The sequence below is a fragment of the Blastomyces gilchristii genome (genome assembly GCF_000003855.2).
Source record: "Blastomyces gilchristii SLH14081 genomic scaffold supercont1.4, whole genome shotgun sequence".
In the NCBI taxonomy this organism is placed as follows: Eukaryota; Fungi; Ascomycota; class Eurotiomycetes; order Onygenales; family Ajellomycetaceae; genus Blastomyces; species Blastomyces gilchristii.
The window spans coordinates 1875863-1947951 of record NW_003101679.1 but is presented as its reverse complement, the minus strand read 5'-3'; the positions used below and the strand labels follow the sequence as shown (position 1 = coordinate 1947951).

At 35.1% G+C, this 72089-nt stretch overlaps 7 protein-coding genes across 7 annotated transcripts; 4 read left to right on the top strand and 3 right to left on the bottom strand.

The window, feature by feature from the left end:
* Positions 1 to 8854: 8854 nt before the first annotated feature.
* Positions 8855 to 13172, bottom strand: BDBG_02881 (forkhead box protein C2). Its single transcript, XM_002626658.2, has 4 exons — positions 12221 to 13172; positions 11010 to 12101; positions 9962 to 10917; positions 8855 to 9874 (listed from the first exon to the last, which is right to left on the bottom strand). Exons 1-4 carry the CDS (start codon positions 12332 to 12334, stop codon positions 9799 to 9801), a joined length of 2238 nt encoding a protein of 745 aa, XP_002626704.2. The 5' UTR covers positions 12335 to 13172; the 3' UTR covers positions 8855 to 9798.
* A 37-nt stretch (positions 13173 to 13209) lies between these two features.
* On the top strand, positions 13210 to 13961 carry BDBG_16669 (uncharacterized protein; the record flags this gene model as incomplete). The annotated part of the gene is made up of 1 exon (XM_031724572.1): positions 13210 to 13961. A coding segment is annotated over exon 1 (240 nt), but the record flags the coding sequence as incomplete, so codon positions are not given.
* A 32984-nt stretch (positions 13962 to 46945) lies between these two features.
* Positions 46946 to 51510, bottom strand: BDBG_02879 (pH-response transcription factor pacC/RIM101). Its single transcript, XM_002626656.2, has 4 exons — positions 50642 to 51510; positions 49903 to 50321; positions 49402 to 49708; positions 46946 to 49314 (listed from the first exon to the last, which is right to left on the bottom strand). The coding sequence occupies exons 2-4, from the start codon at positions 50317 to 50319 to the stop codon at positions 47735 to 47737; spliced, it is 2304 nt and encodes a 767-aa protein (XP_002626702.1). The 5' UTR covers positions 50320 to 50321; positions 50642 to 51510; the 3' UTR covers positions 46946 to 47734.
* A 679-nt stretch (positions 51511 to 52189) lies between these two features.
* BDBG_02878 (antigen) lies at positions 52190 to 53858 on the top strand. Its single transcript, XM_031721000.1, has 5 exons — positions 52190 to 52497; positions 52582 to 52648; positions 52717 to 52762; positions 52832 to 53191; positions 53367 to 53858. Exons 1-5 carry the CDS (start codon positions 52388 to 52390, stop codon positions 53627 to 53629), a joined length of 846 nt encoding a protein of 281 aa, XP_031577363.1. The 5' UTR covers positions 52190 to 52387; the 3' UTR covers positions 53630 to 53858.
* Positions 53859 to 53897: 39 nt separating this feature from the next.
* On the top strand, positions 53898 to 54558 carry BDBG_02877 (uncharacterized protein; the record flags this gene model as incomplete). Its single annotated transcript, XM_031720999.1, has 1 exon — positions 53898 to 54558. The coding sequence occupies exon 1, from the start codon at positions 54268 to 54270 to the stop codon at positions 54556 to 54558; it is 291 nt and encodes a 96-aa protein (XP_031577362.1). The 5' UTR covers positions 53898 to 54267.
* A 649-nt stretch (positions 54559 to 55207) lies between these two features.
* Positions 55208 to 60293, top strand: BDBG_02876 (STE/STE11/BCK1 protein kinase; the record flags this gene model as incomplete). Its single annotated transcript, XM_002626653.1, has 2 exons — positions 55208 to 60057; positions 60230 to 60293. 2 exons carry the CDS (start codon positions 55208 to 55210, stop codon positions 60291 to 60293), a joined length of 4914 nt encoding a protein of 1637 aa, XP_002626699.1.
* A 130-nt stretch (positions 60294 to 60423) lies between these two features.
* On the bottom strand, positions 60424 to 63766 carry BDBG_02875 (golgi complex component Cog3). Its single transcript, XM_031720998.1, has 4 exons — positions 63437 to 63766; positions 63024 to 63363; positions 61933 to 62970; positions 60424 to 61859 (listed from the first exon to the last, which is right to left on the bottom strand). Exons 1-4 carry the CDS (start codon positions 63613 to 63615, stop codon positions 60987 to 60989), a joined length of 2430 nt encoding a protein of 809 aa, XP_031577361.1. The 5' UTR covers positions 63616 to 63766; the 3' UTR covers positions 60424 to 60986.
* Between the last annotated feature and the right edge of the window lie 8323 nt (positions 63767 to 72089).

Here is a 72089-nt window from a genome sequence, read left to right as displayed (position 1 = left end):
CATTATTCAAGATTTGAAACAAAACTCAAGTGAAAATCTTGTTCAATTAAATGTAAAAAGAAAATATTCTCATCTATAATACAGCTGAAACTAGGACATGGCTATTTCAAATCTTATATACAAAGATTTAATGATAGATTTGACTCAATAGAATGCTCATTCTGCAATATAAATGAGAATTCTGAGTATATTATAATGCACTGTGCATTATTCAATAGTCTCAGAGCCAGATTGAAAGAGAAGTACAATCTAAATCAATTAAATATGAGATTCTTATTCTCAACTGAGACAGGAATTAAATACTTAATAGACTTTCTATCAGAAACTCAAGCAGCTACAAGAAAATGGCTAAATTCAGAAATGTCTGAATATGAAGAGGAGGAAATCAATCAGATATAGTCTGTTAAAACAGCTATATACTATCTTTTAATAATTTGTTTTGTTACAGTCTTTCTTTACTTTATCTTTTCCTTTCAATTCCTTTCTGTCTATCTATTTAATATGTCTATCTTTAAGACTGTGTTCTCTTTTCCTTTGTCATGATATTGTCAAATGATTTCAAAGTATCAGAAGATGTTAAAACACTGCAATTTATAAACAGTTTTTGTATTCTGGGCTGGAATTTTCTGATTTTGCATATCTGAAATTGATGAATGTATAATAGTTAACTTTACAGATATAGGAAAAACCCTGAGAACTAAAAGTTCTCAGGTAGATGTCATAGTCTCTGACTGCATACATCTATAATTGAAGAATAATAATAATAATAAGTGAAATGAAAGCTGGCAGAAACAAAAGAAGAGCATACATTATTCAAGATTTGAGATAAAATCAAAGTGAAAATCTTGTTCAATTAAATGCAAAAAGAAAATATTCTCATTCATAATTCAGCTAAAACTAGGACATGGTTATTTCAAATCCTATATACAAAGATTTGATGATAGATTTGATTCAACAGAGTGCTCATTCTGCAATACAAATGAGAATCCTGAGCATATTATAATACATTGTGCATTATACAATAGTCTCAGAGTCAGATTAAAGAAGAAGTATGATTTAAATCAATTAAATATGAGGTTCTTATTCTCAACTGAGACAGGACTTAAATACTTAATAGACTTTCTATCAGAAACTCAAGCAGCTACAAGAAAATGGCTCAACTCAGAAGTATCTGAATATGAAGAGATGAAAATTGATTAGATATAGTCTGTTAAAACAGCTATACACTATCTTTTAATAATTTTATTTTGTCATAGTCTCTCTTTACTGTACTTGTTTCTTTCTGTTCTTTTCTATCTATCTATTTAATATGTCTATCTTTAAGACTATGTTCTCTTTTCCTTTGTCATTATATTTTCAAATGGTTTCAAAGTATTAATAGGTGTTGAAATACTGCAATTTGTAAACAGTTTTTGTATTCTGAGCTGGAATTTTCTGATTTTGCATATCTGAAATTGATAAGTGTATAATAGTTGACTCTATAGATATAGGAAAAACCCTGAGAACTAAAGGTTCCCAGGTAGATGTCATAGTCTCTGACTGCATACATCTATAATTGAAGAATAATAATAATAATAACTGTCTTGACACACTATCAGAGATTCATGATATCTTTTATATGAGTTTACTCTGCTCTGTCCTCACTGACCTGTTCTCTTCTTCACTGACTTCTGACTGACAGCTGTCAGAGATCATAGAAGAAGATAATGAACTTGAGTGAGAGATTAAGAATATTCTCAATGAGAGACCTTGCAGCTGCAGTTAATAATATCTTGTGAAATGAGTCAGTTATAATCAGTCAACCTGAACTCTGAGTTTCACACTATCTGAGACTGCAGCTCTTGACTGATGAGAACTACACATGATTAGACAAGAGAGAGACTAATATAACAGACTGTGTCTGATCAATCATATAGACTACTTCATTACGCTTTATAGATTCTGTGAGAAGCTCTGATTCTCAGTCATTCTTAATCACTGATTCTCAGCTGCTATGAATGTGTATAAATTCTCCCATCTCAAAGCTTCACTGTGTATGCCACTACATATATGTATAAATATTTACTTTGATTGCTGATTCTCACACTTTCTCTTTTCTTTTCTTCTTTAATGTTTTTTACTTTGTTATATAAGATCTATAAATATTATACTGATCTATTCAGTATAGGTCTTTTACAAATCTTCTGCTACAGATCTATAATCTAATTTTCTCTATTCTTATTAATAATGATAATTACATCAGAGAAGCTTTTTATAGTAAATACTTAATCTGTGATAAATATCAATTATTGTTTAACTTTCATCTCAGTCTGTCACTGTGTATACAAGACCTCAATCTCATTTAGAATGCTTATATATATACAGAGTTTCACTTTCAGTTCAGTGATCTTAGTTACTTTTCTTACTATTTTAAGTAAATCTTCTAAGAGATTCTGTATATCTTTCAGTTCAGATAACAGAGAAGAATGTTTATATTAATTAGAGAAGATATTTATTTCAGTGATTTTTCATTAATTATATAATATCTATTATTATATTGTTATATAATTTCTATTATTATTATATAACTTCAGTGATAATTATCTCTCTTTTATTTCTCTGAGTAAAGAGTAAACTTCTTTGAATCTGATTCATCACTCTCATTCTCTTTTCTCACATCTCATTCATTTATATACATGATATTCACCTGAGTGTGAAGTTTTTTCTCAATAAGTAAAGCAGTATCAATCAGATGCTCTTTCACTCACTACTTCTTTATATACTATCTTTTAAGATGCTTAGAATCACACTGACATGATAACTACAAATCACTTCATAGACAGAATTATCACATTCTGAAGAAGCCTGTACTTCTCACTAGTTTTTAGACATGCTATCAGATGTCATTCAAAGGTTTCTTGAGCCAGTGTATGATTACAGGCGTACGCCGGCTTCTTATATACATTATACTAAATTAGTGGCTGCTAGGTCTTGAAGAATAACGTTATTATGTTGTAATCTAACTACGCGAGTTACACTAAATAGATTGAGGTGACATGTGACTAGAGTAGATGTAGTAATCATCAACACTCTCTCTTGCTACACTGTGGTCTATAAGCTGCCACCCGGGGCCTCTCTCATTCTCAAATCTTTTGAAAATGCAATAATACTTAATTACATTAATCAGATCTTCATTTCCTTATTAGAAAAGATGTCTGTACAGTAATAACTGTAAAAATCAAGAAATACATGTAAAATTCACTGATTCACTGTATTATTATTATCATTCAATCATTTCTTTCTGATCTCTTTCAAATCAATTCTTTTAATAAAATCTTCAAATGCAGGCTTCGCCAGTGACTTGATGAGTCTGTCAGCTATGTTCACTATAGAATCAATATGTTTCATCATGATTTCCTCTTTTTCAATCAAATTGTAAAGAATATGATATTTAATCTTGATATGATGCAATCTTCATATTAAGAATTTCTTCTTTACTAGATTGATTACTCTCTTATTATTAACTCATAGATATGAGCATATTTTTACTTTTTCATTATTCATCAATTTAGTATTATATAATATATTATTCAATCAGATTATCTCACAAGCTATCTCACTAGCTGCAATATACTCAGCTTCTATAATTGATTTGATAATAGATATCTGTCTCTGCAACTGCTATGAGATCAGTGATCTGTTAATCAATATAATATAGTCAGTAGTCAATTTGTATTGAAGATCTGCCCCTGCTCAGTCTGAATTATAGTATGTCACAGAACTCAGGCCATCTTCTATCTTCTTCTTATACAATATGTCATGGTTTTTCATCTTCTTGACATAACATAGAACATGCTTCAATACTGCTTAACATACTTTGTATAAATGTGAGTTAAAATGTAAGAGATAGTTAACTGTGAATATCAGATCTGATCAGCTGCTTGTGATTAAATACTGCAATGATCTCAATTCTTGACAATATCTTGTAGTTATAAAGTTATTATTCAATTCATCATTCTCATCAGGTGAAAATTTCAGTTGTATATCTGTCATCATAGAGATCTCTGCAGAATTCACTTTATTCATACTGAAATCTTCAAGAATCTTCTCAATATAATGACTCTGTATAACTACTAGATTATCATTTCTCTGATGTTTGATCTTCATTCTCATTATTATTATTATTATTATTATTCTTTCATTATACTCATATGCAAGCGGAGCTTATGATGAGTCCTTGCGTGATGTTAAATACAGGTCAAGTGTTGATTATACAGGAGGAAATACAGGTGTTGAGACCACGCCAAGATAACAAGAACATAGGAAAATACAAAGGAGTGACAATTAGATACATGCAATAATAACTTTCTCAGCCCAGGAACATAGAGTGATTCATTGGAGTGATTTGTACACCTCTGTATTTATTAGAAACCTGAGGTGCTTGAGTTCCGGATTTAATGTATCCTCTGCGGGTTTCGAACCCACGCGCCTTGGTTTCCCACGCCAAGGCGCTACTGGGTGGCCGCATTAATCATTCGGCCACCGGGGCGATCTTCATTCTCAGATAAGATTTATTCTGTTCAACTTCTTTTGTCTCAAATCTTTTTCTGATTTTCATCAAAATTCACTCAATTTCACTCTCTTCAGGCCCTGTGATTCAACAGTCATTGACATGTAGTGTCAAGAATAACTTATGAATTGAATAATAAAGAAATTCACTATTATATGATGAGATCTTGAATTCTAGATTTATCAAGTGTTCTGTTATAAGAAAATATTATGTTCTTACTGTCTGTTTCATTCTGTATAAGCTCTGATGTATAAGCCCTACTAATTCATTATAACTGTGCTTGATCTCTGTGAGTAGTTGTATAAATATCATCTCATTCTGAGGCAATACCTCATTCAAAAATGCAGATATATAGTTAATTAATCTGACTTTTCAACCTCTTGCTATTGATATAGTGAATAAGCTTCATAATGTAGATTCAGATATCACTGCTGTATATAACTTATTATAATAAATATCTTGTTATTGTAGGAATTCTCTAATTACTTAACAAGCTCTAAAGTAGATAATTTCATTCTTATTATTTAATTTTCAATCATACACTCATTTATCTGTAAGAATGTTCATTTTCAGAGTCTTTTTAACAATAATATATATCTTCTTCTGTTCAAAAGTTTCCACTTCCTTTCTCATTGTCTGATGTCAATATTCTCAGTCATGACTTCTTTTGACCTCTGCTAGTGTGATCAGATGATTATTAAGAACACTGAGTACAGAATCTTCATCATTCACAGAATTATTTATATCATCATTGACAAGTTCTGTCTCATTATCTAGTAGATATGTCAGTTCCAGCATACTGTTCATATCATCATCAGTAAGTATCTTTAAAACATCAGATTTATTCTTTGTAAGTCTTCTTAGAAGATAGTATTATCATCTCTTCATAGTATTAAGAATATTCAATTTCTCTGACAGTTTGACTGCTTCTCTAATGACATTTATCAGTGCTTCTTCTATTATTAATTCTTCATTAAAAACAATATTTCTTACAATCTCAAGCTTTCAGATTGCAGAGTCTCAGATACAATATTAATACAGTTCTTAATATTCAACTAATTATTATTACTTATTATCAGTTCTATCTGTGAGCTTATTGATAATCTTCAGATTCTTCTTATACATCTTATATTCTCATCTACATATTCAATGAGCAGAAGGTTGAACATCTGTTCAAACTTTAAAAGAAAATAATGAGATCTCTTCTTGACATCTGTAAATCTTTGTTGATATTGAGAATGTGTTGATCATTATAATCACAACTTGAATAGCTTCACTTCAAAGTTCTCTTATAAGTCTGCTATTGAATAGTAAGCTTCTTGTCTTTTTATCTACAATATGATTGACATGTTCTGCAGAGCTGTTGAACTGTGATGTATCAGATGTAGTAATCTCATATATAATCTCTTTTCACTGATAGTAGATCTTTAATTCATCACTTTTAAATTCATCTCTGTCATTTCAGTGTAAAGTCTCAATTCAATATTGAGTAGTGACCTCAATTCTGTCAATAAAGATTATTAAATGTACAGTGATCTCACTCTTTAATATTATAAGAATAATTCATCTATAGTGTGTGACATTATCTGTAATACTTATTCAATAATTAGCTTCTTCATGAGTAGAGAGATTGATTTCATTATATAGTGTACAGTCATCATCTGTAAGATTCATAAAGAATCTCATCATAGATTTAACAGTTCTTATCATTGATATGAATATTGAATATATCATTTTTATCTGTATACAGGTCTTACAGAATAACAAAGCTCTGTCACTCTTAATTCTCATTCTCAGTTGTGAATCTGCTGCTAATTTAGTAATATTTACAGAATTGAGATGATCAAGCTTTTAATATCATTGTAGCATTGTATGTTTAATAATCTTGATATTCTTATTAAGTAATACTAGTAGAGAATCTTTTTTCTCTGCAGACTGTAGAATTTTCATAGATTCAAATTCATTATTTAATATTATAAATTGAATCAAGTCTCTAGTCATTGATTATTTTTTCAGAATATAGTTATTCTTATCACTTAATTTGACAGTAAAACTCAATATCTTGTTAGATAAGGTTAGTAAGATTGAATCAGTGTTCTCATAGATCAGTTACTTATATATATAACTCTGACATACAAGCTTCTCAAAACTTATAAGATTTATCTTCAGCTTAGAAACATAGCAGATGTTCTGTAGCAGTAGATTCACTTTTTTAACTGATATATTCATCTTCTCTATAGCTGTTGCAGAAGCTGTTAATCTGTTAACTATCTTCAATATAATATTAATCTTCTGCAGCACTATTAATATGAGATTCTTGCAAGATGTAGCATGAGTATCAAATTCAGAGTTCAGAACTCAGATATCTTTGCCAGTTTAATCAGTAGAATAGACTGTTTCTATTGTATGAAATACTTACTTAATAATATTATGAACTGACACTGAATCTGTTTCATTCTTATTCTTATTCTTATCATAACTAGTAGAGTGTTTTTCAGAAAATTTCAATTAGTAATCTGTTTGAATATGATCAATCTTCTGACAATGATAATATATTTTAATAGTATTATTATTCTTTCTATCTGACTTGATGAAATCTTTATTCTTATTCTCAGAGATCTTCTTCTTCTTCTTATTCTTTTTATTCTTTCTATTAAAATCTTGAGTATTATTTACAGAGATCTTTTCATCAGAGATGAGAGATTTATTAATAGCTGATAATTGTAGAAGAATATCTTAACATAATTTTATAAAATCATCTTTAAGTATTCTAGTATTCTTATTCTTCTCTATTACATCTATTTAATTCTTTATAAAAGATGATCAATCTTTACTAATCTCTGTAAGAAGTTTATTAAAAAACATGAAATCTTTGATATTATATCTCAATCAGATATAATCAGTTCTGATTGTAATTAAATCTTTAATAAATATATGATCAGAACTCTTTAATTTTAATATTATCTTAATTAATTCTTGAAATAGATGAGTTCTGTAAATAGCAGATCTTTCAGTGAAATTATTCTCTATAACAGATTATAGAGAATAAGCAGATAGTTGAGACTTCTTAAATATAATAAAGTGAGATTTGATCTGTGAGATGATCACAGATTATATATAGTTATATAGTCAGATATTTCATTTTAATTAAAAATATTGTATATTTATACTGATATTCTCATCAGAATTAATCTACTTATTATTAAGAATATCATTTATTTCAGATTATCTTACTGCAAGCAGAATCTCTTCTTTTCATATAGAATAATTTACAGAGTCAGTGAGTATAATAGACTTCTTTATAAATCTTACTTAATCTCTGAATTCATTAAGAATCTTTATTAATATAGATATTCTACTCTTTTATTAAAGATAGTTTATTAAATCTATACTAAGCTCTTCATTTTTATTTCTATCTGTCTTCATTCACTCAACTTCATACTGAAGTCTTGTAATTTCTAGTCTTATATAAGTCTTCTCACTCACAGAGCTATTATCATTTCAGTCACTTAAGCTCTCTATATTATCTAATATCTTACTGATATCTTCAACTGAGTCTTTATATTTATTATTAAACTTATCAGACTGTTTCTCTGTGATGATTTCATTCAGCTCAAATATCTCAGAGACAGTCACTTTTCAGTTTATTATTAACATTGATAATGATCTGTGATCTTGTATCTGCTGTTCTAATGTCTTCTCATTTCTTCATCTTGAAGATATATATTCTTTTATTAAGTCAGGCATTCTCTCAGATCTTAGATTAATCATGAGTTCAATTACTTATAAAAAACATCTAGACATGTGTAATGATACATAAAGATATAGTTAACATATTATTTCAGCAGTTTTCATTAGCTTAATAAGAACTTCATAATCTCTTGAAGAATAATGTTATTGTGTTGTAATCTAACTACGCGAGTTACACTAAATAGGTTGAGGTGGCACGTGACTAGGGTAGGTGTAGTAATCACCAACACTAGGGCCCCTTTTACATTCGTAAGCGTGTTCGGAAGCGGCCGCGTTATTATCCGGCGGTCGTACATTCTTCCGAACCACATCAAGATATCTAAAATATAGAAAATACAAAGAAGTGACAACTAGATACACATAATAATAACTTTTCAACTCAGAAACATAGAGTGATTCATTATAGCAATTTGTATATCTTCTTATTTATTAGAAATCTAAGATGCTTGAGTTTCAGATTTAATGTATTCTCTATGAGTTTTAAACTTACACGCTATTGATTTAAGCCAAGGTGCTACTAGATAGCCACATTATTTAGCTACCAGAGCAGAGCAGAGCTGTGTTTGAAGAAGCAAATTTGACAAAATATATATAAAATCATGTTACAGCATTTTTTACATGAAAAAGTTGATTTTTCTATAATAAAGAGAGAGAGAGATAATAATAATAATAATCAATTACTTCACTCACAGAAAGCCTCATGCAGGTTAAAGAAATCAGGGAAATAAATAATAATAAAAATAAATTGAAAATAAAAATAAGAATTAAAACAAAGTATGACAATAGAGACCAATCATGCATGCTTTTAAAGCTCTTTTGAGAGTTAAAAGAGCTTACCTCTCTGACGAAAATGGAAAGAAAAGAATGGGAAAAATTGAAAAGGCGAAGTAAGTAATAAGTAGAAAAAAACACTCCAAAAAAAAAAACCCCGAATCTCCCTCGTAGGTCATAGGAAACATTGAAAACAAAAAGAAGAAGAAACAAGGCCAAAAGAACTAAAACAAATGCAGCCATTGTGTTGATATTGATACAGGGAACAGAACAGATATAAAAAGTAAAAGTTAATAATAACAATAATAATAATAATAACAGATAGGGTCGTACGTAAACAGAGCATATGCAAGGTGCGATGGACGGTGTGACGGAAGAGATCATGGGAGATCGTGTGATATTCGACTGGTCGTCCGCGAGAGAGGGAGAGGGAGAGGGAGAGGGAGGCGGGCGTTCGACTGCGAACGCAGAAAAACAAGAGCTGAAGCGGAACTCGGGAGGAAAAACTTTTCGCATCTTTGATCTTTCTTATGGCTCTCTTTGTGATTTCTAGCCTTGCAAATCGTCTTTCTTATATCTCTTGTTCTTTTTTCTTGTTGCTCGATCAGATCACTTTATGATGAGCGGTTTTTTCTTTTGTATTTTTGGTATTTTATTGTTTATTTTTCCCCCTTCTAAGCCCACACGTACTCTTTCTAATAGCCAGCTGAATTTTTTCTTTCTGGTTTCTAAGAAGTCGACGCGCTTGCGCTGGCTCTTGTTGCGCTTATTTGCTGATGGTAACTGCCAATCGGTTGGAAACCCCTACACCAAAAAGATTCCGGGTTAGTTATTGAAAAAATACAAAGCAAAGAAAATTAAGGAAAAGAGAGAAAAAGAAAAAAACCTTACCGAGCAAGATCAAACTCCCCAATTTCATCTCCATCCTCATCCTCATCGGGATTGTCACCGCCAGAATTATGTCGAGGCACAAGACCAACAACACCATTCGACGCACCACCCGCAACTCTCGAATCAAGCGGCCGACCCAACCCAGGCCCACTACTCGGTTTACTCGGGCTTCCTAAATTTGGCGGCGGCGGGCTACTGCTAGGGATGGCAGACAGCCCATCACCAGATCCTCCCGCACCGCCCGCACCCATGCCACCGCCAGCTCTAAAGTTATAGCCGCCGCCATTCAACGGACTCATATCAGCCACTCGCCCCGGCGTATTCCCTATCTCCGCGAACTTCCAGAACTGCGCTGGTGAGCTCATCGGCATGAATTTCGACGGGATCTGCGCTGTGCTGGGGGGGGCGAGGAGGGGTTGGTGCCGACGCGGAGCAGGCGTGATCATGGACGTGGCGTCGTCGAAGAATGAAGATGACAAGACGGGCGGTGAGCCGCTGATGTTATCTGACAGGCCGTATGTGCGGTTGGGATTGTTACTCCGTGGACGGGTGGGTAGAGGGGAGTGTTGTTCGCCGTAGTCTGCATTGTTATGCCCATTGGCTCTACGGCTGACTCGGGGACCGCGTTCCGGGGTATAAGCTTCCACAGGTGCAACGGAGAACGAGTTAAACCCGGGCGAAGTCGTTTGTGGTGACGGATTGCTTGTTCGGAACGAGCTTTCGAGACTCTTATCGTAGCCCTTCTGGCCATTTGCGGGGCGGAAGCTACCTTTACCTTCCTTGGTGACGGGTGAGGAGGGGGCAGATGACTGGTTACTCTTGCGGTTTTGTTTGTTGAAGTATTCCTGTCGGAATTCGGGAACAATTTGCCATTTCATGCCCTTGCCCGGCTCGTCAGTGCGGCGGGGCACTTTTTGAAATGCTTTATTCAAAGAAAGATTATGGCGAATCGAGTTCTATGAACTACTGTTAGTAACAGGGTACTCAAAAAAAAAAAAAAAAATATTACCCTTTTATTGACTATGAGAACAAAGGGGGTTGAACGAACCTGCCATCCTGATTTTGTATGGCGGTAAAAAGCATAATTCTCAGTAATATACGCATAAATTTTGCTCAGAGTTAACTTCTCCTCTTCCGTCGAGAAAATAGCCTGTGAAATCAGCGTAGCATAGCTGTAGGGGGGCTTCAGATCCTTTGCCGATTCATCGCTATAATCAATATCTTCTGTGCTCTCTATCATCATACCGCGATTGTAGAGCGGGGACGGTGATGGTTTGGCCGGGAGTGCATCATCTGTGTTTGAAGATCGCTGACGAGGTGGCGTGGTAACTTGCCGATTCTTGGGATAAAATGGAGCCTTCTTAACCGCTGGCGCTGGCTCGGGACCATTTCCGGCACTTGGAATGTCATGATGCTTTTGGTCGATATGAGGCACCGTCCGGCCGGTCCTGTTGCGGGAAAGCGCTGGGTGTGCATGCTGCGACTCGTCCCAGCTAGCAGCGTCATCGCCACCAGCCAAGCGCTGGCACTTATCCACGAAGAAAGGATGGATGACAGCCCGACCGTCCGGGGTTACAAACATCATCTGCGTGCCTGCAATCTCGATAACATCACCAGAAGTAATCTTTGAGATCCCTCCTCGCTTTATTATCTGGGTATTCAATCGAATACCATTGCGCCCGTTGACGCGAATATGCCAGCCAATAGGATCCTGACTTCTGTACAAAATCTCCGCATGTAATCTGGAGACAAATTTGCTGGGGCCCAGATCGATATGTACTTCCGGCATCGCCTGGGCTGCAACGGCGACGGGGCTTGACTGGGCATCGACCCTCTGATCCCGGTCTGGAGGGCGACCGATGTTGATATGTACACCTTGCATGTAGTAAGTCCAGTCACGACCCGCAATCTTAGCATAGGCCTTCACGCTCTCTGGGTTTTCACGTTCATTTTTGATATTCGAGTACTCATCCATGACAACCACGGGGTCATCCGAGACATCAAGGCAGGCTATCACGGAATCCACCAGGTCCTTGGTGGTTACAAGATCATTTTCTGTACCGGAGTCATCCGCTTCATCAGCAGAAACGGGCTCCGGAGTCTTCTCTAACGGCAAGGGAAGCGAACGGGAGTGGTCAATCTAAACATAGTCACAAAAGAGTCCGAATCAGCGATAATAGTCCGTATATAAATAAACTACCAGCGACAGAGAATAATGAAACAAAACCCGAGCCACGCTCAGAACAAGGAAGATAATACCTTGCGCTTCTTAGTAGTACGACGAGTGGGAGAGGAATCCACTTGATCTGTTTCCGGAGTCTCTTGCAATCCAACGTCTTTGCGCCGGGTTCGGCGGTTAGTTGATGATGGCATATTTCGTTCTCAGCAGTTGGATATCAAGAGGGCTGTTTGCCCCCTTTCAGTCTAGTTGATGTCGCTAAGAGGAGGTATACACTGCGCAGTCAATGAATGTGCGCGCGCCGCGTTATCAGCGACTGGAGCTTTATCAGTTTCGAGACCGAAAACGGTTAGTGAAACGGGGGAATTCGAAAGCGGGTTTTGACAAATTCGGGTATGTGTTTCGCGACAAGTCCGAGGATGATTTGTTGATGTTCTTGTTGTCGATATACTGAGGGGAGTTCTTCTTTTCGCGTTGGGTTGCTAACGGTTTACCGGGGAAGGCAAATAAATTTGAAAGAGGATAGAAGGAAGGAAATGCAACAAGATGATATACATTAATAAAAAAATTGTTGTTTTTTTTCCCCTTCTGCGCTCTTTGAAATCCGGGAAGTTTGTTTTTTGTTGCCACCAGTTTGCGCTCTGGCAGAGAGTTTCAGGGTAAGGCGAAACCAAAAAAAGAAAAAAAAAAATCGGAGCCTTAAGTTTTTTCCGCGACCCGAAGCAAATTCTCCAGGCGGAACCTTGGTTCCAGGGTGGTAAATAAAAACTTCGCAAAAAATAGTATGCACAAGTGGCCTCTGCGACTTGTGGTGGGTGGGAGTCAATTGTATCTTTTTGGGATACGGCCGGGTTGACGTGAAGGCGGGATTTGTTTAGGTGAGGTCGTGGTCGTCGTTGGTGGTGATGGTGGTGGTTGGTTGGTTGGTTGGTGTATGGTATGTAGTTAGTTATGGAGGGAGGGACGTTTGCCGCGAGAATGACGCGCCGGCTTTGGCTGCGCATTATTAGTAAATAAAATACGCCTACGGAGTTACACTCCCACTACCCACAAACCACACCCGGGGGAGGTTTATCTGTGTGCTGCGGCGGCTACGTTAGCTAACTAGTTATCGATTGCGCTCGAAATAATGTTTTTACTTTCTTTTTCCTACGCCCCACATTTTTCTTGCTTTTATTTTTCGTTCCTCTTTCTTCTTAAAGTTATGCTTCTTCTCCCCCCCCTCCACAGAGGAGAATCTCCCAATTTAGAGTAATAACATGTAGTTTCTACTTCATGTTTGCGCTGCCGGTCCCAATCAGGCAATCTTGGTGACCCTACCGGGGTGAATGGAAGACGGCAAATAATAATGACAGGGCTGTCTAGTAGCAGCCCATCCCGGAGATCTTTGGCATGCAAGTAATGGATAGCGCTGGGGGATGCGTGATAGTAGCAGCCTACGTCAACGCCACGAGTCGAGGATTGAAAAGTGTGCATGGTGCTTGGATTTGTATTTGGATTTGAAAATTATATAAATATCTAATAGTTAATACACCGATCGAAGCGATGCTGGGAAGGGCAAAAAATCCGAATGTACATACATGTACATACTATTCTCTATAGCTTTTAGCATAGGGCTATACTATCCTGCCATAATTCTTTCTGCTGGGTCAACAACGAATGGCGTACAGAGTACTCTGTGCGGAGTAGTATACTCTCCTCAGTTCCTTTTCTGCCAGGCCTTTGCACGCGAATTCCGCCCCCAAGCACCTCCCGCTCCCCGCGCGCCCGCGACCTCAAGAAACTGCCAGGTCAGGCAAGGCGGCGAGTCAGACATGCCAAGTTAGTTATAGTTACTGTCGCGGTTTCAATACGGCTAACTGGCTAGGGCGGCGGCGCCAAAAGACTGGTAGTATCAGTAACGTGACTCACCACCCAACGAACTCATCCATCCAACAAACTCCAAAAAGCACTCTATAGAGCTGTTAATTTTCAACCATAGCACAACAATACAATAAGATATTAATATTATTTATTAAAGATTAAAACTATATGCAGAATACACCATATAAATATATATGATTAATTCAGAGAATGATTGCTTGGCCTAATAATTCACTCAGAACATGAAACTTGTGATTTTAAAATAATTGAATCAGATTGCAGTGTAGAAGATGTCAGAGAAGAAATATCTTTTGATTTCATCAGAGAGATCTGTGTGTGATACTTATTACTACTTTCAGAAGATTGTATAGAGTTTCTACAGTGTTTTAAGCTCACTGTTAATCTTCTTATAGATCTCTTTGAGATCTCTGTGAATATATACTTTACTGTAAGAGGCCTACGCTGAATAGATTGATGTGATATTGATAGGTCTTATATAACAAAGAGAAAAACATTAGAGAAGGAAGAGAAAGAGAAAGTGTGAGAATCAGTGATTGAAGTGAATATTTATATGTATATGTAATAATGTATGCAGTGAAGCGTCAGAGTGAAAGAATCTATATGTGTTTATAATAGCTGAGAATTGATAATTAAGAATGACTGAGAATCAGAGCATATGCATTTATAGCAGCTGAGAATCAGCAATTGAGAATGACTGAGAATCAGAGTGTATATATTTAAGAATGAAGCACTTGAAATCTGTGAAGTGTAACAGAATAGTCTATATAATTGATCAGATATAGTCTGCTACATTAGTCTCTCTCTTTCAGAAGCAGTTCTCATTGATTAAGAACTGCTGTTTTGAATAACACAGAACTCAGAGTTCAGATCAGTTAATTATAGCTAATTCATTTTATAAGATATTATCAGCTACAGCTGTAGAGTCTCTTATTGAGAATATTCTTAATCTCTTACTCAAGCTCATTATCTTCTTCTATAATATCTGATAACTGTTAGTCAGAAGTCAGTTGAGAAGAGAACAGATCAGTGACAGTGTAATAAAGTAAGCTTATGTGAAAGATATTATAAATCTCTGATAATGTGTTAAGATAATAGTTATGACTACTTAGAACTTCTATTACTTTATACTTGATATAATGATAATTCAGTGTATAAGATGAATATATGATCTGTATATTCTTAAGATTCAATCACACTAAGTCTTCTATCTTATATTGTTTAGTGAGATCTCAGTGAATATTGATTTAATTCTCTTAATCTTATTTCATAGTTGTTATGAAGATCTCTGCTCAGTTGTGAACATCTCAGAGCTTTATTACTATATTATCAGTGATCTGAATCAGACTGTAGAAGTTTAGTATGAACTGTGTAATCTTTAAGAGATTTAACACTTTCATATAATAACTGTGTGTAAGAAAGAACAGGCTTATATCTGTTGAAATAGTATCTTATTTATTGATAGTGATCTCTGTATGTAGAAGCAGATTATATCAATCATCTTATAAGTAATTATAGAACTTATAAAGATAATTTTTTAGTCTGAATTATCTATTCTGATGCATCATCAGTCTTGAGATGACAGACAGTTAATAGATAGTATATAATCTTGAGAACTTGATAGATTCTTATTCAAAAAGTGCTTGTAAAAGGTCTACACTGAATAGATCAGTATAATATATAGATCTTATATAATAAAGAGAAAAACATTAGAGAAGGAAAGAAAAGAGAAAGTGCGAGAATCAGTGATCAAAGTGAATATTTATACATGTATGTAGTGGCCGAGGATCGGTGATCAAGAATGGCTGAGAATTGAAGTATATGTATTCAAGAATGAAGCAGTTGAAATCTGTGAAGTGTAATGAAATAGTCTATATAATTGATCAGGCACAGCCTGTTACATTAGTCTCTCTCTTTCAGAAGCAGTTTTTATCAGTCAAGAACTACTGTTTCAGATAACACAGAACTCAGAGTTCAGATCAGTTGATTATAGCTGACTCATTTCATAAAATATTGTCAGTTACAGCTGTAGAATCTCTTATCAAGAATATTCTCAATCTCTCACTCAAGCTCATTATCTTCTTCTATGATGCCTGGCAGCTGTCAGTCAGAAGTCAGTTGAGAAGAGAACAGATCAGTAATAATATAGCAGAGTAAGCTTGTATAAAAGATATTATGAATTTCTGATGATGTATTAAGACAGTAGTTGTGACTATCTAGAACTTCTATTACTTTATATCTGATATGACAGTAATTTAATGTACAAGATGAATGTGTGATTTATATATTCTTGAGATTCAATTATACAAGATCTTCTATCTTATACTACTCTGCAGAATCTTATTAAATATTGATTTAATCTTCTTAATCTTGTTTCATAGTTATTATAAAGACCTCTGCTCAGTTATAGATATCTCAGAGCTTTATTACTATATTATTAATAATTTGAATCAGACTACAGAGATTCAGTGTGAACTGTGTAATCTCTAGAAGATTTAATACTTTTATATGATATTTATATATAAGAAAGAACAGACTTATATCTGTTGAAACAGCATCTCAACTGTTAATAGTGATCTCTGTATGTAGAAGAAGATTATATCAATTATCTTATAAATAATTACAGAACTTATAAAGATAATTCTTTACAGTCTGAATTATCTATTCTGATGCATTATCAGTCTCAGAGTGATAGACAGTTAACAGATAATATATAATCTTGAGAACTTGATAGATTCTTATTCAGAGAGTACTTATAAATTAGCAGTCTTAATTCAATACTATTAATCTTAGTAACTCATGCATTCAATAGAATGAACTCTGTAAGAAGACTTCAGTGACTTATTCAGTATTTATCTTATTATAAGAGTTCAATATTACATTCTTACTTAGTTAATCAATGATAATCAGAATATTTCTACAACTTTTACTCTTAGATAGATTAATAGTGAAGTTAATTACTACATCTCATCAGATTCTATCAGAGATATCAAGTGATTTCAGTAAATCTTTTCTACAGTTCTTTCATAAGATAATGAAATAATAGTAATTGCAGTTTCAGACAAAGTATCTGATACTGTTTAATATCTTAGATTAATAGAACTCTCAGAAGATCATTCTATACAGTTGTTCATAGTCTGAATAATCAGTTATATATGAATCATGCATCTCTTGCATTATTCAGATGTATAAGAATTCAGAGTGAGAGACTCAGTGTCATTTATAAAATTATAGAGTGTTATTATTATTGATTGAATATTCTAAGATGTCAGTTCTTATATATAGTTCTGAGAGAAATCAGAGTGCTTCTTATTATACTTCTTCAGTGAGTGCTCAGAGAAGTTCATTCATTTAAGCTGTTATATATTATAGCTCATCTAATGTAGATTCAGAAGAAGTTGAGATATCAGTAACAGTTCTAACTGAAGAAGCATGTATAGTTCTAATCAGAGAAGTATATATAGTGTCATAAGCTGTTTCATCTTGATTAACTAGTATCTTTGAGTTCAAGAGCTGATGCTCTCAGTTCATTCAGTGAGTATCTGTTATATCAGATGATATATCTTACTCTCATTATAAGAGAGCATCTGTCATTGAGTTCTGACTGCCAGAATGATAGTGTATTATAAAATGAAAGTAACTTAAGAACTCAGATTATCATATCTATCATTCAGTGAGTTTACAGATAGTTATAAAGTATTTGAGATTTTTATAATCTGTAATTATCTTAAATTCAGAGATACTTCAGAGTTCAGAGTTTCATTCTTCTAAACAGTATATAATTACAAGAAGTTTCTTATCATAGATCTTATAATTGCATTCAGCAGAAATCAGTTTCTTAGATATGAAGATATATAATTATAGAACATCTTTATTATCATATTACAATATTACTTCTTCTATTATATAGTCAGAGAAATCAGCCTCAATAACTATCTTATAATCAGAATTGAATGTTATCAGCAGAGAGATATTAATGAATATCTTCTTTATCTGTGTAAATACAGCTTCAGTATCTACTGATTATTGAAATACTGAGTGTTTCTTAGTGAGATCTGTAAGTGATCTTGCAATATCTGAGAAGTTTCATATAAATCACTGATAGAAGTTAACAAATTCAATGAAGCTTCATATATCTTTCATAGTATGTGAAGCTTCTCATTCAAGAATGACAGAGATCTTCTCAGAATTCATTTGAATTTTCTTACCAGCTTCTATGATGAAATCTAAGTATTTAGTGCTCTTAACTTTGAAATTATACTTGTTAATATCAATTAATAGTTCTGCTTCTTGTAGTCATTGTAATACTTTTCATACATACTCTTGATATTCTTTTCTGAATTCATCAGTGAAGATGAGAATATTATCTAGATAAGTAGATACAAACTTATCAAGAAAATCTCAGAGTACTTAGTTGATATACTTCTGAAATGTACTAAGAGTGTTAGCCAGTTCAAAGAGTGTGACTATTTATTCAAAGAGATCATAATATGTTCAGAATGCTGTAAGTTATTCATCTTCTTCAGTGATACAAATCTTATGAAACACAGTGATAACATCTAGCTTTGTAAATCATTGAGCTTACTCAATCTGTGCTAGAGTTTCATTGATGAGAGATAAGAAATATTGATCTTTCTTTGTCAATCTGTTCAGATCTCAGTAGTTCACACAGAATCAGAGTTCTTTATCTGACTTCTTTACAAAGAGAATAGAAGCTGCAGTGAAAGAGTTGCTAATATATATAAATTTCTTATCTAACAGATTATTGAGAGTCTTCTGAAGAAGAAGAAGTTCATCTTAAGACATATTATAAAGAGAGTCTCACAGTGACTCAGAGTTCTTATCATTCTTCTTTTCTAACTTGATACTGTGATTCACTCCTGAGTCTTGTAAAGAAGATATATTTATAATATTATCATGTTGAAAGACATCTAGATAATCATGATATTATTGAGAAAGTTTTGTACAAGAATCTGTTATTGTAACACAGAATAACTTTTCTAGAGTCTTCTTAATATTGATCAGACTGATGAAATAGATTGATATATAATTCTGCTATCAGTGATCTTATCAGTGACTCTGTCAGTGATTTTGATAATGACTTCTTTTTCAGAGTATTTTATAAGCATTGACAGAGATCTGTGTAAGATTCATAGTCTTGTGAATATTATCTTTATGAATTCTATCATTGTTAGAGAATATCAAGCTTCTGTTTCAAGCATTCAATAAGATGCCTTATTCAGATAGTCAGACAATCTCAACATAAGATTATAATTGAGATTATCAACTTCATATGCATAGACATCTTCATATTGATGTTCTCTCACATCTATATTTAGTTTCATCATGTAACAGATATAAACATCTTTTAAGTCATTAAATTCTGTGAGAAGTCAGGGTTTTGATAAGAAGATACACTGAAGATTATAATATCTTACAACTGAAGATTTTATCATTGTATAGTGATATAGATCACTGTCTATCATGGCTTTCATATTATACATGTTATCAATCACAGTAGATACAAGAATTATATTGATTATCATTTCCTTTTCAAATTATTGTTATTCAATCTCTTCAAGCTTCTGTTTGTGAATTTGAATAGAAGCTAATCTTTTTCCTGTTTCATTAGAGTATTCTTATAGTTATCTTTCAAATCTTTCTTCACTGCAATGTGATTGACACAGACAGACACTGATTCATCTTTTAAACAAGAAGACACTGATCTTTCTCTTGATTAAGAAGGTACATAGGTCGCAGAGTGAGCTATATTGAAATTCTGGTCAAGATATCTCAAATGAAATGCTTGAGAATAGAGTGAAGCTCATTACATCTATTATTCTAGCAAGTGTTAAAGACAATATTTCAAAGAGAAAGTCTTCTGAGTATTCAAAACCTTGATGGAATGAGAATATCACATCTAAAAGGAAACAATTGACTACTGCTAGAAGAGATTGGAAGAATGATGTAATTTCTGATAAAGAGTTCAAAGCTGTCAGAAATGAATATTTTTCAGATATTAAAAAAGCTAAAACAGACTGCTGGAATAAATTTCTTGAAGAAGCACAAGGAAAGGAAGTTTTTAAAGCTTTTAACTATACTAAAACAAGAAGTGTAGCAAAACTTCCAACCTTAGAATATGAGTTTCAGAATGAATCATATACAGCAAACTCTTTTGAGGAAAAATGTCAAGCTTTTATGAGAACTCTCTTTCAAAACTCATCAGATTCAGATTCAGAGGAAGAGAATATGTCACTTCTCAACTATGTTGATGAAAATGACTGGGAATGGCCTGATCTTACTCAAGATGAATTAGAGTCATCTATCTTCTCAAGTTCAGTTAAGACTGCTGCAGGGCCTGATTCAATTAATCACTTGATTATTTAAAATACATACTCCTACTTAAAGAATGAATATTTTGAGCTCTTTTTCAATCTCTTGAAAAATGGATATCATTCTGAATGCTGGAGAGAAGCCACTGGAGTGATTCTTGCAAAACCTAATAGAAAAACTTCAATTCTCAAGTTATATAGAGTAATATCTCTATTGAACTGTCTAGAAAAGGTTTTAGAAAAGATAATAGCTACTTGACTATCTTTTATATGCTCTGTCAGTAATTCTCTTTTATTCAGTGAATAAATGAGAGATAGAAAACAGTGTTCTGCAATTAACACTGTTCTCTCAGTTGTTCATGATATTCAAATAGCAAAGCATGAAGATCTGGTCTCAACTGCAGTTTTTATTGATATAAAAGAAGCATTTGATCATGTTTCAAAGTCAAAGTTAATTCAGACATTGAAGATGTTAAAACTGCCACTTTCTCTAATAAAATGAGTTAACTGTTTTATGTCTAAAAGAATTATACAACTTTTCTTTGATGAAATGAAACAAGACAAGACTGAGATAAAAATAGAAGTACTGTAAGAATCTTCAATCTCATTCATTTTATTTGCAATATACACTGCATATCTATTCAAAAATAGAAATATGAGAATAGTGCAATCTCCAAGTTATATGAATGATATTGGTCTAGTCTACAGCTTAAAAACTATCAAAGAGAATTTGAAAGTGATTGAAGAAGCTGCAAAGAAAATCTTTGTTAGAGCAGATATCAATTAAATTCAATTTGATATGAATAAAACTGAGTTAATTCATTTCTTTCCTAGATTCAATGAGAAAGAACTATCTCTAACTCTTTTAAATAGAGAGATTAAACCCAGTGTAAATGTCAAATGATTAGAAGTATGATTAAACTCTAAGTTGAATTTTAAATATCATCTTCAACAAAGAACTGTCAAGGCAGAAAGACTATTGAACAACATAATCAGACTATCAAATACAGAGAGAGGTCTATTCTTCCAGGCTATGAGACAGTTATATATAGCCTGTATTACATCAGTAGCTAATTATGAAGTTCAAGTTTGATGAAATAATCAAGGGAATTTCACTGAACTCTTTCAAAGTCTGCAAAACAGAGTCTTGAGAAGAATTCTGAGAGCATGCAAATCATCTCCTATTAAAGCAATGAAAATTGAAGCTTCAATTCCTCCTCCTGCTATTAGATTTGAAAAGGCCTGTATGAACTATGCTCTGAGAGTTATAAAGATGAGCTCAAATTATATAATCAGAGAAAGAGTCTCTTCTTCATTTTCATCAATTAACTCTGGAAATGAACTGGATTGAAATAGATTTCTTGATTGGAATGAAAATAATTCTTCAAAGAAAATGCCTTCTCAACTGTACAGACTATGCTCTCTGATTAAAAATCAATTTTCTTCTTTAAATATTGACAAAGTTGATCATGAGAAGTTATCTCTCTGGAGAGAAAAGCTTGAATCTCTTATAGACTTGCAAATAAGTGAACTATCTAAAGAGAAAGAATATGAACAGCATTTGAAGAGAATTTCTACAATCAATATAAAAGACTCTATTCTGATTTATTCAGATGACTCAAAAAATGAGAATTTGAATAGATTAGATGCAGGCATTGCTTATACTGAAGATAATATCAATTTTATCTCAGATTTCTGAAATCTAGGCTGTGAATGTGAAGTCTTTGATGCTGAACTATTTGCAATAGTGAAAGCTTTCAAACTCATTGAAATAAAATCTTATAAAAGAGAAAATAGTTTGAAAGAGACATGGATATTCTCTGATAGTCAAGCTGCTTTAAAAAGACTTAGAAATAGTCAGATTCATAATGATCAAATGAATCTTGAACTGATCTTAAACTCTGTTTTGAAAATTCAAAAGAGAAGAACATCAAAGCTGATAATTCATCTGCAATGAGTTCCTGCTCATATGAATATTCATGGCAATGAATTGGCTGATTCAGCTGTAAAAAAGAGTGTAGAATTAAGCAGATCTATTCAAAAAATTATGTCCTGGTCTTTTATAAAGAGAAAAATAAAAGAATCTTGTTTAGATAAGTGAAATGAAAGCTGGCAGAAACAAAAGAAGAGTATACATTATTCAAGATTTGAAATAAAACCCAAGTGGAAATCTTGTTCAATTAAATGTAAAAAGAAAATATTCTCATCTATAATACAGCTGAAACTAGGACATGACTATTTCAAATCTTATATACAAAGATTTGATGATAGATTTGACTCAATAGAATGCTTATTCTGCAATGCAAATGAGAATCCTGAGTATATTGTAATGCACTGTGCATTATACAATAGTCTCAGAGCCAGATTGAAAGAGAAGTATGATCTAAATCAATTAAATATGAGATTCTTATTCTCAACTGAGACAGGAATTAAATACTTAATAGACTTTCTATCAGAAACTCAAGCAGCTATAAGAAAATGACTGAATTCAGAAATATCTGAATATAAAGAGGAGAAAATTGATCAGATATAGTCTGTTAAAACAGCTATATACTATCTTTTAATAATTTGTTTTGTTACAGTCTTTGTTTTACTTTATCTTTTTCTTTCAATTCTTTTCTATCTATCTATTTAATGTGCCTATCTTTAAGACTGTGTTCTCTTTTCCTTTGTCATGATATTGTCAAATGATTTCAAAGTATCAGAAGATGTTAAAACACTGCAATTTGTAAACAGTTTTTGTATTCTGGGCTGGAATTTTCTGATTTTGCATATCTGAAAGTGATGAATGTATAATAGTTAACTTTACAGATATAGGAAAAACCCTGAGAACTAAAAGTTCTCAGGTAGATGTCATAGTCTCTGACTGCATACATCTATAATTGAAGAATAATAATAATAATAATAATAATAAGGTACATAGGTCAATCAGCAGTTGAAAGCAATGTGCTCTGATCAGTTACAGTTAATACATACTTCTTATTAATGTCAATCAGTGACTTCTTCAGAAGTGATCTCAGAAACTCAGAAGTCTGTTTAAACAGCAGAGACTCTTGCTTATGTATAGATATTTAAGTCTACTCAATTCATAGCATCTGCATCATTGTTATTCTTCAGCACAGATGTATAAGTCACTGAGATGTAACATCTTCTATCACTGTTCTGTATACTCTTGAGCTTGATAAGACAGTCATTCAATGTCTGAAGCTGTGTGCAGAAGTCTTCATAAGTCTGATCTTCATCTACACTTATAAGAGTCTGTAAGAGTTTGAAAGTTAATGTCTTCTTGAGCATACTAATCTTCATTTGATTCTCTCAAGATTGATCATCTACTTCTAGAATTTTAGTGTTGAAGTCAGAGATGAATGTTGTAAGAGAAGTATTTCTCTGTCAGATACTCTGTAATCAATCTAATACTTTCTATTGCATGGCAGTGTCTTGAAACAGAATATCAAGATATTTGATGATATTATCAGGTGTTTGCAACACTGATTCACATGCTTTCATTCATGAATGAAACTTCTGCTTCATACAATCCTTCAATCATTCATTGATATACTAACTTTGATTGATTAATAAACTGATGATATCTTCATCTACACTCAGTTTCACAAGCATTTTCATTCTTCATGATGAGTAGAGAGTGAGATTAAAAGTATTGAAATATATAGAAGCATCTAAGTATTCTTTCAGTGCTTTTGTATTTAATTCTGTAGGTGTTGAAATCATATGAGTTAATTGTTGAATCTCTTTGTATTGAAGTTGTTGAGTCATATGCATGTCTACTATCTGTTGCTGTTATAATTTCAACATTGCTTGAAGCCACTGTAGTATTATCTCTATGCTCGCGCTCGAGGGTTCTTCCATATTATCATTAGACATGATTATATCATTTTATCAGATGTATGATATCTGTGAAATCTGAAGAAGTGTAATTATATTCTTATACATCTGAGTGTCAGAACTCTTGAGTCTTTCACTGATATTCTCTTATAAGATCTTACTCTCTTCATAAGATCTTGTTACAGAGTCAGAGCAACTGATGAGTAAGCTTCTATCTGAGAACTCAGTGTCTGCTCAACTGTTTGACTGTTTCTCTATTTCTTACATGTTGTTATGCATTCAGATATCTCTCAATGAATAATCATTTCTAATGAGAAGACAATGTGTGAATAATTATTTCTAATAAGAAGATGATGAATGTTTTTCTTATGTAAGAGGCCTACACTAAATAGATCAGTATAATATATAGGTCTTATATAACAAAGAGAAAAACATTAGAGAAGGAAAGGAAAGAGAAAGTGTGAGAATCAGTGATTGAAGTGGATATTTATACGCGTATGTGATGGCCGAGGATCAGTGATCAAGAATGGCCGAGAATCGGAGCGTACACGTTCGAGAATGGAGCGGTTGAAATCTGTGAAGTGTAACGGAATAGTTTATATGATTGATCGGGCGCAGCCCGCCACAGTGCTCATAAATTGATAATCTTAATTTAATACTATGAATCTCAGTAATTCATATATCTGATAGAACAGACTCTATAGAAAAGCTTCAGTGACTTGTTCAGTATTCATCTTATTATAAAATTTCAATATTATATTCTTACTCAATCAGTTCATAATGATCAGAATGTTTCTATAATTCTTACTCTCAGAGAGATCAACAGTGAAGTCAGTTACTATATCTTATCAGATTCTATCAGAGATATTAAGTGATTTCAGTAGGCTTTTTCTACAGTTCTTTCATAAGATAATGAAAGAATAATGATTATAGTTTCAAATAAAATGTCTGATACTGTTTAATATCTCAGATCAGTAGAACTCTTGAGAGATTATTCAGTACAATTATTTATAATCTGAGTGATCAGTTATATACAAATCATATATCTCTTGCATTATCTGAGTATGTAAGAATTTGAAGTAGAGAACTCAACATTGTTTATAAAACTGCAGAGTGTTATTGTCATTGATTGAGCATTCTGAGATGTCAGTTCTTATATGTAGTTCTGAGAAAAATCAGAGTGCTTCTTGATGTACTGCTTTAGTAAGTGTTTGAAGAAGTTCATTAGTTTGAGCTGTTACATGTTATAATTCATTCAGTGTAGGTTTGAAAGAAGTCAAGATATCAGTGTTGATGTCAGTGTTGATATCAGTGATAGTTCAGAGAGAGAATGTTCTAATTGAAGAAGTATATATAGTGTTATAAGCTGTTTCATCTTGATTAACTAATATCTTTGAATTCAAGAGCTGATGCTCTCAGTTCATTCAGTGAGTATCTGTTACATCAGATAATATATCTTGCTCTTATTATGAGAGAGCATCTGTCATTGAGTTCTGACTGCTAGAACAGTAGTGTATTATAAAATGAAAGCAGCTTAAGAACTCAGATCATTGTATCTATCATTCAGTGAGTTTACAGATAGTTATGAAGTACTTGAGATTCTTATGATCTGTGATTATCTTAAATTCAGAGATGTTTTGAAGTTCAGAGTCTCATTCTTTTAGATAGTATACAATCACAAGAAGTTCCTTATCATAGATCTCATAGTTGTATTTGACAGAACTCAGTTTCTTAGACATGAAGACATATAATTGTAAGATATCTTTATTATTATATTGTAATATAGCTTCTTCTATAACATAGAGAAATCAGCTTTAACAACTGTCTTATAATCAGAATTGAATGTTATCAGTAGAGAGATATTAATAAACATCTTCTTCATCTGTGTAAATATAGCTTCAGTGTCTACTGATTATTCAAATACTGAGTCTTTCTTAGTGAGTTCTGTAAGTGATTTTATAATATCTGAGAAGTTTCATATAAATTGCTGATAGAAGTTAGCAAATCTGATGAAGTTTTGTACATCTTTCACAGTGTGCAGAGTCTTTCATTCAAGAATAGCGGAGATCTTCTCTGAATTCATTCAAATTCTCTTACCAGCTTCTATGATAAAGTCTAGATATTTTGTACTTTTAATCTCAAAATCACACTTGTCTATGTCTATTGACAGTTCTGCTTTCTGTAGTTATTGTAATATCTTTCACACATATTCCTGATGTTCTTTTCTGAATTCATTAGTGAAGATGAGAATGTCATTGAGATATGCAGATATGAATTTATCAAGAAAGTCTCAGAGTACTCAGTTAATATACTTCTGAACTATACTGAGTATTAGCCAGTTCAAAGAGTGTGACTACTCATTCAAAGAGATTATATCATGTTCAGAATGCTGTAAGTCACTCATCTTCTTCAGTAATATGAATTTTATGAAACACAGTAATGATATCTAACTTTGTGAATTATTGAGCTTGTCTGATACAAGCTAGAGTTTCATTAATAAGAGATAAAGAATAACAGTTCTTCTTTATTAATCTGTTCAATTCTTGATACTTCACACAGAACTGAAGTTCTTCACCTGATTTCTTTGTAAAGAGAATAGAGGCTGTGACAGAAGAGTTGCTAATATGTATGAATTCTTTATTCAACAGATCATTGAGTGTCTTTCAAAGAAGAAGAAGTTCATCTCAGAATATATTATAAAGAGAGTCTCATGATAATTCAGAGTTCTTATCATTTATCTTTTTCAATTTGATACTGTGATTCACTTCTGAACCTTATAAGAGAGATAGATTTATAACATTATTTTCTTATCAGAAGACATCTAGATATTCATGATATTATTGAGAAAGTTTTATATAAGAATCTGTTATTGTAACACAGAATAACTTTTCTAGAGCCTTTTTAATATTAGCTAGACTGATGAAATAGATTAATATGTAGTTCTGCTATCAGTGATCTTATCAATGATTTTGATAATGACTTCTTTTTTAAAGTATTTTATAAGTGTTGGCAGAGATCTGTGTAAGATTCATAGTCTTATGAATATTATCTTCATAAATTCCATTATTATTAGAGAATATCAAGCTTCTGTTTCAAGCATTCAATAAAATACCTTGTTCAGATAGTCAGACAAGTTCTAACATAAGATTATAATTGAGATTATCAACTTCATATGTATAGATATCTTCACATTGATATTCTCTCACATCTATGTTTAGTTTCACTATGTAATGAGTACAAATATCTTTTGAATCATCAAATTCTGTGAGAAGTCAGGGTTTTGATAAGAGAATACACTGAAGACTATAATATCTTATGACTGAAGATTTTATCATTGCATAGTGATATAGACTGCTGTCTATCATAGCTTTCATATTATATATATTATTAACTACAGTAGATACAAGAATCACATTTATTGTTATTTTCTCTTCAAATCATTGCCATCTGACCTCTTCAAGCTTCTGTTTATAAATTTGAATAGAAGCTAATCTTTTCCCTGTTTCATCAGAGTATTCTTATAGTTATCTTCTGAATCTTTCTTCACTGCAATGTGATTGACACAGACAGATGCTGATTCATTCTTTAAATGAGAAGACACTGATCTTTCTCTTGATTGAGAAGATACCAGTCTTTCTCTTGAGTGTGGAGACACATAGGTTGATTAACAGTTGAAAGTGATGTATTCTAATCACTTACAGTTGATGTATACTTTATATTAATGTCAATCAGTGACTTTCTCAGAAGTGATCTTGGAAACTCAGAAGCCTGTTTGAATAGTGAAAACTCTTGCTTATGCATAGACATTTGAATCTATTCAGTTCATAACATTTGCATCATTACTGTTTTTCAGTATGAGTGTATAAGTGACTGAGATGTAATGTCTTCTGCTACTGTTCTGTATACTCTTGAGCTTGATAAGACAGTTATTCAATGTTCAGAGCTGTGTGTAGAAACCTTTATAAGTCTGGTCTTCATCTACACTTACAAGAGTCTGTAAGAGTTTGAAAGTTAATGTCTTCTTGAGCATACTAATCTTCATTTAATTTTTTCAAGATTAATCACCTGCTTCTAGAATCTTAATATTGAAGTCAGAAATGAATGTTGTAAGAGAAGTGTTTCTCTGTTAAGTATTCTGTAATCAATCTAACACTTTCTGTTGCATGGCAGTGTCTCAGAACAGAACATCAAGATATTTGATAATATTATCAGATATTTATAACACTGATTCACATGCTTTTATTCATGAATGAAACTTCTGTTTTATATAATTCTTCAATCATTCATTGATATATCAATCTTGATTAATTAATGAACTGATAGTATCTTCATCTACACTCAGTTTTACAAGCATTTTCATTCTTCATGATGAGTAGAGAGTGAGATCAGAAGTATTGAAATATATAAGAGTATCTAAGCATTCTTTCAGTGCTTTTGTATTTGATTCTGTAGATGTTGAAATTGCATGAGTTTCTTGTTATAATAATCATTGAATCTCTTTATATTGATGTTATTAAGTTATATACATATCAGCTATTTATTATTGTTATAATTTCAATATTGCTTAAAGTCACTGTGACATCATATCTATACTCATGTTCAAGAATTTTATATTATTATTAGACATAGTTATATCAATTGTTGAATATGTAATTATATGAATATCTCATATATCTAAATGTCAGAACTCTCAGATCTTTCACTGATATTCTCTTTATAAGATCTTATTACAGAGTCAGAGTGACTGATGAGTAAGCTTCTATCTAAGAACTCAGTGTCTGCTTAACTGTGTTTCTCTTTCTTATATATTGTTACATATTTGAATATCTCTTAATGAATAATCATTTCTAATGAGAAGATGATACATGAATAATCATTTCTAATAAGAAGATGATGAACATTTTTCTAGTGTAAGAAGCCTACACTGAATAGATCAGTATAATATTGATAGATCTTATATAACAAGGAGAAAAATGTTAGAGAAGAAAAAGAAAGAGAAAGTGCAAGAATCAGCAATCAAAGTGAATATTTATATGTGTATGTAGTGATGTACACAGTGGAGCTTCAGAGTGGAAGAATCTATACGCGTTCATGGTGGCTGAGAATCGGTGATTGAGAATGACCGAGAATCGGAGCGTACGCGTTCGTGGCAGCTGAGGATCAGCAATTGAGAATGGCTGAGAATCGGAGCGTACGCGTTCGAGAATGGAGCGGTTGGAATCTGTGGAGTGTAACGGAATAGTCTATATGATTGATCGGGCGCAGCCCGCCACATTTACTAACTATGCTTCATGATATTTAGCAGCATATTCTTTCTTCTCTTTTTACAGTTGAAGCTTTTATTCATCTCACTATTACTTCTCTATAAGATATTTAGCTGCAGCTGCAGCTTTAATCTTCTTATAATATTAAGCAGCTTCTAATCATTACTTCTTACATTGTTTCTTTTACTTCATAAGCTCTATCTACTTTTACTCATGAAGAATCACTTGTTAAAGCTTCATATTCTTCTTATATATCTGGTTATTGATTTTTACAGCTTTATTAGCATCTGCTTACTCTCTCACAGTCTGCATCTTAATAAGAGAAAAGAATTGAGTAAGTAAGAGATTTGATGAATTAAGCAATCTCATATATTTACTCTGTTTACATCATTTTCTCTCATTATTTAGAGCAGTCTGAAGATTTCTATTCTCTATTAAGAGAATCTCTCTGTTCAGAGTAATATTCTTCTCAGTATGAAGAATTTTTTTAATATCAGCTGAAAGTCAGCAGTGATGTTAATTTGTCTGCTTTATCAGATCTTACAAAGGTTGTATAGATGTAGATATATACTGCTGAAGCAGTTCTAAGAGTCTAAGTGAACATAATTGAATCTTTTTAACAATGCAGATAGAATCTATAGAATGTATATCAGTGATTATAAAAACAGATTTAATATTTTCTACAGTTGTAGAGATTTCTCATACAGTATAAAATAATCATTAAAAATCTCACTTTATAATCTAAATAAAGTCATAGTCAGAATATGTATAGAAATCTAGTTAATCTGAATATATCTTTGCAAGTGAGTTAAATATTTCAACATCTAGTAACTGTAAATGATGTGTAGAGTGATGTCATACTCCTGGCCGTGTCAAGGCCTCATTGCGGTTTCACACGGCTCATCACTTTCATGGGAATGATTTCATTCTGTTCAAACTAGTTTTCAATCACTCTATGACATCATTCAGATATATTATAGAAAGATCTAATTAATGAATATAAAAACCTCACTTCTATACAAGGTCAGCAGAATACTCTTTCTTGACAGTGAGATACTGCTGAAGTATTACTTCAGCTATTCTCTCTCATGAAACAAGAGAAGAGTATCTGCTCATTATCTATATAGAATAGCTATATGCTGACTTCTTATTAAAGAAGTCAGTAATTCATTTTTCTGCTACTGAAATATATATAAGAGTTACTGTATTTCTTATACAATCTTCTTAGTATACTAAGTATTATATCTGTGATATTCTCATAATAACTAGACTGGCCGCCGGGACCATGAATTTCATGTTTAATTCCATTTAGTCTGGTCTCATACATTTCTTGGTGTGAATCCCGCTGGGACTAGTCATTAAAAAAACATGTAAAGTGACTATATATCAGATCTTAAAATGGAACCATGACTTGAAAAAAATGAGAAAGTGGTCTCATTTGATTCTATTTAGTCCCATTCTTAGCATAAAGTTACTATTTTTAGACATTTTAAGGTTTTTTTTAGACTATTTTTAATTTTTTAAAAAGTAACACTTTTTGATAACACTCAAATGAGATTTAAAGTCATTTAAAGCAATAAAAATAATTTAAATTGAGAAGTAGAAATTATGGTCCCATTTGAAAAATGTGATAAGAGTAGACAGTAAGTCTCACTGAGACAGTATGAAACTACTATCTAATGTTAAAACTGTGTAATGAGATCAGTTGAATTGGTAATGAGACTATCAAAAAATCTGGTCCTGGTCTCAGACACGGTCACACGGTCAGTCTAATAATAACTCTGTAGTCTACAAGCTCACTATTCAAGCAAGATAGTCAAGCTCACTTATACAGCTTCTTAAACAACTATCTCTGTATAACACTGCTAATTAGTCATCACTTCAGTTCTATTATATTACAATTTGAATTGCTTAATCTGATTATAAGTTTGAATTAATCAAGCTCTAACAGACTGATATAGCTTCATACACTTATACTGAGACTGACTTAATCTCACTCTCTGAGAAAAACTTCATATTATTCTCTAGAGTATGTATATCTCTATCTTAGCAGAAATTCAAGATTTCTGAATTCACTGTATACATTGATATAAGTTCTTCAACTGCTCTATTATCACTGTAGCCTCTACACATCTACATCTATTATAAAGATAGAGAGATTAAGATCAGAAATTCTCTGAGATATAAGAGAGATATATTATCTGAATTTCACAACTTTATCTATATTCTTAAATGAAAATTCCACCTTAATCTCAGTTAGTTTAATACTTATGAGATATAAGTAATATACACTGTCAACCTTCTTGAAGGTATCTCTGTGACTACTTGAGTTATTAAGAAGAGAGAGCTTGAGTATACTGATACTGTAATAACTTGAGAAGAATTTAAGAACTTTCTACTGAATTAAATTAAAGATCACTGTAACTATGACTTCACAGCAGCACAGTAGTTTAACTTATTATATTAATAAGATAATGAGAATTCTTCTGATTTCAATATAAAATTTGAAGAATATTGAGAGAAATTGACTGATGATTTGAATCAATTAAAAACACAGCTTTATCTCATGAAACTGACTCACAAGATGCAGACAATGATATCACAGTATCAGAGTTCATTAATCAATCATACTGAGCTTGTTAACTTAATCTCTCAGATCTATTTAAATAATTAATTCTCTGAGAAAAAGGTTAATAAGACTCTTTTTAAGTAATTAATAACAGAATCTAAATAATGCTGTGATAGCTCTAGTGTGAAGAAAGTAAAGAAGAATTTCAAGTATTCTGATTCTTCACTCATTGTAAAGAAATATTAAAAAAGATTTGATAAAGATCTCTGTTTTAACTGCAGAGCTGATAATCACTATACTAGTAATTATAAGAAGTGAAAGAAGAGAAGAAACTAAGAAGATATCTTCTCAATATTAACTTCTCTTCTGATAAATGTATTCATGAAAGATAAAGAAGAGAAAGAAATAAAGAATTAATAATTCTCATATCTCTGAGTTTATATTATAATCACAATAAGTACTCTGAATAAGAAGATACTAGTAAGATGTCTACTTGACTCTGAGATAAATACTAACTTCATATTCTATTCCTTTTCTTTGATAAAGAATTAAAAGAAGATAGACTCATCAGACTATATGAAATTTACTGATAAAATTAAATGTTATCATTTTAGCATAATTCAAGTGAAGTGTATAATCACAGACTTAGAAGAAATCTTTAAGAAGAGTAGTCTGCTTCTTCACATAGTTAATATTATAGATAAGAATGTCATTCTAGATCTTCTGTAGTTAAGAGAAAACAATTCTCTCATTAACTGAGTCACTTAGATGTGATGATATCATCTCACTGATAAAGAGACAGTAATAGAGAAATCTGAAGAGTTTCATCAGAAGAATCTTAAGAAAAAGATAGAGTCAATATACTGTATAACAGATGACTGAGACTTAAGAATAGATGAAGAAGTTATCATTCTCACTATAAGATTAGCAGTAGTATTTATTATTGAAGATAAATATATACAACATCTCTTTATAGATTATAAGAATGTCATTTTAGAAAAAGAAGCAGTGAAGTTTTCTGATATCAAGATATAATATAAGATTTATCTTGAAGACAGTGCAACAGTGCTGTACAGATCTCTTTACAACTTATCTATAAAGAAATTGAATATTCTGTATAAATATCTTGAGAAAGCATAATCAAAGAACTGAGTATACTTATTAAAGAGTCTGACAGAGATGTCTATACTCTTTGTATCTAAGAAGAACAGTAGGCTACATCTATGCATAGACTACAGAGATTTTAATAAGATGACAGTTAAGAATTACTATTCATTATCATTAATTAATAAGATAATTAATCAATTATCTGAAGCAAAGATGTTCTCAAAGATTAATATACAGAATATCTATCATAGAATTAGAGTTAATAAAGATGATATTTAAAAAACAGCTTTTCATATCAAGTACAGTAATTTTAAATATCTTGTTTTATCTTTTAATCTTTGTAATACTTCAGTCATCTTTCAGACCTATATAAATGAGACACTGTGAGACCTTGTTGACATCTTCTGTATAGTATACTTAGACAACATTCTAATCTTCTTGAAAATAGAGAAAGAACATGATACTCATGTTTAAGAAGTGTTAAGTCACTTAAGACAGTATTAACTCTATATAAATACTGAAAAATGCTTGTTCTACATGCAGAAGATTGATTTCTTAGATTATATTATTAAGATTAATAACATCTCAATGAATAGAAGCTGAGTCTCTGTTATTGAGAACTGATCAGCACCACAAATGTATCACAAGATGTAGATATTTCTAGAATTTGTAAATTTTCACAGATAATTTATCTATATATATTCACAGATTACTATCTCTCTTACAGATCTGTTAAAGAGAAGTGTAAAAAACAGGAAAATAAGACTATTTACTCTCACTCAAGACACTGTGTAGATATTTACAGAATTGAAACAAGCTTTTACAGATATCACAATACTGAATCACTTTAATCTCAACTTACTCAGTCAGTGTGAGACTGATATATCTGAGAATGAAGTCTGTGAAATCTTTTCACAGTTAATATCAGAGATCTTTCAACATTGAAAGAATCAGAGAATAATAATCTCTGAGAATACAGATAATAAAATGTCTGTGAAAGAAGACTTTTTTACAGTCTATAAAACACTGTAAATGAAGATCAGTAATCTTCTTCTTTAAGAAGTTATCACTTATATAGAGAAGATATAATATCTATAATCAAGAGATGTTAGTAATTGTCAAATTCTTTAAGATCTGGCAATATTATCTTCAGAGTAGTAAGTACTCAGTGTAAGTTCTCACTAATTATATAAATCTGTATTACTTCTTGATAATAAAGAGCTTAATAGAACATTAAGCTAGATAAGTGAAGCTGCTTTCAGAGTATAATTTCTATATCTGATATTATTCAGATTCACTTAATCTCACTAATACACTGTCTAGACAGTCTGATTATAATATTGTTGATGCAGAGAAGAATTCTATGAAAGAATCTCTGTTATTACTATAGAAGAAGCTGACTGTAGAGAGTTAAAGTTCTCTGAAGCTTAGAAACAGTGCTGATAAGACAGCTATGTAACTCAGTATAGAAGATGAAAGAAAACTCAGATCTCTGTAGAGAACTGATACTGAAGATCATGAGCTTCTCATGTCATATCTTACTATTATTGAATTGATAAAGAATGAAATAATCTACAATCTTTTAATCTGACTATTTTTAAAATTCAATTAATAAGTTACAGAAGAGAGACATCTCTACTGCAGCTTGAATTCAGAAGTTAATGAAGAAAGAATTCAGTTTAAACTTGAAAGAGACAGGCTCTGAGTGAGATAATACTGCTAAGAAACTAAGTCACTGATAACTAGAAGAATGTGAACTTCTACTGCTGAATGATTCAGTCTTTGTTCCTCATAGCAGAGTGATATGTCAGAAGTGGCCCGGTGACGTAGTGGTTAACTACGCTACCATGGAGCCCCAATTAGCGGCCTTCCCCCCGGGGAATGAATGCTAAGAGGGGGCAGGTTCGAACCCTGTGAGAGCCATCTTAATCACAGCTTCCACTGTTAAGTCATAAAACAGTACCAGGGGCCCTCAGATGCACTATAGTAAATCATTATCAAGCTTAAGATATTCATCCTGAGAATTCCCAGGCACTAATTCTCACTGATCTTAGAGTTAACAGCCTCTCAGACACTTCAAGTTAGATCAGTACTAGAGTGATTAGAGTCTAGAGTGCTCACAGGATAGTGAATCATCATCAAGCTTAACTGGCCAGGTCTCATCCCTCTCACTCTAGACACCCACTTCCGGGGAATGAGATTTAAAAACTATTTAATTAGGACACTCTGAGCCTAGCAAGGACCTAGATGAGATGAGGCCTAGATACTCTTAATAGGTGATTAGTATAAGTAAGACTGTGACAGCCAATTGATAGGCTGAAATGCTGAGATTGACAGCTGAAAGATTAGAGACTTAACTAGAATTGAGTAGCTCTGATGTTATTCTTAGTGAGAATCTCACTTATAAGTAAGCTAGTTATAGAAGCTAGCTGAGTGATGATTCTTTAGAGAGAATGATAATCTCTGAAGCAGGTCTGAGAGGACAGAGATAGCAGTCAGTTATATAAAGTGTTAAAATATGTATATAGCTTAAGATATAAACTGCAGAGATCTTGTTCTGTAGCTCTCTTTACTTTATCTTTTTCTTTCAATTTCTTTCTATCTATTTATTTAATGTGTCTATCTTTAAGACTGTGTTCTCTTTCTCTTTTCCTTTGTCATGATATTATCAAATGATTTCAAAGTATCAGAAGATGTTAAAACACTGCAATTTGTAAACAGTTTTTATATTCTGAGCTGGAATTTTCTGATTTTATATATCTGAAATTGATGAATGTATAATAGTTAACTTTACAGATATAGAAAAAACTCTGAGAACTAAAAGTTCTTAGGTAGATGTCATAGTCTCTGACTGTATACATCTATAATTGAAGAATAATAATAATAATAATGATATGTCAGAAGTTATTGAGAATTCATTATAATAATTCTTATATAGAACACTTTGAATTAGAGAAGACTAAGAAGCTTCTAAAATATAAATATGTTTAAGACAAGCTTCAAGCAGATGTCAAAGAGTATGTTAAGACTTGCAATATCTATTAAAGAATAAAGATCTTACAGTATAAGTAATACAGTGAGTTAACATCACTGTCTGTTTCAAAGAGCTTATAATAGAATCTATTAATGAATTTCATAGTTGATCTGTCAAATTTGACAAGAGTTAAAGAATATGACTTAATTTTAGTTATTATCAACTATTTTATAAAGATGAGAAAATATATTTCTACTTATAAAAAGATTAAAGTCTCTGAATTGACTGATCTGTTTTTAAATATCATCATTTATAATCACAGTGCTCTGAAATTATTAATAACAGATTGAGAATCTCTCTTCATCAGCAAATACTGATCAGCTTTTTACTATCATCTTATAATAAGATATCTTCTCAGCACTGCATTTCATCTGCAGATAGATAATCAGACTGAATATTAAAATCAGATATTAGAATAGCATCTTTAAGTGTTCTATTTATATTATCAGAATGATTGACTCACACATCTTCTGATCACTGAATTCACATATAACAATGTGAAGAATGCAATCTTAAAGATATCTTCTTTCTATACTTATTTTGAATATAATTCTTCATTACTCAGTGACATTGTGAATGACATTTCAAAGAGAAGAATAGACAGTCAGAATATCAAACAGATACAGAGAACAGAGTATCAGAAGTATCAGAAGTAAAAGTGAGATTGAAACTTTTGAATAAAATTTATAAGAAGATGATGAAAAGTATTCACTATGTTCAGAAGTAGCAGATAGAATACTATAATTAAAAACATATTTTAATAAAGTTCTTGATAGAGAATCAAGTACTTCTTTCAGCAAAGAATATCAAGATAATAAGACTGTGTAAGAAGCTCAGTAAGTAGTGACTAGAATCTTTCTCAGTAATAAGAGTGATAAGTAAACAGATATATGAGTTAAAGTTACTCTCAAAATTAAAATCAATTTATTCTGTTTTTCACATTTTCTATTTAAAGCTCTATAAGTAATACTCTGAGGCAGAGCTGCCTTGACTGAATAATATTGAGATTGAGAGTGATATCAAATGTCTTGTGAAGAAAATATTAAATAAGTGAATATATTACAGTAAGCTTTAATATCTTGTTAAATAAGAAGATTATTCATTGTCGGAGAATTCATGAGAACTGCTTGAGCATTTGAAAAATGCTGAGAAAGAGATTGCAAGCTATAAGACAGCTAGTAGAGATTACTCTGTTACATATCAGAGATGTTAAGTAAGAAATACTGCTTAAGACTTCTTATTTTTTCTCAAAGGATTTTTTTAGAGATAATCTCATGATAATGAGTTAGTGTCTTATAAACTCTGTAGTACTCTTCTTCTATTTTCTTTTAAAGAGGTTTTTAGAAGTTTAATAAGACTATACAAGTGTAAAATTCCTGAAGCAGTTAGAGAAAAGAGATATTTGAAGTCAATACAAAGACTAATATTTTCAATTCATGAGCTGCTGTTATTCTAATAGAGCTACAGTCTGCAGAAAAAGTAAAAAGAGAGAATCTCAGAGTCTACTTATTAATAATTACACTCTCATCAAACTCATTCTTTATCATTGAAGTCTTCAGTATTAGCATCTTTATCTGCTGAGAAGTTAGTACTGCAGTGCTGTAGAAGAGTATGTGAAATATATAAAGTATTAACTTATTAATTTACAAAGTATCTCAGTTATCTGCTTCAATTGAAATGAGATTCTCTTTAATTAGTGATTTATCTCTGCAGTACTTTCAATAACAGTACTGACTAATCTCTTCTTAAGATCAGTCATTCTGAGATATTTTTTCATCTCAGAGACTCACACTTTTATCTTCTTTTAGAGATGAGTAAGAGAGACCTTCTCAGTCTTAATAGAATTCATTAGTACTTGAAGCTCTGAGACTCTTACTCTGTACTACTTAAGCATCTAAGCTTCTTATCAGAGCTGACATAATATCTTTCTATAAAGTAATACTTACAGAGAGATAGAAGTTGTTGTTGCAGGTACAATGAAAATAATAGAAGTGAGAGAAGAAGCAGATGTATAAGATCTCTTCTTTTTTCAGCTGCTTAGCACAGTGCAGATATGTAGTGATTATTATTATTATTATTATTATTCTTCAATTATAGATGTATGCAGTCTGAGACTATGACATCTACCTGAGAACTTTTAGTTCTCAGGGTTTTTCCTATATCTGTAAAGTTAACTATTATACATTCACCAATTTCAGATATGCAAAATCAGAAAATTCCAGCTCAGAATATAAAAACTGTTTACAAATTACAGTATTTTAACATCTTCTGATACTTTGAAACCATTTAACAATATCATGACAAAAGAAAAGAGAACACAGTCTTAAAGATAGACACATTAAATAGATAGATAGAAAGGAATTGAAAGAAAAAGATAAAGTAAAGAGAGACTGTAACAAAACAAATTATTAAAAGATAGTATATAGCTGTTTTAACAGACTATATCTGATTAATTTCCTTCTCTTCATATTCAGATATTTCTGAATTTAGCTATTTTCTTATAGCTGCTTGAGTTTCTGATAGAAAGTCTATTAAGTATTTAATTTCTGTCTCAGTTGAGAATAAGAATCTTATATTTAATTGATTTAGATTATACTTCTCTTTCAATCTGACTCTGAGACTATTGTATAATGCACAGTGTATTATAATATGCTCAGGATTCTCATTTACATTGCAGAATGAGCATTCTATTGAATCAAATCTATCATCAAATCTTTGTATATAAGATTTGAAATAGCCATGTTCTAGTTTCAGCTGTATTATAGATGAGAATATTTTCTTTTTACATTTAATTAAACAAGATTTTCACTTGGGTTTTGTTTTAAATCTTGAATAATATATACTCTTCTTTTGATTCTGCCAGCTTTCATTTCACTTGTCTAAACAAGATTCTTTTATTTTTCTCTTTATAAAAGATCAGGACACAATTTTTTGAATAGATCTGCTTAATTCTGAACTCTTTTTTACAGCTGAATCAGCCAATTCATTGTCATGAATATTCATATGAGCAGAAACTCAGTGTAGATAAATTATCAGCTTTAATATTCTTCTCTTTTGAATTTTCAAAACAGAGTTTAAGATCAGTTCAAGATTCATTTGATCATTATAAATCTGACTATTTCTAAGTCTTTTTAAAGCAGCTTAACTATCAGAGAATATCTATGTCTCTTTCAAACTATTTCCTCTTTTATGAGATTTTATTTCAATGAGTTTGAAAGCTTTCACCATTATAAATAGTTCAGCATCAAAGACTTCAGATTCACAGTCTAAATTTTAGAAATCTGAGATAAAATTGATATTATTTTCAGTATAAGCAATGTCTGTGTCTAATCTATTCAAATTCTCATTTTTGAAGTCATCTGAATAAATCAGAATAGAGTCTTCTATATTAATTGTAGAAATTCTCTTCAAATGCTGTTTATATTTCTTCTTCTTAGATAGTTCACTTATTTGTAAGTCTATAAGAGATTCAAGCTTTTCTCTTCAGAGAGATATCTTCTTATAATTAACTTTTTCAACATTTAAAGAAGAAAATTGATTTTTAATCAGTGAGTATAGTCTGTACAGTTGAGAAGACATTTTCTTTGAAGAATTATTTTCATTTCAATCAAGAAATCTATTTCAATCCAGTTCATTTTCAGAGTTAATTAATGAAAATGAAGAAGAGACTCTTTCTCTGATTATATGATTTAAGCTTATCTTTATAACTCTCAGAGCATAGTTCATACAGACCTTTTCAAATCTAATAGCAGAAGAAAGAATTGAAGCTTCAATTTTCATTGCTTTAATAGAAGATGATTTAAATGCTCTAAGAATTCTTCTCAATACTCTGTTTTACACACTTTGAAAGAGTTCAGTGAAATTCTCCTGATTATTTCATTAAACTTGAACTTCATAATCAGCTACTGAGATAATACAGGCTATATATAACTGTTTCATAGCCTGGAAGAATAGACCTCTCTCTGTATTTAATAGTCTGATTATGTTATTCAATAGTCTTTCTGTCTTGACAGTTCTTTGTTAAATATAATATTTAAAATTCAACTTAGAGTTTAATCATACTTCTAATTATTTGACATTTACACTGAGTTTAATCTCTCTATTTAAAAGAGTTAGAGATAATTCTTTCTCATTGAATCTAGAAAAGAAATGAATTAACTCAGTTTTATTCATATTAAATTGAATTTGATTGATATCTGCTCTAACAAAGATTTTCTTTACAGCTTTTTCAATCACTTTCAAATTCTCTTTGATAGTTTTTAAGCTGTAGACTAGATCAATATCATTCATATAACTTGAAGATTACACTATTCTTATATTTCTATTTTTGAATAGATATGCAGTATATATTGCAAATAAAATGAGTGAGACTGAAGATTCTTACAGTACTTCTATTTTTATCTCAGTCTTGTCTTATTTCATTTTATCAAAGAAAAGTTGTATGATTCTTTTAGATATAAAACAGTTAACTCATTTTATTAGAGAAAGTGACAGTTTTAACATCTTCAAAGTCTGAATTAACTTTGACTTTGAAACATGATTAAATGCTTCTTTTATATCAATAAAAACTGCAGTTGAGACCAGATCTTCATACTTTGCTATTTGAATATTATAAATAACTGAGAGAACAGTATTAATTACAGAACATTGTTTTCTATCTTTCATTTATTCACTGAATAAAAGAGAATTACTAATAAAGCTTATAAAAGATAGTCTAGTAGCTATTATCTTTTCTAAAACCTTTTCTAGACAGTTCAATAGAGATATTACTCTATATGACTTAGAAATTGAAGTTATTCTATTAGGTTTTACAAGAATCATTTTAGTGACTTCTCTCCAGCCTTCAGAATGATATTCATTTTTAAAGAGATTAAAAAAGAGCTCAAAATATTCATTTTTTAAGTAGAAGTATGTATTTTGAATAATCAAGTGATTAATTAAATCAGGCCCTGCAGCAGTTTTAACTGAACTTGAGAAGATAGCTGACTCTAATTCATCTTGTGTAAGATCAGGCCATTCTCAGTCATTTTCATTAATATAGTTGAGAAGTGATATATTCTCTTTCTCTAAATCTGAATCTGATGAGTTTTGAAAGAGAGTTCTTATAAAAGCTTGATATTTTTTCTTAAAAGAGTTTGCTATATATAATTCATTCTGAAACTTATATTCTATGACTGAAAGTTTTGCTACACTTCTTATTTTAGTATAGTTAAAAGCTTTAAAAACTTTCTTTTCTTATACTTCTTTAAGAAAGTTATTTCAGCAGTCTGTTTTAGCTCTTTTAATATCTGAAAAATATTCATTTCTGACAGCTTTGAACTCTTTATCAGATATTACATTATTCTTTCAATCTCTTCTAGTTATAGCTAATTATTTTCTTTTAGATGTGATATTTTCATTTCATCAAGATTTTGAATACTCAGAAGACTTTCTCTTTGAAATATTATCTTTAACATTTATTAGAATAATAGATGGAATGAGCTTCACTCTATTCTCAAGTATTTCATTTGAGATATCTTGACCAGGATTTTCATATAACTCACTCTGTCTTTCAGATTTTAACAGTTTTATACTTTCTTCAACTGCCTTTCAATCAGCTTTTTCAAAGTTAAACTGATTAGAGAGAAGAGGATTTTCACTCATTTATTCTTCACTCAGTTCAATATTAAATTGAATAATCTCATGACCTGATTCTGATGTCTCATTTGAATCAATAAATCAGTTTACAAGTCTTTTTTTCATTAGATTTTATGATATGAAGATTAGATCTATAATAGATTTCTGTTTCATATTATTTCTAAAGAATGTTTATTGATCAGACTTGTTAACTAAATCTATTGAATTCTTAAAGATTTATTCAATTAGATTGTCAGCTCTTACTGCTCTTTTACATTCTGAATTTTATCAGAGATAATGTGCATTAAAATCTTCTACAATTATAGAGTTTCTTAATGAAGTTATGTTCAGAAATTCTCTATTAATTATTCAGATATTGTTATTTTTCTTCAATGACTTTTCATTATAGATATTTATAAGCTGTATAGTATTAAACTCATTCTCTTTATCTATAATATCACTCATCAGAATATCAGAGTCAGACATGATATCAAATCTTAGATTAAATTGATATCTTTATCTTTTTCTTCCATAGATCACTACTCTTGACTTTATCTCAGACTTTTGAGATAGAAAGCAGTAGTAGCTTGAATAAGAAATAACATATTTTTACTCAGTATCAAAATTCGGCTTCTGAAGCAGTATAAAATCAACTTTTTATTCAAATACAATTTGAAGACAAGAATAAATACAATTTGAGTTTCTATTCATATTATTTTGAATAAATATGATTTTTAAAGAGTTTTTAAACTTTTTTTATTGTTTTTGTTGTATATTTATACTAAAAGAGAGTAGAGTAGAATCTAATCACTATTATCAGATAGTAGATTATAACTATTCTGAAAAGTAGAAATCTCAACTGCTTGTATTATATCTAGTTTATTATCAGAGTCATTTCTCAATTCTCTAATCTTAATAAAAGTTTAAGAGTTCAAATTCTGTTTATATTTAGCTGAAGAATTGAAGTTTGAAGATTTAGATAGTTAAGAGTTTCTTCTTTTTAAGCTTATAGATGTGAGTTTACTGACTTGACTATTCTCTTCAGTTGTAGATTTACTTTGAGCTTTATCTTTTCTTCAGTTCTTTTGAGTTCTTGAAGTAAATATACATTCTTTTAAGCTAGATACATATTTTTCTTTGCAATTAGAGCATTTAAGCAGAATATATTAATATATTTCATCTCTTTCTAAGCATATTTCATATTTATGCTCACTAGTTTTGTGATCTCTGACATAGAATGCATTTTTTGAGTCTCTAAAATAAGAGATTATAAAGTATTCATATCTTTGACAGTTTGAACACTGTGTTTGAGCTTTGAGATTTATTCTTGAGTCTTTGTATTCATGAACTCTCATTTTCAAATCTGTTACTCTTACTTCAGAGATCTTTGACTGTTCATATGTCTTTGTATATACTAGAACAGAGACATTTCTTCTGCTTTGTCTGAACTTAATTGAATTTAGTTATACAGACTCTTTTCTCAGTTGAATAGAGTTGTATTCTTCTAATTCATTTTTAAAAAGTAGTATTTCTTCTTCACAGTCAAAAATTTCAACTGAAATATTATAAAGAATGAATTTGTCTCACTTTTCATCTCTCTCAGATAGAATTATTGTGTTTAATAAAGATTATACTGCTGATTTTCAGAGATTCTCATTCTGAATAAGGAATTCTGCACTGAATTCAGACATTGTAGTCAGAATGATGAAGTTTTCACAGAAGAATGACTCAATTGAAGCTATAACTGATTTTTGAACTTCAATATCAGTTATTAACTAAGAAAAGAACTGCTGATTAATTTCATTTCTGATTCTGAAAATAAGATTTGAGTTTAGCTTGTTTCTTTGCAAGATATTCTGATTTGAGACTTTGAGAATAAGTCTTCTATTTCTGAAGATTTGAAAGTTTTCCTCTTTTTGTATTTTTTTCTTCACTTTTCTATGAATAGAAGTATGAGCAGCATTCTTCTCAGTTTTCTCAGAATTTTGAGCAGGTTTTGAGATAGCAGATTTAGAGACAGCAGATTCAGCTGCTTGAGCATATGTTTTCTTCTGATTTAAAGAAGAAGAAGAAGTAGAAAAAGAAGAAGAGTAAAATGAAGAGTCAGTGATTGTACTAGGAATTTTCAATGTTTTTTAAACTGTGTTTGAAATTCCAAGTTTGAACTTGATCATCTCCTGTAGTTGTCTAGTCTGAGCATGAAGAATTAACAGAACTTCTTCATTCATCTCACTTAGACACTGCTTTTCAAGAATCTTACTTGCTTTTTCAAGTTTTTGTATTTCAAGAACTTGTTATTTCTCTATTTCTTCTTTTTTTCTTCTCTTCAGAATTTCAATCTCAGAAATAGCATTTGAGAAAGCATCTTTTTTCACATCAACTGAGTGTATTTTTAAACTCATTGTTCTCACTCAATGAAAAGTTGATTAGACTGTTTCAATTGAGATAGATATTATGACTCTTGAAAAGTAGTCAGACTGTTCAATTAAGAGATTTCTAAGTCTGTTTTCAATTGAGAAGTAGTCAGACTGTTTCAAAAGAAGAATAAAGACTTTTATGTATAAAATATCTGATTTTTTTTCACACTAGTTCAGTAACTAGATTAGATTTTTAAAGAGAATCTAATAAACTAAAATTGATTTTTAAGATAAATCAATGAAATCTTTACAATCTCTTTCTTGAGATACAGTGAGAAAAAAGTATGATATCAATTGATAATAAATCAGATAATATGACAGTTTTTGAGAGAAAAAATGACAAAAAATAAATCAATTTTTTGCAGAGAAATTGATTAAAAATATTCAATTTTATTCTAAATCATTCAATTCTTCTCACACAACAAGTGTACAACTCAAATCAGTTAATAAAGAGTGTAAAAAAGAATTAAGTATTAATAAAAGCTCTTCAGTCACTGAAAAAGTAATTCTTACTTAAAAGAATATGAAATTATGACAGAAAATAACTCTGTTTTTAATTCTTTGAAAGAATATTGTATAAAACCCAGAGAAAAACATCTTACTTTTTCAAGAGAAGTAAAAAACTATTTCTAAGATCTTTTTTTTTTTGCATTAACTGCTGTAGAAGAATGAGATAGAAACTGCTAAGATATGTACTACTATATACTCTTTATCAAGACTTTCTCTCTTCAGAGTCTTGATATTATAGAGAATATAAGTCTGTTTCTATATAATAATATAAATATTATCAGTGAGATGTAGAGGAACTGATTATTTATATCTCAAAATAGAAGACTTTGTCAATGATTATATTAATATAGAGTTAATTCTCAAATTCAATAGAAATCTAGTGTTACTGTTCTCAATTCCTTGCAGAATCTAGTGAATATTGAGATATTAAAACTAGATTTAATATATCTCACTGTACAGGGATCAAAGGCTCAGTCAGATCTTGAGATATACTGATTTTATAGTTGTTGATGTGCTGTTGACTCATTGTTCACTGATTATGTATTGAATGCTGTTGCTGAGGTATCTTTTTGTATCATTCTGCCGGGGATGGGCCAGATTGAGAGGGGTAGTACAAGGGTGAGACTTGGTGTTGAAGTCTAGATACACTGGCGACAGACCATGGAGGTTGCACTTCAGAAGAGTCTGTTGATTATGTGCTTGATATTATCGCTGAGGTATCTTTTTGTATTTTTCTGCCGGGGATGGGCCAGATTGGGAAGGGCGGTACGAGGGTGAGACTTGGCGTTGGTGTTTTGGAACATCAAAGATGGACAGGGTTTTCGCGGAGGTCGCTCCTCGGATATCTCCACAACTACAGGTCGGGGATCTTCCAAAATCGAGAAGATTGGTGCATATGGCTAGGTCACTTCACCTTACAATTTGTATGGCACTCTGGCCCGGGGTTGTGGTGTGGTAGGGGAGAACGGGGGATAATCCCACACAGGAGTTTCGAACAACATCCGGTTCACATTTGGCTGGATAACTCCACCACCACACAGGGTATGCGGTCGGCGATGGGGTCAGAATGCTCGTATGATCGAGGGCTTTTCGATGGATCTATCGGCGGGTTCTTGACTGTTCAAGTGTTTTTATATATACTAGAACAGAGGCATTTCTCCTGCTTTGTCTGAACTCAATTGAATTTGGTGAAAGAAGTGTAGAGATAATAGAGATAATAGAGATGATAAGAAAGTAATAAGATAAGAATAGAGTAGAGATATGAAGTGAAAGTAATAGAGAGAGCTATAAAGTGATAGAGATAGTGATAATAAAGATGATAGAGATAATAGAAGTAATAGAGATAATAGAAGTAATAGAAGTGATAGAGATGATAGAGATTAATAGAGATAATAAAAGTGAGTAATAAGATGAAGATAGAGATATAAAGTGAAGACAAATATTACTACATATTCATGAATAAATTTGATAAGATGTATATGATATTATATGAGATCATGTTACAGAGTATTTTACTCAGAAAAGTTGATTTTTCTATAATATATAGAGAGATTTTCTCTTTTGATTCAGAGTATAAAGATAGATGCTCTTAATCTTTGTTTTATATCACTTATAAAAGTAAGACACTCAGTTGATTTCTACTTATATCTTGATAATCTCAAATACAAAATTGCACAGTATTTGAGATGTCACAGAGAAGCTATGATTGAATAACTGATTAATATGAAATAGAAGACATTGTTCTTCAGTATTTGTGAGATTCTGATAGTAAGTTGATATTGTCTCTGTTCTGAAGATCTGTTGATCTTTGAATCACTGTATTAAGATAACATAATTGATTCTGAATTCCTTTGCAACTGCAGCATATTTAGGAATCAATTGTTGATTCAATTGAGTGATTGCTTGCTCCATAATCGCTTCATTGGGTGGCATGGTGGGTGATTGAAGTTGAAGAGTTGCAGAGATTCATGGAAAAAATAGCAGTTCGTTGGGTGGATGAGTTCGTTGAGTGGTGAGTCACGTTACAGTTGCAGCTTCCTCTAACGGAGTACGGAGTACTCCGTACAGGTGGTCACATGGGGTGTGTGCATTTTTTCAACCAATCATATCACAGAATGGGCCTGCAAGATCGCACCTTCTATTCTAATCAGGTTTTGAGAGCACCTAACATATTGCTTCGCTTCGCTCCGCAAACAAACAAGAAAGCCCCTTAAAAAGCCCCCCCACAAAAACAAAAATAAAATAAAATAAACAAAAAAAAAGCTAACAAAATTGTAACTTGTATACTTCGAACTTATTGAATGGAGAGGCCCTGGCAGACTTCGCTGACTTAATCTCCGCGTCATTATTAAAAACGAAGATCTTCTAACAGATCAACCTTCCCCGTCGAACTATAAAGAGGGTTACATGTATATAATATAAAACTGGAAAGGGAGAGCCGAGAATCGTAAAAGTTCCCGAACCGAAAACAAACACAAAGTGGGTCGCTTTAAAAAAACATATAAAAAAACAAAAACAAATAGATTAAGAGATGAAAAACAAACTACCGAAATCAATAGGTGAAGAGCCTGTGAATGTGAAGAGTAGTGGTTCAGAATTGAGAGGAGAGGAAAAAAGAGAAAGTTAATAGGAGCATGCTGAGGAGAAGATTCAAGGTCGAGAAAAACTTAAAGCAATTGGAGTGACTCGGTGAGTATACATTTGATGAAAATAAGAAAGAAGTAACTATAGTTAGATAAATAAAGATGGGAAGGAAAAATAAAAAAAATAAAATAAAAAAAATAAAAGGGGAAAAAAAAAAGAAAAATCGTGAAAAGACATGAAACTCGCCCCAGACAGCCCGCTCGAAGGAATCGTTGAACATCATAATAGAAAAGAAGGATAATGTAAGAAAGGGTGAGAGAGAGAGGAAGCGTAATGAACAGGGTGGAATCGATTTATAAAAGAATAAAGTAAGGAAAAACAACGAAGGAAAATCTGGGAAGAAAACAAGAAAAACAACTAATTTAAGACTCTTGAAAATCAAGACTCCTCAAAGTCCACCTTCAGAACCGGATACAGATTCCCCCCATTTTCCGCCTTCTCCCTACTGGGCTCTGTGCTCCCTTGCCGTTGCCGCTCCTGTCGCCGTTCAGCCCTATGTCTTCCCATATCCCTATCTGAGTCGATAGACGCAGATGGCGAAGACGATGCCCTCCCTCCAAGCTCAATCCCTTCCATCCTCTCACTAACATCATGACTGTCCCTAATATTGTCGATCTCATTCGTAGTGACATTACTAGAACCAGTAGGATCATCCTCATACTCACCACGACTAAGTCGTTCATATATATACAGCCGTAGTTTCTCTAGGAGACGCACGTTGGCTACCCACTGCTCTACCGAGTGGCCCTGCGTTTCACTGCCGGTCGTAGCGTTTGCAACCGTAGCGGCGGCAGCTACAGTTCGGGAAGCTTCGTCGGCGTCCGGAGACGTGCTAGACGTGCTTTCGCGCTTTTGGCTACCACGTTCGGAGCTAGAGTCGTGATCTGACGGTGTCCCAGTTTTCGTTGTTGGTTGAAGTGCTGGGTCGATGACATTTGTAGAAAATTTAGCAGGTGCGGTATTAGAAGATGGGGAGAGGTACATTTGGGAAGACTCAGATACACAGTGCGGTTGGGATCGTTGGAGCATGCCACCTGTATATCGGCGACGGTCATCGTTTTCAAATACGCTGCTGAGAGTCGACGGCGGCGCTGCACTTGAAATACTTGGATAAGCCGTGGTGGAGTTTTCCTGGGCTGTCGTGGCTGGAAGTGTTGGATACATCGCGGCGCTTGATTGAGGATGGTGGGAAGGGGGAACAGTATGATGCGTCGAGGAAACGGAAATAGGAGAACGGCCAGAAGTATAGGACTGGGCACTGGACGGAGGGGTAAGAGCGGGTGTGCTACTATGTGAGGAACGGGTGGCAGTCGAGGATATCATCATAGGAGCAGATGTTGCAGCCGTCGCGTGGCTAGATGGGATATGTGTGGCAGATGGGGGTGAGCCGGTATTCCGGTAGCTCATCCCGCCGTGGATGTAATGGGCACCTGGCTGTGCGACTCCAGCAGCGGCAACGTGATCATCACTCTCGTAAACGGTCGACTGCATCTGTTCCAGGAACTGGTCAATGTTCATCAAGTCAGCCTTGGTGCGAAGGTTCCCCATTGGAGGCAAATGGTACGACTGGGCTGGCATTGGGCCGGGCTGGTAGCCGCCACCATGGCCGCCGACATTAACCATGGCTGGCATCGGCTGGTACTCAGGAACAGCACCGCCGTTAACCAGTGGAAGGGGCAGGCCATGCAAGTTTAATAGCCGCTGCCCAACCGCGGCGTAGGAGCTGGGGTCGAACTGACGGCGTTTCAAGTCACCGAAGAACTCATTCAAAGCATCGTATCCTCGTTTCTTCGATTCATAGGAGGCCTGATGCGACGCATCGCTGCCAACAGCATAGTAAACGTTTCCATACGACTGATTGGAAGGGTGTTGTGGGTGGGGATTTGGATAATATTGTGCAGCTCCGTGCGGATACGCTTGTCCGGGGACAGGTCCTAATGACCCCTCGAAATAATGGGCTGTCGCCAAAGTCATATTAGCACGATAAAGCAAAAGATACGGTTGCAAATTTAAATACGGTGAAAAGGTGGAGGAAGCTAACTTACATTTTCCGTCTGCGCCAACACCGACACCAAACATTCCATTTGGTGGTCTTGCTCCAGGGCCGGGTTCTGGGGATCTTACTAGGACAGAATCGTCCGCGTGGGTCTTTACATGTTTTTTCAAATCCTGTGGACGCTTGAAAGCCTTGCCGCAGAAATCACACTTGTGAGGTTTCAGGGGAACATGAACTCGAATGTGCGAGGTAATATGGTCGCGTTTGACGGTAGTCGTCCGGCAATTAGCCCATCCACAGGTTAGATTCAAGTTATTGGTACTCTTGCGGCCAACATGACGTTCACAGACGTGTTCCTAAGTTTTATGCGATACGTTAGCATAGTAGAAGGGTTCTCTTACCCACAACACAACACCTAAGGCAAGCAAATGTCATGTTATCAAAATCCATAAGCGCAGGCTGGCGCCAGAATAATCCAAGCAAGTATATAAGGGGCCTGCTTGGATATCACGTGGATTACTGTGCCGAGACACCAAGAGACAGCACTCACATAGAGGGCTTCAGCTGTGGGAAGCCTGTCTTGGCAACCATGCCATTGGCATACTAAGTTCTCAGCAGCACCTTGCGTTGGGCCACTACTCAAATTCTGTGAAAGTGATACTGGGGTAACAACGGAAGCCGCCGCTGCGGCGGCAGCAGCTTGCTGCACCGCCGAGGGCGAGTTTAGCGGGGGATGGGAGGCCTGGGCAGGCGAGTGCTGAGCCTGTCCTGGAGGCGGCTGTTGTTGCTGAGGCGGACCTTGCTGCTGCTGCTGCGGGGGTTGTTGTTGTTGCTGATGCTGCTGACGCTGTGGTGGTTGTTGAGGTTGCTGTTGAGGGGACGGCTGTGGTTGTTGTGGCTGCTGCTGCTGCTGCTGTTGTTGTTGGGCCATCGGGGCGGAAGAGTCTTGGTTTTCACGGGAGGACATGACTGCCAAGAAATTTTTCTTGTCAAAGCAAGTCTTGGGAGCGGAAAATGGGAACAACAAAACGCGAACTGATGCCCAGGACTGAAATATCAAAACGCAAAAGGCGTTGAGAGAAATTATCAAATACAAGGCGGATGAAGAAGAGGGATGAAGCAGAGGGATGTTACAAAGGAAGAAGTGGTGGGTTGATGTTTGTCGCGCAAGGGCGCGAGTAAAATAGTAATAAAAAGAAAGGCTTTGCAACAGAAAATCGGACTCGAGGCGGGGGCAACAAAGTAATAAATGGGCTCGACGAAGTTTAAAAACAGAGGTAGTAGCCTACACGTGCGAAATGATATTGACAACAGAGTTATTCTTCTCCTCGTTGAAGCTATTTTCCCCTCTCGTGCCACTCAGAATGGAGTTCCGCCGTCACTCTGTATGACCAAAGAAAGAAAATACGACTGAATATCGACGGCTTGGTATATCGACGCTGCGAGAGGGAGCAAGTATCACAAGCTCGATCCCAAAAGAGCTCAGTCACCTTGTCTTAATAATGCTGTCGCAGTAAAAGGTGGCCTGTTCAGCGAAACTTAGGCAGCCGTTATTCAGTTCTACAGCAAAAAGGAAGGGAGGACAAAGAGTCTAAGAATTGGGGAGTTGGGCCTTGGGAATGGGAGGGTAATAATAAGAATAAGAGGAAAGAGGAAGGAAATCAAATGAGAAGGGAGTGAAACAGAAAAAGCCGCAGACACCAAGAAATGGTGGGCGGACAGGGACGTCCCGGCCAAGAAGAGAGGGAAGAGGAGGGGGGTTAAGGGAAGGCTTGGACAGGGCAAGACTTGGCACCTAGACAAGGGTGTATTACGTTCGTATTACGGGATGTTCAACAGCCCGCCAAAATACAAGTGCCACAGCCACACAAACCTTGTTTTTCTTGGGCTCTCATACACTGTGTTACGTCGCATTTTCATGTATTATTATTCGGATGCCAGGCAGGATGATGGTCGGAATCGCTTGGCTCCTAACATGCGCCTGCGGTTCTGTATTGAGCGCCAGGTTGCGAGCTGCATGAATCACTCCAGAATAACCAGCCCTATTGTTACCCTCGCGAACCTCCAAATTAGGAATTACGCAGCAAATAACACGTGCTAGCCATTCAAGTGACACAGATTGATCAAAAATTACATCGCAAAACAAGCCAAAAAGGTGGGGAAGCGAGGAAAGGGCGTGTAAGGTAAAATCAATAATACGAAGCATAAATTAATACGCCATCTGCCCCAGGGTTAAGCGGACGCCAAGAAAACCAAGCGAGCCAAGGATACCCCGACAGCCAAGTCTAGCCAAGCCAACGCCCCAGCGGCAATTCTTCGTCCTCAAGAATCCCCGCCTCTCTTGGCTTCTTGGCATTTTGGCATTTGACATTTTGGCTCCTTCCCCCGGCCCCCCAAAGCAGCCGCTGTTAAAAATACCACTCCCTTCTTTCCGACTACTACCGTCCCTCTGACAATATCCCAGGAGAATTTTAATTGTCACATCGGGTCGAATCCCACAACCGCAACTACGCCGCACGGTGCATCGCAAAGCTTAACCAGAAAAGCCGCCAAAAACTTAATTAGCATTGTGTGGAACTAATTATAATCTCGAACACATGGCGCATCCATGCCACAGTTACCAGTAACCATGCGGCGGTTCCGGTCATTTCCATCACCCAGACTCACATTACCACTGGGTGTTGACCAACAGCTTGGTTGGGCTAAACGCCAGCATCGCAAATGCACGGACAACGGAGCGAGGCTTGCTCTACACAGTAAGCGCGGCCAACAGGGGCGAGGATTATGTCCGCTGAGGCCTTCGCTCTTTCCCATCGTCAGGAAAAATACTCTGTAGAATAATAATAATAATAATAATAAATAGAGGTTCACTTCCTTGAGATTTCACCTTCTCCCGTGCGAGGTGGAAAGCAGGACATACTGTTCAATTGAAGCAAACTCCATAACTACCTAACTCGGCCTAGTAATTGATAATGCATCTTGGTTAGCTCCTCGGAATGTGCTTACAGACAAAGTCTGGGGATACCTGAAATACAATGCCGCCGCTCAGTCTCGAAGACCTGAAAACAGTTGTTTCTGCGCTGGCGCAGAAGCTTGATTCATTAAATATCGACTATGCCATCATGGGGTTGCTGCCACCTGTCTGGTGACTGCAGACCCGAGTTGAAGGAATGAACTTGTCATTCTGTTAACCACCCTATGACCACCTCTGACTGTTCTTACAACTCAGCTCCTCACATGCTTCCCGAACCAACTCGGGCACACCATTCCTGCATACAAACTGCACCGACCAGAAGGTACGTCGTCCAGTTGGAGAAGCTCGAAGTATTTGACTCCCAAATCTGGCCGCAACGTCCCAGTACAGCATTCGGGTCGCTACATGGAAGACGTCCAGTATCAGCGGTCGAGGGGTCAAACTCTTTAGCCCATCCTGCGTGAAAAGATTCTGTCCTAGTATGAGCACTAAGGTGGTGCTATAGAAGCAACCGATATTCGTGATCTCATGAATATGATCCCCTTGGCTGTGCCGGGGAGACCAGAGCTCGACTTGAATCAGAGCCAAGAGTTGCGAAATGAAAAGAGGCCAGCTTTGGCTCAGGCTCTAAAGGCTTTGAAAGATCAAATGCAGCACTATTTTCCAAAACTAGAACGCTTTTCTGCCATTCTCTTAAACCCAGTTATTGACCGAGCGATAGAGTTTCACGAAGGTAGAAGTTTCCAAAACCCTCCTTCAGCCAGTTGTCAAGTTCATATGGAGCTTGCCATCTGTGGTGGTCTTCTGGGACGCTACGGTGTGCTACGGATGTTACTGCAACCTGTTACCTGGGAACGCCAATGGGGTATGTGGTTATGACCGGACTCTGGGGGTGTTAGGTAGCCTTACTACTCCGTATACGTCTTGCAATTGATATGAATCGCTTTGCTGAAATATTTTCTGGCAAGAATAAAAATGTAGTTATAGCCGAATGAAAATCACCATGAAACAACATTTCCCCGCATAATATCCATTGGCAGCTCTTTGCCGGAGCCGAGGCGCTTTGAAATGCGCCGTTCAATGGGGCCAAAATTGGCCTCATGGATCCAAAGTTGGTACTGTACCATTCCACTACCTACTTATCCGAACAATGATCGAGATCATCATTCTCGAACCTCTACATATCCTCATCAGGGATACGCAGCACCTCAGTGTCTCGCCCCACACAGAAAAACCAGCATCCCTCTCTTCATCAATCGCGGCCCTAACAAAGCTTTCAGCCAGTGCCTGCACCAACAGGTAGTGTAAATTGTTGTAGACATCAAATTGCTCTGTTATCACTGTATATCAGTATATCATGTGTTGTTTGAAGGGCAGGAAATGTCTTTCTTCTAGAGCATGGTGTGCAAATGAATTTGGAAATAGATACACCTGCAAGCCTTTTTCCACTGGATCACCATTGTGGATAATCAAATACTGCACAAGACTGATCCAAGCATTTGTAGTTGGTGTTTATTCCCTTCAACATCTGTTGTGGGTCTGGATGCTCCTCTATAATGTCAGGAGGAGGGGGTGCGATTTGAAACACTTCGAGCGAATCCCGCGTTCACAAACTTTTCAATGACAGCTGTGTAGTCGTCGTCTTGCACCACAACCATGGGGGCCCACAGGGACAGGAAGATGGTCAGCAGGCATAAAGACGGGTTCATGGCTTTACTGTTAAATGCTTACCCCGATGCCTACAGGGACGCCCAGACACCACATTGCGAGCGTTCCCCAAGGAGTCATGTTGAAGTATCGAACAAAACCTCACTGAAACCCTGTCGGGCTCAGTCTGTCTCGGGCGCCTAAACGTACTGCGTAGCTGTAGTGGGAAATCCAAGTGTGTCTGGTCTGTCTCAAGCCGGTGCGACGTTTCCACCATAACAACACAAAAAAGACATGATGACCAAGGAAGACTCTTGCGATCGTCTTTCTCGCTATTGGGATGGCGCTACGGAATTAAAAGCGCGGTTGTCGGTTGGTGGGTGTCGACAGCGCAAGATCGCAACCGCCGACGGATGGTTTACTGCGTACGCTGCTGCTTTGTTGTTGGCATCACGTGGACTGGTCGGAACCGCATTTGAGGCAGAGCATAAGGAGGCAGATGAGACAACCACCTGCGATGCCCACGCTTCATCACTCAGAATTACCAGGACCATTAGGACGATTAATTCCCTGAGGTGGCCATAGTGTTGTTCTTGCTTTAATTCTGTGATATCTCTTCTTGCCCTTTCAGTGCCGCAATTAGCCCTCGAGGTTCCCGCGCTTACGTCGTCGACGATCGCATCCCCGCTGTTTCAGCTCCGGCTTTGCTTCTCTGGGGAAATGTATGTGTTCACGTTGAGCTCTCGTGGTTGTTAATATTTTGCCTATATACCATTACCATACTGGGGATATTTTGCTAATTTTTGTGTAGCCGTTTTGCATCTTGATAGCTTGCCCCTCTGGAACATCACGATCAGTCTTTCCCCACCATTCGATACATTTTCCCAACTTCCTCATTTTTTCGTTAAGAGAAATTGTATTGGCCTGTGCTGCCGACATTCTTCATTCATTTTAAGCGATCGAGACTAGGAAAGTCACTCGTTAACCATTTCAACGCCCGGCCTGCGCGGATCCGCGCAACATTCGACAACCTGTCGGCGCTTCCCCTCGCCTTCCCTAGAGAAAACCCCTAAAAATTGGCTTCATCTTCGCTCATATAACACACCGCAACTCTCGGACCATTTAATGCATGAGATACCAACAAAGTTTCCTACTGTTGCCAATCATGACTCCGTCGCGTCGAACCTTTTAGGACATAATCAATTAAGTCAGAGAAGGCATTGTGGGCCGCATCATGGATGGTCAACGGCAACAGTACATACCAGCGCCGCCGCCTCACATCTCACAGTCTAGTGCAGCGACGCATATGATGCCATTCCCTCCACCCCCCCCTCGCATGCCCCACTCAGGACACGGTCTTGTCCCTCCACCTCCTCCCGGTCCCCCACCAGGTACAACCTATACAGTACAGCCGGGATGGCAACAAGGATGGGCGAGGCATCAAGCAATGGCTCAACAATTTCCCCCGCCCCCTCCCCCTTTACTTTCTTCCAACCAATCTCAAAACCCCTATTTAGCGTACAGTGCTACACGTTCTCGCCATCAGCCGGCCCCTTTATCCATTCCTTCTCGATCAATAGGTAGTGAGACACACCCTCTCACATCCGCGACGTATATTCCAGGGGGCGAATCGTTTGGCCCTGGCGTTGGGATTCCTCCGCTCTTCACCCACGATCCACAAGAGGCGTATGGGCGTCCAGAGCAATACGGATATCCTATTGAGACGGAAAGCGCAAGGCACGTTTCTAATCCAACATATCATGATGGAACTCTACAGAGTACTGCAGGGAATCGGTCACATCAATTAAACCTTCCGTTGCGCGACCACCAGGATCCCCTTTCTCCAGGGCCACCAACCGCCACTTTACATAACCCGCAACGCGACAATTCTGGCCAGACAAAAAATGAATATTCAGTCGGCGGCATGACGGTCCAGGAAGCCGATGAAAGATGGCCTCTCGATCGTGTACTACTGTGGCTTGCACAAAATGGATTTTCCAACGATTGGCAGGAGACCTTTCGGGCGTTAGACCTGTACGGCGCTAGTTTCGTGGAACTGGGCAATCGTTCAGATGGTAGAAGCCACCTAAGTAAGATGCACAAAGTGGTATATCCTCAGCTTGCCAAGGAATGCATAAAGAGCGGCACTGGGTGGGATAAGACAAGGGAACGAGAGGAGGGAAAGAGGATGCGGAATTTAATTAAGAAAATTGCTGATCAAGGAAGTTCGGAATCTGCGAGCCTGGGTACTAGATACTATGACAGTCAAATGCTACCCAGTGCATCCACGGACGATGGGTTAGAAAATTCGCCTAATTTAGGACGGGATTCATTCCCAAGCTACAGTTCTGGAACCGCTGAAAGCAGCCCAGGTCAGCAATATGCAGCTAGAGCAACACCCAATTCGGCTCAAAAACAGTACTCTGGCCAACGTCCTGAATTACCGATTCAGGACTCTCGTTCGGACTTTTCTCGAAGCGTTTTTGGAATGCTGGATGGGCGGCGAGGGCATAGCCCCTCTGCGTCAAGCGACAATGGCATACCGCTGACTTCAGAAGATAATCCTCAGAGCGGAAGTCCTGCACAACATTTTGTCACGATGGCGCACCAAGAATATGTCCCATTCTCCGGAGAAGCCAATGGAAGATGTGATAAGCGCCATAGTTCTGACTCCATGATGAGCCGAGGTTTCTCATCCCAAGGCTTCCTTGGTGGCCAAGGAGCTTGTAGACAAAATGATCCCAAGAAAAATGGGCAAGGACCATCACCACAAGAACAAGGAACACGCCAAGGACTGGGTGAATCATTGCCTAAGGAACACGGCAAAGGATTTTTTCATAAATTGAAATGGAAGAAGGGCACCGATTCGATGCATCCATCTCCAGAGGAAATATATGCAGATTCGCCTACGAGTCCAGTGGGCACACGTAACCCACCGCCAACTTCTGTGTTTATGAAACCAGGGTTCAATGGCAGCGATATGTCCTTGAGTGAACGACCGTGTTCTTCCGTTTCTGATTATGATAAGGTCCAATCACGGCCTCGAAAAGCCACAAACAACATGCCCCAGAGACGATTCGCCTTGGCTACTCCTGATGGATGGAATTACCGATTGATAGATCTAACGGATGTGGATGCTGCGGACACACTACGAGCTACCATTTGTAATAGCCTAGGGATCAAAGACCCTGGAAGTGCTTTGATCTATCTTACGGAACCTGGTCAAATCACCCACGAGGAGCCGCTTAGTGATACGATGTTGGTCGTGAATCGCAGGACAAAATCAGATGCCCAAGGCACTTTGAAATTTTTCGTTCACCTCGCTAATTTATCTGCGGCGTCTGCACCGGTGACCCAGCCAACTGGTTTGGGTCTTTCTTTGGCTGAGCGCACCCGTTTATCTCGGAATATGGCGGACGATGAGGCTCGGCACTATATGGGAGCTACATCGCCCTCTCATAGATCCCAGCCGGGGATGAAGCTTAATACTACCAAATCCTTCCCTTATGACCAGTTCCAATCTCAATCTCGACCTTCATTTGGTGATAAAGGCCAGGCTAGCGAGATAGATATGGAAGGTAGAGAAGCATCAATATTATCAGCGCATGAAGAATACCGACGAGAAGCCGAACGAAAGCAGAAAATTTATCTACAATCAAGACAAGAAAATCAGCAGTATAAAGATTCGCCTAAGGTGTCTATAAGGCGTGATGGTGTAATAGATTTTGATTCCCCTCGACTTTCTCCATATGAAGATAAAAAAACAGATAACCTAGTTCCATTACGAAAACCCCCATCGGCACCGTCGGAGTCGAGCACGCTTTCTAAGGTCAATTCTTTGAGCAGAAAACCTGGCGACCGCCCTATCAGAGGTCATGATAGCACTGATCGTGCGAAGCGCAGCTCTGCTGAACAGATATCTGAAGAACGTGGAGAAAAACCGTGGACATCAACTGCCAGTACAGCCTCGCCTGGATTAAGTGATGGGCTTGGAGCAGCCTTGGCCGGAATTGGAAAAGTCTCTAGTGCTATTGGGAAACCTTTCGCCAGCCAAGCTGCCGCCTCTGGCCGCTCCCCACTCTCTGCATCTGAGCCTGTTTCCGGAAAGGGTCGTTCAATGCAGTCTGTCGATTTCAACAGTGGTGATGGGCGCCGAACCACTCCTTCATCTTCCCCCAAAGTACCCTTTTTCAGCCGTGGAAAGGGCAATACCACTTTTACAGTGCCTCAGTATGATGCGGAAGGGCGTACGAAACATCCTGAAGACATGAAGAAGCCTCTACCTGCCACAGGCCTTGATGGTTCTTCTTCCGTTAGTCCGGCGAAAGTCAACACTCATTCGGCAGAGAAGAGGAAGTCAATTGGTCCGGATTTCGATTTCCAGGAAACCGAAGTGTCTTTCGCGAAAGCCCAAGCGCCTGAAGATGATTCGGATGAGGATTCGGATGAGGGTCTATTTGCGATACCATTAGCTAGTGCGAAGGGCGGGGCGCAGTCAAAGACAGTTAAAGCACCGACGAACAACCGCGGAGGTAGCCAAGGTCGGTCTACAAAACCTGCTCTCACTGTCAATACCGGTTCGCGAGGAACCAAAGGGATGTCTGTAAGCTTCAAATCTCCGAGTCCTGGAGAAACATCCAATACGCCGTCCACTCGAAGCACAGTCAACGAACAAGGTGTGGAGAATGAAGGGTTCAACCCTGAGAATGGCTCGTCAGATTCACCAGAGGCCTCTTGGTTCAACCGTCGCGAATCATTTGTCCGAGATGACATCTGGGCAAGTAGGCCTCCTGTGGAGGGTATGATAGAACATTTAGATGACTACTTCCCCGATGTCGATCTTGATGAACCGTATGTGGAAGGCAGCGTGATGTCACCGCCGATGTCGCCGACTCGCCCTGGACCTACCATCGGCTCAGAGCCTGACAATCAGGCGTTGCGAAGCACAGCTACGCACAGCACCCTTGATTCTATAATGGCTCAGGATAGCACAGACACCCTGGGTTCAGATGAGTCCACCTTGAAGGCAAAGAGCACAATTAATAGCGTTGCACAACGGAATATTACTCGATCCCAAGGTGGTGGACTAACCCGCATGAAATCGATTCGTGAAGTTGCAAAGGGTGCCCACCAAATTCATAGAAACCAAAGCATAACTGCTTCCAATGCTAAATCAGGCGCACTTCTTCGACGCAAGAGTACCAAGATGTTTGGCGCGAAGATTCTGCAGGTCAAACCTGGAAGTCGACTGAGCGAGCATCCAGTTCCGCTCCCACCCCACTCGGGATCTCAAAATAAGCTGCCTCAGAGACAAGCCACTTTCCGTATCATTCGAGGTCAACTTATCGGCAAAGGAACGTATGGTAGGGTCTATCTTGGTATCAATGCAGATAACGGAGATATCTTGGCAGTAAAACAAGTTGAAGTGAGCCAAAAAGCTGCCGGTTATGACAAAGATAAAATGAAAGAGATGGTTTCTGCACTCAATCAAGAAATAGATACTATGCAGCATCTCGAACACCCTAATATTGTTCAGTATCTTGGATGCGAGCGCGGCGAGTTGTCGATTTCCATCTATCTCGAATATATCCCGGGTGGATCTATCGGGAGTTGTCTTCGCAAGCACGGCAAGTTCGAAGAAAGTGTCGTCAAGTCTCTCACGCGCCAGGTCTTGAGCGGGCTGGCATACCTTCATGACCAAGGCATTCTTCATCGAGACCTTAAAGCCGACAATATCCTTCTCGACCTCGACGGCACCTGCAAAATTTCCGACTTCGGCATATCAAAGAAAACAGACAATATTTATGGGAATGACGTTACTAATTCGATGCAAGGCTCGGTATTCTGGATGGCGCCAGAAGTTGTACAATCACAAGGTCAAGGCTATAGTGCAAAGGTGGACATTTGGTCGCTTGGCTGTGTCGTCCTGGAGATGTTCGCGGGCCGGCGGCCTTGGAGTAAAGAAGAGGCGATCGGAGCTATTTTCAAGCTTGGAAGTTTGAACCAGGCCCCTCCAATCCCTGACGATGTGTCTATGGAAATCACACCGGAAGCACTTGCTTTCATGTATGATTGCTTCACTATGTAAGTCTCCTTTTGCCTTTTGCCTCCTTTCTCTTGTAAAGATTGTTTTTTTTTTTTTTTTTTTTTTTTTTTTTTTTTTTTTTTTTTTTTCCCCTTTCGCCGGACGCCCTCCCATTTCAAGCGAGTACGGACACTGATGATGGCCACTTCACTTTATTAAATTTTTTATTAGTGACACTTTCGAACGCCCGACTGCGGGAAACTTTGCTCTTCCAACATCCTTTCTGCAAGGCTGACCCGCATTACAACTTCCTGGATACCGAGCTGCATGCGAAGATTCGACATGTTCTCTAGACAACTAACCGTTCACATATTTTACAAACACAAACATATATATATACCTATATATATTCAGTAAGCTATGTTTCGGTTATTCTCGTAATTATTATTCACTCTCTGCAGGCTGTTCTGACAATGTGATATTTACTTCTGCTCATCTTCGCCTCCATTTGTTCGTTGAGTTTTTGTTATGTCCTCTATGTTCTTTTCTCCTACTATATTTTTGACTTTACTTTTTGGCTTTGAATTGAAGGACATGGATGATGGTGTGTTCGGTTAATTCTTGGGGAAGGGTTATATATGGTATCTGACGCCTGGAGCTCTTGGATACTGGTGTTATTTTTGGCTGAAAACAACGAACTGTTCTTGTGGCTAGTCTATGGTAGCGTTTCGCGATAGGGAGATTATTCGGAACCACAATATATATTATCAGACGTACTAATCTTAAGTAACATATTTACTTTACGGAAGGTTAGGCTTTCATCTACTAAATATATATAATCCCACAAGAAGTGAAAGCTAATACTGAATGATATGCAAATAGTTAGACCACTAGGTATATTAAACCCATTTTCCAATGGTAAGCAGGAAGCGGGCATGTAGAATTTCTTATCATCGATATACCACAGAGTGGCGACAATAATGAGTTATCATAAACTTCCATTCCTGCTGGCCCTTTGTCGTTCGCTGGGCGACACATCATCACTGCCCCGCCTCACATCACCATCCTCCACACTCAGCTCCGCGGCTGCGACCTCTGAGGAGTCGAGCCCAGCAACACCAACGCGGAAAACAGCCTCACTCCACCCCGCAAATGTATCCACATCCCACACACCGTCTTCCTGAGCCATTCGACCCTTCTCCATGGATGAAAGTTTACTGTGATGGACTCCCTGTTTCCCTCCTTCAAGCGTCAATGTATAGCCATCGAAGAAGTCCTCGTAGGCCTGAATGACAGAGTCTTGCACTGCGCCAACAAGCGTTTCTTTCGTCCTCGTGTCATCAAGATATTCACCGAGAATTTGTCGCAGGTTTGGAACTTCTTTCTCGATCGCTTTGCACGTAAGACGTAGGGCGTTACTATACGATTCGCTTCGGTTTGTAGATTTCGCCAAAGAGGCCAGAGGTTGGGTCATTTTCGACTTGAAGGAATTAGTGAAGTCGTTAATTACTGTGCGCAATCTGCCGTCTAGTTCCACTTTTGCGTCGAGCATGTTTTCTACGACACGGGGAAGTAGGCCGCCGCCAAGTAGCCGCATGAGGTTTCGTGGGTTGAAGAGTCCGCCACGTTCCCGGAGTTCCCAGAACGTGTTCGTCACGCTGGAGAAGTCGATAGAGATGTCGGGGCTGACGAATTCGATGTCAAAGGCGACAATTTGTTGTTTGAGTAGGAGGAGATGTTTAATAAGGAATAACTGGGCGTCTGTAGGAGAAGTTTTTGTAGAAATTTGAGTGCTTGCTGCATGGAGGGAGAGGGTGGTTTGGTGAACGATTTGATGTGCTAGGTCGTCAAAAACGGTTGACTGGGATAAATAACTTGGTCAGGATGCAAGGTACAGCGTAGGGGAAACGGTTTATTTGAATTGTTCAACGTACGTTCACTAGTCGATAGATGCGACTAAGCAGCCAGACCGCCGTCCGCAAAGTTGGGTACCATCCTTCAAATACGGCTCCCGAATCAAAGTCCCATCGCGGATACTTTTCTTGGGGTGAATCGGTATCCTCGTCGACGACCATTGGCATCTTCGGGAGTGGGGTGGTCGGTTCAATAGACGATGATCTCCTGTGTGATACTGCGTGAGACTTGTTATTCTCTGACCCCGGTAATAGAAGGTTTCGATTGCGAGCAGGGTAATCAAGATCTTCGGCGCGTGGTTTATATTTCTCAATCTCATCTCGCAATATTGCCTGCGCACGAAAGACGAGTCGGGTTTGCGCGTCCTCCAGCGCAGGTTGAATTAAGACGGAAAAGTCAAGTTGAGTCGGGTCAGCGAACTCTCCCTCATCCTCGGGATCGGACAAATAACGCGTTTGCAGGAGTGAGCAGAGCTGGCACAATTTGATAAGTTTGGTTTCACGAATAATCCTCGGTCTCAAATGATCGTAGAGGGGCTCGCAGACAGCCTCCAGGAAATCGTAAAGGCCTTGCTGACCATGAAACCATTGTCCCCATAGCTCAAACTCATCGAGACAAATGCCACGAATATAGCTGATGCTGGCCCGAGCAAATGCGACTAGGTCCTTTGAGCTGCTGGGGGCCTGGGAAATATCGTTCAACCTCTTCCGTAATACAGGTATAACAAGCTTGCCCCTCGTAGCTGAAAAGCTAGTATGGAGCTCGTTAAGTAAACTTTGGTATTCAGCTTCAGCTCCTTGTTCAGGGTCAACTGGCGGGACTGCTCGCTTTTGTATTTCTAATCCGATTGCCTTTAAGTCCGCCGCACCGACACGAAATTTTGCATAAAGAAGAGCCGACATAGTTGTGTCGTTGAGCTGTCGGTCGGCGATTCTTTTTGCAACCCCTGAAGATATCTCCCGCAGGGTGGACACGAAATGACCACGAATTAACGTGAGGGCACGGGTTAAAAGAAGACGGTAGCGAGACCTATATGTATCTGATTCTTTTTGTTCGGGCTTCTAGGATTAGTACCATCGTAAAACGAAGAAGAAATTGGACAGACACCCACATGAGTCTGCATATAATCCAAGCACTCATCCAGCCTCTTCAACATGTCTGAGAAATCCTTTGTTCGCACGGAATTTCCTGCTCCCGGCGCATTGAGTCTCCGCGAAACGGGGTCCAAAAAGTCATAGTACTGTATATTCTCATGGATATCTTCCACCAATTTCGAACTGCGCATCTGTGCCGACAATAGGCCCTCGCATTGCTGCTGGAAGGCGGCCGTTTGGGCCTCCACGGACTGGAAGCATTCAGAGAGACTGGATAGGATATCCAGCGTAGAGGTAGTATCGGTTAAAAGAGAATCGAGATGCGATTTGGCAGTTTGCAGTTCATCAAGACATGATCTGTCCAAGAGAATAATTATTAACTCTGTCGTCATCACAAAACAGGAAAATAGGGAAGGCTGGTTTTCTATACTGATATTCTTCGTAGCTGGCCTCCAGCAGGTCATTCTCAATGGAGCTATACCAGCGGGCGAATTCAGCATCATTCTCAACCTCTTTCACGGAGGCCCCCAGCACATCGCCCGCTCCCATGGCAGCGGGTGAAGCTGGGGCGCCAGGATGCCGGTGTTGATTGTCAGGTTGAAACGTCATAGTGAAGCATAATTATTTGATTGCCGGCCGGGCTAGCACATTGCTGCTCCACTGCCGTAGTTTAGACAGCTTCTACAAGTTAAGAAGCCTGTAGGATCGTGGAGGAATGCGGAGTATATTAGCTGCCTGGTGAGCTGAACACCAAGCTGCCAAGTTCCCATGAACTTGGTTTCCTCAATATGATGGTTCGTGATTCTGCCGGCGCGGGCCGCCAGCACTAGTTAAGTCAAATTAGGTAAGCTATGTCCCGCGTCGCAATCCCCGGACCTCCACAGGAAGCAGAAAACTTGACCTCGCTAAGTGCGCCACTTGACCTCGTTATGTAAGCTGACCTCGCAAATGTGGCCCGTGCCACTATCTGACCTCACTCAATACATCTTTTCTTGTAATTTGAAACCACTCTTTCTTTCTTAATTATTTACCATCAATTCTATAATCAATTCAAAATCAATTTAAAATCAATTTAATACTGAAATTATTCTTGAATTTAATAATAAAGTAAGTATTTATATAATTTACACTGAATTAATTATTAACTGATTTTCAATCAATTATTAATTACTTAAATATACAGATTGAATTTATTTTATTACTATAATTAATTAATTCAGAATCAATTTAAAATCAATTCAAAATTAATTTAATACTGAAATTATTCTTGAATTTAATAATAATACTGAATTGATTATCAACTGATTTTCAATCAATTATTAATTACTTAAATATATAGATTAAATCTATTTTTATTACTATAATTAATTCAAAATCAATTTAAAATCAATTTAATACTGAAATTATTCTTGAATTTAATAATAATACTGAATTGATTATCAACTGATTTTCAATCAATTATTAATTACTTAAATATATAGATTAAATCTATTTTTATTACTATAATTAATTCAGAATCAATTCAGAATCAATTTAAAATCAATTTAAAATCAATTATTAACTATTTTTATCTTGATATATTTTAAAATTCTGTAAAATATCTCTTTATATTCTATATGAATTTATCTGTTTATGTAACATGACGGAGCTGAAGCGGTGACTAGTCAGTGATATTATGTAGAGATAGTTGTTTAAGAAGCTGTATAAGTGAGCTTGACTATCTTACTTAAATAGTGAGCTCATAGACTACAGAGTTATTGTAAGAATATCACAGATGTGATACTTAGTATACTAAGAAAATTGTATGAGATACATAGTAACTCTTGTATATATTTCAGTAGAAGAAAAATGAATCACTGACTTCTTTAATAAGAAGTCAGCATCTAGCTATTCTATATAGATAATAAGCAGATACTCTTCTCTCATTTCATGAGTAAGAATAGTCAGAGTGATATCTCAGCAGTGTTTTATTATCAAGAAAGAGTAATCTGCTAATCTTATATAGAAGTAAGATTCTCATATTTATTAATTAAATCTTTCTATAATATATCTGAATAATGTTATAGAGTGATTAAAAACTAGTTTAGATGAGATGAAATTATCTGCATGAAATCAATGAGTTATATGAAACTGTAACAGAGTCTTGATATAACTGAGAGTATAATAATACTCTTCTCTTTAAGAGCATAGTTCTGATACTCTTAAGATTATCAGATTAGAAATTATCTTTATTATATAGTAACAGTTATCAATCAATTGACAGTATATATACTGCATGTGATATAAAGAAATAGATGAGTTTTTCTGCTGACTGTATAGATCTTTCTTTTCTCATCTTTATTCAAATTAAATATGTGATAAGTGAGTTTCTTATATATTAATTTAAAATATGAAAAACATAGTTAATAAGTGACTTATAGATCTCTCAATATATTCTGTTCTACATATGAAATTCTCTGCAAAAGTGATATATTTTTAGAGACAAAGTTAATAGTAGTGACAGAATTTTTTAAAAAGATTTCTCTCTCTGTGAAACATTTTTCTTCTCTCTTTCTCAATTATAATAGTGAGTGTATGAGAGTATCATTCTTAAAGAATAATAAAGAGCTTATTCTGACATTTTTTAATGAGTAATAAATATTTTCATGATGCAGCTGCAGTCTTCATAACTGTCAAGAAAGTCAGATTGAAGATGAAGACAGTAGTATCAATGAACTGCAGAAGTACTGCTCTCATTATCATATCTTCTTCTTCTTCTTCTTCTACTTCTCTTACAGCTGCAGTAGTAGTCACTGTGTCTTGTAGTGAGATATCATCTCTTCTGTCAGTCAGTTTATCTGTGTCTGATTCTTTCTCTGCTTCTCTCTTCACTGTTGTGACACTGCCTCTCTTCTCAGTCAGCACAGTGATGTATGACTCTATGTAATCATTCAGAGAGAAACTCAGAGAGAGCTTGATTTTAGAGACAGTGACTCTGAGAAGCTCAATCTATAGTTTCTCTTTCACAGCATATTCAAGCCCTGCTCAGAATGCTGCTGAGTTGAGTCTGCAGAGTTCTGCAGTTTCTTCATCTTCTTTCTGTAAGAAGGCTTCAGTGCAGTCTCTGATCAGTATCACTACTTATCTACACTGTATTAAGCAGCTGAAGAAGAAGAGAATCTTGTGTATTTATCTCTTCTTTCACTCTTATTATTTTCATTGTATCTGTAACAATGACTTCTGTCTCTCTGTAAGTATTATCTACTCTACAAGAAGACATTATATCAGCTCTGATAAGAAGCTTAGGTGTTCAAGCAGTACAGAGTGAGAATCTCAGAGCTTCAAGTATTAATGAATTCTATCAAGACTGAGAAGATCTCTCTTACTCATCTGTAAAAGAAGATGAAAGTGTAAATCTTTAAGATGAAAAAACATCTCAGAATGACTGACTCTAAGAAGAAGTCAGTCAGTATCATTATTAAAAGTATCATAGAGACTAATTACTGATTGAAGAGAATCTCACTTTAATTAAAGTAGATGACTGAGATGCTTTATAAGTTAATAAGTTGATATTTTATACATTTCTCATGCTCTTCTGCAGTGCTGCAGCACTAACTTCTTAGCAGATAAAGATATCAGTGTCAGAGACTTCAACAGTGAAGAATGAGTTTGATAAGAATGTGATTATTAATAAGTAAACTCTGAGATTTCTCTCTTTTTACTTTTTCAGCAGACTGCAGCCTCATTAGAATAGCAGCAGCCTGTAGATTGATAATATTAATCTTTATTAGTTTTAAATATCTCTTTCTTTTCTTATTAATCACTTCAGGAATTTTATACTTGTATAGTCTCATTAAACTTCTAAAAAACCCTTTGAGAGAAAATAGAAGAAGAGTGCTATAGAGCTCATAAGACACTGACTTATTACTGTGAGATTATCTCTAAAAAACTCTTTAAGAAAAATGAGAAGTCTCAAGCAGCATTTCTTATTCAATATCTTTAGTGTATAATGAGACAGTCTCTACTAGTTATCTCATAGCTTGCAATCTCTTTCTCAGCATTTTTCAAATGCTTAAGTAGTTCTTATAAGTTCTCTGATAATGAGTAATCTTCTCATTTCACAAGATATTAAAGCTTGCTTTAATATATTTACTTATTCAATATTTTCTTTATAAGATATTCAGTATCACTCTCTATCTTGATATTATTCAGTCAAGACAGCTCTATCTCAGAGTGTTACTTATAGAGCTTTAAATAGAAAATATGAAAAATAGAATGAATTGATTTCAATTCTGTGAGTAATTTCAACTTATATATCTGTTTACTTATCACTCTTATTACTGAGAAAGATTCTTATTATTATTATTATTCTTCAATTATAGATGTATGCAGTCAGAGACTATGACATCTACCTGAGAACTTTTAGTTCTCAGGGTTTTTTCTATATCTGTAAAGTTAACTATTATACATTCATCAATTTCAGATATGCAAAATCAGAAAATTCCAGCCCAGAATACGAAAACTGTTTACAAATTGCAGTGTTTTAACATCATCTCATACTTTGAAATCATTTGACAATATCATGACAAAGGAAAAGAGAACACAGTCTTAAAGATAGACACATTAAATAGATAGATAGAAAGAAATTGAAATGAAAAGATAAAATAAAGAAAGACTGTAACAAAACAAATTATTAAAAGATAGTATATAGCTGTTTTAACAGACTATATCTGGTTGATTTCCTCCTCTTCATATTCAGATAATTCTGAATTTAGCCATTTTCTTGTAGCTGCTTGAGTTTCTGATAGAAAGTCTATTAAGTATTTAATTTCTGTCTCAGTTGAGAATAAAAATCTCATATTTAATTGATTTAGATCATACTTCTCTTTCAATCTGGCTCTGAGACTATTGTATAATGCACAGTGCATTATAATATGCTCAGAATTCTCATTTGTATTGCAGAATGAGCATTCTATTGAGTCAAATCTATCATCAAATCTTTGTATATAAGATTTGAAATAGCCATGTTCTAGTTTCAGCTATATTATAGATGAGAATATTTTCTTTTTACATTTAATTGAACAAGATTTTCACTTGGGTTTTATTTCAAATCTTGAATAATGTATACTCTTCTTTTGTTTCTGCCAGCTTTCATTCCACTTGTCTAAACAAGATTCTTTTATTTTTCTCTTTATAAAAGACCAGGACATAATTTTTTGAATAGATCTGCTTAATTCTGCACTCTTTTTTACAGCTGAATCAGTCAATTCATTGTCATGAATATTCATATGAGCAGGAACCCAGTGCAGATGAATTATCAGCTTTGATATTCTTCTCTTTTGAATTTTTAAAATAGAGTTTAAGATCAGTTCAAGATTCATTTGATCATTATGAATCTGACTATTTCTAAGTCTTTTTAAAGCAGCTTGACTATCAGAGAATATTCATGCCTCTTTCAAACAATTTCCTCTTTTATAAGATTTTATTTCAATGAGTTTGAAAGCTTTCACTATTGTAAATAGTTCAGCATCAAAGACTTCATATTCAGAGTCTAGATTTCAGAAATCTGAGATAAAATTGATATTATCTTCAGTATAAGCAATGCCTGCATCTAATCTATTCAAGTTCTCATTTTTTGAGTCATCTGAATAAATCAGAATAGAGTTCTTTATATTGATTGTAGAAATTCTCTTCAAATGCTGTTCATATTCTTTCTCTTTTGATAGTTCACTTATTTATAAGTCTATAAGAGATTCAAGCTTTTCTCTTCAGAGAGATAACTTCTCATGATCAACTTTTTCAACATTTAAAGAAGAAAATTGATTTTTAATCAGAGAGCATAGTCTGTACAGTTGAGAAGGCATTTTCTTTGAAGAATTATTTTCATTTCAATCAAGAAATCTATTTCAATCCAGTTCATTTCCAGAGTTAATTGATGAAAATGAAGAAGAGACTCTTTCTCTGATTATATGATTTGAGCTCATCTTTACAACTCTCAGAGCATAGTTCATACAGGCCTTTTCAAATCTAATAGCAGAAGGAGAAATTGAAGCTTCAATTTTCATTGCTTTAATAGAAGATGATTTGAATGCTCTCAGAATTCTTCTCAAAGCTCTGTTTTGCAGACTTTGAAAGAGTTCAGTGAAATTTTCTTGATTATTTCATCAAACTTGAACTTCATAATCAGCTACTGAGATAATACAGGCTATATATAACTGTCTCATAGCCTGGAAGAATAGACCTCTCTCTGTATTTAATAGTCTGATTATATTGTTCAATAGTCTTTCTGCCTTGACAGTTCTTTGTTGAATGTGATATTTAAAATTCAACTTGAAGTTTAACCATACTTCTAATCATTTGACATTTACACTGGGTTTAATCTCTCTATTTAAAAGAGTTAGAGATAGTTCTTTCTCATTGAATCTCAGAAAGAAGTGAATTAACTCAGTTTTATTCATATCAAATTAAATTTAATTAATATCTGCTCTAACAAAGATTTTCTTTACAGCTTCTTGAATTACTTTCAAATTCTCTTTGATAGTTTTTGAGCTGTAGACTAGATCAATATCATTCACATAACTCAGAGATCACACTATTCTCATATTTCTATTTTTAAATAGATATGCAGTGTATATTGTAAATAAAATAAGTGAGATTAAAGATCTCTGTAGTACTTCTATTTTTATCTCAGTCTTGTCTTATTTTATTTTATCAAAGAAGAGTTGTATACTTCTTTTAGATATAAAACAGTTAACTCATTTTATTAGAGAAAGTGGCAGTTTTAATATCTTCAATGTCTGAATTAACTTTGACTTTGAAACATGATCAAATGCTTCTTTTATATCAATAAAAACTGCAGTTGAGACCAGACTCTCATGCTTTGCTATTTGAATATCATGAACAACTGAGAGAACAGTATCAATTATAGAACACTGTTTTCTACCTCTCATTTATTCACTGAATAAAAGAGAATCATCTATAGAGCTTATAAAAGATAGTTAAGTAGCTATTATCTTTTCTAAAACCTTTCCTAGACAGTTCAATAGAGATATTACTCTATATAACTTAGGAATTGAAGTTTTTCTATTAGGTTTTGCAAGAATCACTCCAGTGACTTCTCTCCAGCATTCAGAATGATATTCATTTTTCAAGAGATTGAAAAAGAGCTCAAAATATTCATTCTTTAAGTAGGAATATGTATTCTGAATAATCAAGTGATTAATTGAATCAGGATCTACAGCAGTTTTAACAGAACTTAAGAAGATAGCTGACTCTAATTCATCTTGTGTAAGATCAGGTCATTCTCAGTCATTTTCATTGATGTAGTTGAGAAGTGATATATTCTCTTCCTCTGAATCTGAATCTGAATCTGGTGAGTTCTGAAAGAGAATTCTCATAAAAGCTTGACATTTTTTCTTAAAAGAGTTTGCTGTATATGATTCATTCTGAAACTTATATTCTAAGACTGAAAGTTTTGCTACACTTCTTGTTTTAGCATAGTTAAAAGCTTTAAAAACTTCCTTCTCTTGTGCTTCTTCAAGAAATTTATTCCAGCAGTCTGTTTTAGCTCTTTTAATATCTGAAAAATATTCATTTCTGACAGCTTTGAACTCTTCATCAGATATTACATCATTCTTTCAATTTCTTCTAGCAGTAGCTAATTCTTTTCTTTTAGATGAGATATTCTCATTTCATCAAGGTTTTGAATACTCAGAAGATTTTCTCTTTGAAATATTATCTCTAACACTTGTTAGAATAATAGATGTAATAAGCTTCACTCTATTCTCAAGCATTTCATTTGAGATATCTTGACCAGAATTTCAATATAGCTCATTCTGTCTTTCAGATTTTAACAGTTTTATACTTTCTTCAACTGCTTTTCAATCAGCTTTTTCAAAGTTATACTGATTAGAGAGAAGAGGATTTTCACTCATTTGTTTTTCACTCAGTTCAATATCAAATTGAATAATCTCATAATCTGATTCTGATGTCTTATTTGAATTAATAAATCAGTTTATAAGTCTTCTTTTCATTAGATTTTGTGATATAAAGATTAGATCTATAATAGACTTCTGTTTCATGCCTTTTCTAAAGAATGTTTATTGATCAGACTTATTAACCAAATCTATTGAATACTCAAAGGTTTATTCAATCAGATTATCAGCTCTCACTGCTCTCTTGCATTCTGAATTTCATCAGAGATGATGTGCATTGAAGTCTTCTACAATTATAGAGTTTCTTGATGAAGTTATGTTCAGAAATCCTCTATTAATTGTTCAGATATTGTTATATTTCTTCAATGACTTTTCATTATAGATATTTATAAGCTGTATAGTATCAAACTCATTTTCTTTATCTATAATATCACTCACCAGAATATCAGGGTCAGACATGATATTAAATCTTAGATTAAATTGATATCTTGATCTCTTTCTTTCATAGATCACTACTCTTGACTTTATCTCAGACTTTTGAGGTAAAAAGCAGTAATAGCTTAAATGAGAAATGACATATTTTTGCTCAGTATCAAAATTCGGCTTCTGAAGCAGTACAAAATCAACTTTTTATTCAAATACAATTTGAAGACAAGAATAAATGCAATTTGAGTTTCTATTCACATTATTTTGAATAAATGTGATTTTTGAAGAGTTTTTAAACTTTTTTTATTGTTTTTGTTGTATATTTATACTAAAAGAGAGTAGAGTAGAATCTAATCACTATCATCAGATAGTAGATTATAACTATTCTGAAAAGTAGAAATCTCAACTGCTTGCATTATATCTAGTTTATCATCAGAGTCATTTCTCAATTCTCTAATCTTAACAGAAGTTTGAGAATTCAAATTCTGTTTACATTTAGCTGAAGAATTAAAGTTTGAAGACTTAGATAGTTGAGAGTTTCTTCTTTTTGAGCTTGCAGTTATGAGTTTACTGACTTGACTATTCTCTTCACTTCTAGATTTACTCTGAGCTTCATCTTTTCTTCAGTTCTTTTGAGTTCTTGAAGCAAACATACATTCTTTTGAGCTAGATGCATGTTTTTCTTTACAATTAGAGCATTTAAGCAGAGTGTGTTGATATATTTCACCTCTTTTTGAGCATGTT

Excerpts from the sequence above, each read along its gene's own strand:
- BDBG_02881 (XM_002626658.2), bottom strand. The coding sequence starts at position 12,334 with ATGCCATCATCAACTAACCGCCGAACCCGGCGCAAAGACGTTGGATTG. Across the intron at positions 10,918-11,009 it reads ATACAAAATCAGGATGGCAG|AACTCGATTCGCCATAATCT; the intron begins GTTCGTTCAACC and ends AGTAGTTCATAG. Across the intron at positions 9,875-9,961 it reads GGGGAGTTTGATCTTGCTCG|GGGTTTCCAACCGATTGGCA; the intron begins GTAAGGTTTTTT and ends TTTTTGGTGTAG.
- BDBG_02879 (XM_002626656.2), bottom strand. The coding sequence starts at position 50,319 with ATGTCCTCCCGTGAAAACCAAGACTCTTCCGCCCCGATGGCCCAACAA. Across the intron at positions 49,709-49,902 it reads CCACAGCTGAAGCCCTCTAT|GAACACGTCTGTGAACGTCA; the intron begins GTGAGTGCTGTC and ends CATAAAACTTAG. Across the intron at positions 49,315-49,401 it reads TGTTGGCGCAGACGGAAAAT|CCCATTATTTCGAGGGGTCA; the intron begins GTAAGTTAGCTT and ends CTTTGGCGACAG.
- BDBG_02878 (XM_031721000.1), top strand. The coding sequence starts at position 52,388 with ATGCCGCCGCTCAGTCTCGAAGACCTGAAAACAGTTGTTTCTGCGCTG. Across the intron at positions 52,763-52,831 it reads CCAGTATCAGCGGTCGAGGG|AAGCAACCGATATTCGTGAT; the intron begins GTCAAACTCTTT and ends GTGGTGCTATAG. Across the intron at positions 53,192-53,366 it reads TACCTGGGAACGCCAATGGG|CTCTTTGCCGGAGCCGAGGC; the intron begins GTATGTGGTTAT and ends ATCCATTGGCAG.
- BDBG_02875 (XM_031720998.1), bottom strand. The coding sequence starts at position 63,615 with ATGACGTTTCAACCTGACAATCAACACCGGCATCCTGGCGCCCCAGCT. Across the intron at positions 63,364-63,436 it reads GCCAGCTACGAAGAATATCA|ATCATGTCTTGATGAACTGC; the intron begins GTATAGAAAACC and ends TCTCTTGGACAG. Across the intron at positions 62,971-63,023 it reads TGGATTATATGCAGACTCAT|CCCGAACAAAAAGAATCAGA; the intron begins GTGGGTGTCTGT and ends TAATCCTAGAAG.